The sequence below is a fragment of the Citrus clementina genome, unplaced genomic scaffold (genome assembly GCF_000493195.1).
Source record: "Citrus clementina cultivar Clemenules unplaced genomic scaffold, Citrus_clementina_v1.0 scaffold_2, whole genome shotgun sequence".
In the NCBI taxonomy this organism is placed as follows: Eukaryota; Viridiplantae; Streptophyta; class Magnoliopsida; order Sapindales; family Rutaceae; genus Citrus; species Citrus x clementina.
This window is the reverse complement of record NW_006262688.1, coordinates 9,555,643-9,625,395: the sequence shown is the minus strand read 5'-3', so window position 1 is coordinate 9,625,395 and position 69,753 is coordinate 9,555,643. Positions and strand designations below refer to the sequence as shown.

Below are 69,753 nucleotides of genomic sequence, written 5' to 3'. Positions count from 1 at the left end.
AGTCCCTTTGCAAATGTGATTCAGTGGCAGATGCCTTGCTTCTAAAAGATGAGATGGTGGATAGGAATATAAAACCAAGTCTTTTTACGTATAGAGCTCTTATATGCTGCTTGTGTAGAATAGGCAGAAGTGGAGAGGCTGTATCATTGATGGATGAAATGCTTGAGTCTGGCATGCTACCTGACTCACAAATATGCCGTGTATTAATACATGGGTACTGCATGGAAAAGGATGTTAATAAAGCTGAAGCATTATTGGGCTTCTTCGCAAAGAAATTTCAAATTTATGATACTGAAAGTTACAATGCAGTTTTCAACATGTTTGCTGAAGATGGTGATTTATCAAAATTGATGGAGCTGCAGAAAAGATTTCTGAGACTAGGGTTTGCACCAAATAATCTTACGTGCAAGTATATGATCCATAGTTTATGGAAAGGAATGGAACGCAAATTTCAGGTGGAATAAAATTGCAATAGATGCTATGTTTTGCTGGAAGTATTATCAGAGGAGTGTATCGTGTAACCCAATCAGAAGTTCCATATGTCTTTAGTCATCCAGGTTGCTCAGACCGGTGCACAGCCTCACCTGAGTTGAACCGCTTAGGTGTAAGTGGCTATATGAAAGTAAGTAGTAAACTACCATAATCCCTTGTAAATTGGCATTCCAAGGCAAAGCAGAAGAGAAAGACTGTCGACCGATTACCGAAGCCCGATTCGTGTCCTCAAGCTTCATGTTCAAAAGCCCAGGTTGTTTCTCCTTTGCCCTAGAACTTGTAACTCTATTTTCATTGATTGCTCCTAGCACGATTAGTGGCTGGAAACACACCCAAACGAAAGACCATAGGCGGGCCAATAGAGAGACAAAAAACGAATATGCATTTGGTAATGTATTATCAGAAGAGTGTATCATGTACCCCAATCGTAAGTTCAATGTGTCTTTAGTCATCGTACGTGATGCAGATGGTGAAAGAGCGGAACCTATGAGAAAGGTTGTTATTATTGTGCAAACAGCGGCATTAGCACAAGGTATGTGATGTCCTGTGTCCAAACAGGACAAATTCATGTCATAAACAAAAATGAGACTGATACTCACCAAAGTGTAGTGTACTTTGGAAATTTTTTATCACAAGAACCATTTCCTTTAAATTAATTGTTCATTGAAATTTCAATGGAATCTCAATGTAGTACATAATATTTTTTTTTTTTAAAAAAAAAAAGATAGTGCCATCATATAATAGGTCAAAAGCTATGGCCACTACTAGGCAAATTTAGGTAGAAATACTCTTGTTAACCACTTTATTAGTGCCACTTGGCCTTTGGTTGAGTGGTGAGCTGTGAGGGTAGCAATTCGAGTCTCTATAGTTCAAGCCTTCATATTGAAATATGAGGATTTAATTCCTCCCTTATTTAAAGAATAATTGAGTGAAATCAGTCTTCTTTCTTACGAAATGTGAGTGGAGTAGACACCTTTCGAATATAACTAGTCACCCCTCAAACATAACTAGTTCCATAAATACTTTCATTATAAGTTTACAATCGGTAGTAATATCAGTAGTTGACTGACTGTAATATTAGTATTAAAAAAAAAAGAACACTTCTGTATCAGTACCTGATTGTGTTCTTTGAACATGCATCACCTCGTAATATTTGCAGGGAGTAAATGCACTAATGTTGATGCTTCTACTGGACTTGCTTATGTGCACCTAGTAGAGGATAAAAATCTAGCTCTGTATACCGATATACTAGATGAATGATAATAAATATATGTAGTTGTGCCTACTACATAAAATAGCTCTTGTATTGTTTGCTTTAATAAGGTTGAACTAAGACCCAACAGAAGCATTGTTAGGTTGGCATTTTACAGAACTTGTTTCAGATTCTTTATTGTTTTGTAGAAATTTTTTTCTATTATATGGAGAACCTCGTCTCTTTTTGCTTCGTATTGAAGAGAGAAAATAATATTACTTCTGAATTTGAATGTAGGTGAGATACTGAAGGTATTCTGCAAGACAAATAGGTGGTTATCCATATAAATAGTCATATAGCATGGATGACTTCAGCTTGACAAGACAAGATGCGAAGGAGCTTAAGAAAGAATATGGAGTCAAAGATGGGGGCTAGAATTTAAAATTCCAAACTAAGAGATATGGGTAAAATTTGTACAACACGATCTGACTCTTCTTCAGTCCGTTCAGTTACAGCATCATGTTTTGAATGAAGCCGTAGTGAGATTATTCCAAGAAAGGCTGAATGCCCTATTATTTCAAAAGAGTGAATTTCTTATGGGTCTGAAAATGAAATATTATCCCTTAGAAGCAAGCTAGATGACACCGGAAGCTTTGTAGGAGAAGTACAAAGAACCTGCGTAGCAAAAAGCGTTTGTCAAATTGGGTGGCAATCTGAACACAATTATCTCCAAAGCAGATGATTGGATGAGATCAGTTCGAGTAATTCTTCAAACCTCAAACTGATGCCCCTTCTAAGTTAAAATAGTAAATTAAACAGGGCATCAAATTATGGAATGAGTGGTTTGGAAGGCAAAATTTATGGAAGATCAGATGTAGAGCACGATTGACAGCTCTCCCACTGAAGAGGAGAATTGGTGCAACGAATGTTACAGGCTTGAAGCATTTGAGGACAAACAGAATTTTCCGAGAGTATAAGCAACCTTTGAAACCTGGAAGGGAAGCTTGTATTATTATTAGATGGTCTGGGGGGAAACAGCATTGATCGGAAGGAATTCTAAATCTTCCAAACTCGGCCACTATTTTAATGGTGTGGCCGATAAATGAAGGAGAGTTACAGTTCCAGAATGTTTGAAGACTTAAAAGTTCATCCTCTAGTGAGTTATGTGATTGCTTGATCTTGTGTCTGTCAAGATAACTGGCCTTGTGTCCTTGTATCTCAAAAGTTAAGGAGTGATGCTCCCTTCAACGAGATCTTAGTTCGTACCAATCCTTTTTTTCTTTAAGGTGGCATTATTAATTATATTTTTGTAAACGAATTTATATTCAATTTAATCCGTTATGTATTTGTTATATGATGAACAAATTTAGATTTAATTGGATTTGTTTATTAATTTTACTAAACAAGTTGAACCGAGTATTCAATCAATAGATTAATGGATTTCGAATCCTGAGATTTTAATTCGTTTAATAAACAAATCAAATTTGAAATAGCAAAATTTAAGCTGAATTCGTTTATGATTCAATTTGAATTCGGTTTGTTTATGCATTTTGCCGCCCCTACTTTTCTGCGTGGGTTGCAATGGATTTCAAAAATGTAAAAAGTGGTAACAATTGATTCTGATCTTTGTACATAAATTTGGTAATATTTTAACTACAAAATTGACACAAAATTTATGTAACATTATTAATTATGTTATCCACTTCCACAAACAGAGAATTTATGGGTGCTAAGATGAAGTGCTTATTTGGTATGACTTTTTTAAGAGGTATAAGTGCTTATTTAATCCATAAGTATTTTTTAAAATTTTTTATGGTGTTTGATTTTTTTTTAGTAGAGTTGTTTTAGCTTAAATAAACTAATTTACATCTACTAGCAAAAGCTCAAAATTTGAGCTTTTGGAAGTAAAGGTTAGAGAGCTTTTGTAAAAAAATATATAATATCAAAAATATCCTTAACATATTTCATTAATTACATAATACCTTTTATATAAAATCTACCAAACAAAAATTGTTGCCGCCATATAAACATATTATTACCACCACTTTACTTTATCTCTCTTTTTTTTTAAATAACCAGCACTTTAATTTTGCAATCCCTACACATACCCAACACTTGAGAAAACAATCATAATCATAGCCGCCGTGAGGAGCATGCCAGGTAATGTCTCTTGCTACTTTTTCTTCTTTGTCTTTATCATATTATTCAAACCTTTTTCTTCTTTGTCTTTATCATGCACTTGACGTGTATTTAAGACCCATGACCAATTTATTATAATATTCAATAGGTTTATTGCCACTGTTTCATCTTTTTTTATTATATTATTCAATAGGTTTATTTGCACTTTCCTCATCCACCTACATGTTAGTTATAATATATTATTTATGATACATTTCTATATAAGTTTGTTTAATTCTTCTTCAATCATAGAATTTCTATTTTACAGGTAAGTATTACCTAGTAGATATTGAATATCCTCACATGACAAGTTATTTAGGTCCTTATAAAGGTGAACGATACCATCTTCCAGATTTTCGACGTGGAAGTCAACCAAGAGGAAAAAAAAGAAATATTTAATCTTGCCCACTCTTCTTTGAGATGCACAATTAAGAAGACTTTTGGTATTTGGAAAAATAGATGGAAAATTTTGCGACAAATGTCTAGTTTCCCTTTTAGTAAGCAAGTGAAAATTGTGATTGCTTCAATAATTTTTCATAATTTTATAAGAAAATATGCAGATAATGACCAAGAATTTCAACCTTTTGATAATGATGATGAATTGCTTCCAACAAATGAAAGTGAGAATCAAAGGGAAGAGAACAATGAAGAATAAAGTACAAGTTCATTCAACGTACGTGAAATAGACCAAGAACGTGATCAAATTGCGACACTTCTCATGTTCCGTTAATATTTCAGTTATATTATTGATTATCATTTTAATTTGGATAGTATTATTTTTTTAGGAGAATATATCAATGATGCAATTTTTAAATTTGAAACTAAAAGAAATGATTGAACTGATTTTTTCTTATTAATTGATAGCTCGGATGCATTTTGTTACATGTTATATAATTATGAATACATATCATTTTTGATAATTTAATTACATAAAAACACTTTTAATTTTACACAATCAAGCAGTTTAATAGTTCAAAAATACTTTTTTTATTGACAACTAAACATCCAATAACTTTTTGTCCAAAAACTATATTGATATAAACTCTATTGCTATAAGTTCTATTTAATAAGCTGTACCAAACGAAGCCGAAAACAAGCAATCAGCTTCCATAGATTATTTAAGCGAAAGAATGATGAATTAAGAATCGAATGTTAGAATTCCCAATTGTTAGCAAAATAAGTTCGAAAATTTTGTTTCCAAATGATTCCTACGGCCGTTCACTTAAGTTCTCTCCAGGCCAAAAATAAATTAATAAATGACGTTTTCATTTTGAAAATGTTAGTGGGGATTTGGCGCAATTATAATTTTATTAGCTCCAAAGAAATTTGTTTAGTTTTGTTAAAAAGGGACATCAATTCTAGAATTTCTTGGATAATCTCAATGGGGAATAACTCAAAAGCAGAATGGGAACAGTTCCCAATATCCTTAACCCTTTAATTAATTTCAACAGAATTTCTGAACTTACCTTTTGTTCCTAGAAAGACAACACAATCATCACTCAGCTAAATCCTTTTAACCCCCTGTGACTGGTCAAAAACCGAAAAATTTTCATTTTTACATATCCCATTATGATGCAAAAGAAAACGCTGTACCCGAAAATCAAGTTCCAGAATTTTACTAAGCCAAGGCTCCTGAAAATTAGTTTTCAATGTGATTTAACATTTTACCTCACTGTACAATTCTGACTATCGGCCCCGCCCTCAACAAACAGTGTCTTTAGGTGACTCTTCCTCAGCAGACATCGGAGTCGGACTAGGCTGAGAAACTTCCTGCAACTCCGCATGCTCAACACTACTTTTTCTCTCTGAATTTTCAGACTCAGCATTACCTGATGCTGCGGCTTCCTGGGAGACAACAGATGACAGTTTCTCTTCTTTCTGAACATCAGTATCTGAAGACCCCTTAAGAAAAGTCGATGTCTTCTCTTTGTTACCCAGGTCATTACTAGAACTGCTTGGCATCAGCCATGTAAACTGCAAATCGTGGCCTTGCCAGCTTTTACCACTAAGAAATGCCCTCTCAGCTGAACGGCGTGTTGTAAAACTTACATGAACTTGGCAATTTTTTGATGCATCTGATCCATTATCACCTTCATGGACTTCACCATCTTCCAACTCAACAGAAGCAAGATCACCATATGATGAGAAGTGCTCTTTCAAGACAGCAACCTAAAGGGCATACAGACTTTAGTTTACCTTTCATTGGGGGACGCACAAAGACATACATACAGCATAAAGCAACTGATCCTAGGAGAATGACCATATAAATGCATTTATAAAAATCGGGATCATTAGATTTCATTTATCAAGAGGAATGATCACATTACTGCACAGAGAATGTTCTCTTGTTAATTATTGTTAATATACTCTTAAGAGGATGCTAGTTTTAAAAGACTGTTGATTAGAAGGCAGTTGAGTATAGGATCCTATCCTAAAATCTCAAATTAAGTATAAGACGAACATCATGACAATTTAGCCACTGGATCGGCACTCAACTAAAAGTTCTCAAGGTTTACTAATCCCTAAGAGCATCCACCCAGTTCCTAAATCTATGATACAGAAATGTATTCTACGGACGCCATAAACATTAAAGCAAGAAGGGGGGGGTGGGGGTGGTGACGAGAGAGAGGAAGAGGAACTTACATCTGCAAAACCCACAGGTAAAGGTGGAATAATTCTAAATGCTGTAGGTCGGTTATCCAATTTGTATCTATTCATCAAAAATGGAGGCCCTGCAGGTGCTAATGGACGAATCTGCTGCTTGAAGCTTGTAGATTCTTGCAGCACCATGGCTGTGTTTACTTTCTGACTAGGAGACAAAACAATATCCACTAGTTTGTTCTTGTCTGCCATCATCTCAGCATGTGGTGATGCCACAGCTGCAGTAGAATCAGAGGACCTTGCTGTCGCTTTTGCTACATCAGCTGCTATTCCCACTTTAAGTCTTTTAGCAGCTTTCTCAGACACCACATCACTCTTGCCTCCAGCCTGCAAAAAGTTAAAATTTAAGAATAGCCATTTACAGAAATGATGTGTCTTAGACATAATAAATAATTCATATACCATATTTAGCTTTTGATAGAAAGCTAAAATGGTGTACATTATTGAAAATGGAAAAGCAGTTGCACTAGGGAAATAGATTATATCTCCCTGACCGCTCTGAAGGGAAAACTAAACAGAAAGAACTGACATTAAGTATCTGTATGATCTGTGATGAGAAAAGCCCATGGCCCCTTCAACAAGACGGGCATCATATTATTGTATAATTGGGAACAATGCAATTATTTTCTTCCCATGTAATCTCAATTATTGTATAATTGGGAACAATGCAAATTATTTTCTTCCCATGTAATCTCTCATATGCGCCTTCCCTCCACTCTCTCTAGAACTGTTACATAAATGATAAAAAGACAAGTTCAAGGTCACACCAGTACCACCTATTTCTGCTTTTAGGGATGTAGGTACTACTTCAGGCAAATAATTTGGCATTTTTTTGGCATTTTGACTGTGTTAGAGCAGCACAGAGAATGCAGTTCACTGAATGGAAGCCAACACACTATAACCAAACTTGAAAAATCATTATAATACATTATAAGTAATTTTAAAGGTAAGGATAATTGGTGTTACCTGTTTCTCTAATTTGTCCAGTTGACGGCGGAAGTCATTCCGCTTCTGGTCCAACAATTCCTGCTTTTTACGGAGTTCCTCCTTCAACTGCTCAAGATTGTCCAGCTTCTTTTGCAATGGAGGTGGAGGTTTGGGACTATTTGTAATAACAGTAGGGTGATCAGGAGCGGGCAGAGAAACATCAGCAGCAGGAACAATATTTCCTCCCTTCAGAGTGGTGGATTGAAGATTATTGTCTTTCACTTTGTTAGTAACAGAGGTATGCGCTGGAAATGAAGCAGCTGTCATACCATGAGAAGTCATGGATACATTAACGCCACTTATTCCATCATCTGGTATGCTGTCACGATTAGCCCACCAAAGCTTGATAAATCGATTACCCATAACAGCATCAGGAGACTTTAGAGCAGCTTCTGCCTCTTCTCGTTTGGAGAACTGTACAAAAGCTCGTTCACTATTTAATGGAATATAAATGTCTACAACCTCTCCAAACTTTTGAAAATGAGAAAGAAGAGCCTCTCTCCTGTTACTTTTCAGGGGAACGTTATTGACAAATAGGGTACGCAATGCCTTTTGAGATGGTTTCCGGATATTACGCATATGATCATTCTGTGCCTTGGTAGATGGATCCATATTCTTTTGGATAGCATCCCCTTCAATAATCCGTTTTCCTCTATGGTAACTACCCTGAAGGCTGGGTAATGCCTCCCTATCTTCCTTTGTTTCATTCTCAAGATAATCCAATGAATTTAGCGTTGCATCAATTTTCTCTTTCACATTTGATCTATTTTTTGAACTGCCTATCCTACCCCAAACAGACATACTTGTATTCTGTGAAACAGCAGCAGTCCCCGCATTTCTCACAGGCAAATCATTATCAGCACTATCAGATGCCCTCAGATGATGATTATTTGATGAATCCTCATTCAACAAGGATTCAGTTTCATCATTAGATGAATGTAGTGCTGCAAGGCCAGGTGATGTATCTGGACCGTTGTTATTCCACAGGGGTTGATCTGGATCATACAAATCAGCTCCGCCTGCAGCTGCAGAATCAGAATACGCTCCATTCAAGCCCATGCCATCATCCATCAATCCAGTCTTGCTACCTTTGTTATGCACTCCTTTACTATTCATCAATGTCGTTGAAGCAGCACCAACCGAAGATAGCAGACCTGGTCCAGCAGGTGTTGCTAGTAGCGGTGCACTTGGGAGTGGAACAGTGAGGTTAAATTGTGAAAGGCTCTGTAAATCAAAAGGCAATAGATTTTATTTACATGCAACATCCATTAATCAAGCAAAAAAGAATGCTATTTTCCAATGGAAATAGGTGGATCAAAACCAGAAGGAAGCCAAGCTCACAATTTACCACACAAACCAGTAAGTGCATTGTATATTCATTTAATTATTATAGAGAACTCAAACCCATCCTGATACTAGTTAGAAAAAATCCGAAAAAAAAAAAGCAAATGGCTAGGAATTTAGAATTGCAGGGGTCTCCATAATGGCTCCTCAAGCAACAAACTCGATCCATAGGCACAAAGAAAATGATTATCTATTGGAGCAGCCCCATCATCCCGGGACTTCTCCTCAAGTTAAACATTCAAAGACTATCAGTCATGGAAGAAATAGAAGAAACTAAACAACTTGAAATGAAACCAACAAAAGCCAATGACCTATTCATCCTATGACTCGGCATAAGGTCTGCAAGTATATTGCATATCAAAAAAATATTACGCATGGAGATAACAATGAGAATACTAATAACAAAAAATAGGCAGGTAAACAAATTCAGTTCAACATATGAAGCCTCCGATTCATGTGTAGCCTTTTAAATTTTAAGATTGGCTATAACCAACCATCCAGCAGGTGTTCGACAAGAAACAGGAAAGAACAAAAACATCACTAGCAACTTTTTAGAACGGACAAATAGAGTATTTCAATTGCAATAGACATTCATTCCCCGAATCAAGTGATTGGTTGTTCCAGTCAGATGCACTGGACATATTTTACCATTAGCCAAAATTGGACTTTTGATAGAAAAACTTGAAAAACAAAAACAACAACCATGCATCATGCATATTCAAACAGGCCATCGAAGTCCCAGAAATAGGAAACAACTTTCTAAAGGCTCATACCTGAACGTCTTCAACAACAATACGATTGACTCCATGCTCCATTGGACACATGTCCCCCCTGAGACAAAATCCTCGCTCCTCAAAATCCCTACATCGTTGGCGTGAAATGCCCATATTTAACGAGGAGTTCAGTGGTGGTCTGAGTGTCCCCTGCAAACCAATGGAGGGGAGTGTATCTAAGCCACCATTTGGTACTCCTGGAATTAATCCAAATGCAAATGATGCATTCTGCGAATTTGAAATATTAGGAAGCCCCCTTCCAGCAAAGCGACTTGGTGGCATGGATGCTGGCTGAAGTATTTGAGAAGCAATATCAACAGAGCTGAACCTAGTATCACGTTGATTCCAGGAAGCAGAGTCCCTTCCTCTTCCTCTTCCAGGCCCAAGGTCCCCATAAAATGTATTGTTTCCCCTGATTCTTTGACTCAAATCCAAAGGTGCTCGGGATAGCGATGCAAAACCGGGGCGTCTTCTCTCAAACTTTGCTGTGAAGTCCTTCTCTAGGGGAGGAATGTTATAGTTTTTCCAGGATTCACTTGCTTGAGATTCATTCTCCCTGAAAGAGTGCCCATTTTCAAAAGGTTTGTTGCGCTTTCTATATGATCTCATATATACTTGATCCAAAGAATCTCTCTCCAAAGATTGTGACCGTGTCTCCCGCCTACGATGCTTATGGTTGCGGTCGTCATCATCCTCATCACTGAGTTCCTTCTCTTCAGGATCACTGGTGCAATCTGGAGGAGAAAGACTTGCTGGCTTAGGTGATGAAACTTTAAGCTCCATGATTCTAATGAAATGAATTTTGTTTATTGCATTAAAATCCAAACTCTGAACGGTCAAAGTAATCCAACCACTTTGGTTAACTAGAATAATCAGCAATTAGAGGGAACCTAGAAAAAGGAAAAAGAATAAGTTAAGCAATCACAATTATAAATAGCATTCACCCGTCAAACTTATAAAATAAAAACAAAACAACAGTTTACATGCACTTTATTCACATCAATCTATGTCCATGACAATAAAAGCAGACAAGACAAGTAAATGATTAAGGTAAGCAAATTCAAATTATCAAATATAATGAAATACAAAGTATAATGCAATGACAACAAATGTAGCAGGAAATACCAAGGTAGTAAAAAATGAAGTCATGCCAAATTGCAAAAATGCCAGATATTAAAGAGAAGTCAATTCAAGTAAACAAGCATACATATAATCCCCAACCTTCCTGCAGCCAAGTTGTCACCTTAAAATTTTTTCTTTTTTTCTTTTGATAAGAAACTCAAAAATGTATTAATGTTGAAAAATATTAATACAGAAAGTGGACCAGCTGTCACTAAGCAAACACAAAACTAAGCCTATTTGTGCCATACAAACGTATCCCCAATCACCCCTATACATGCTAGAATCAGTTATAACTCCCTATCTCAAAACCCCATCCCAGTTTAGATGAATGAAGAAAAAAGATGAATCTTAAAACTCCATAGAAACTGAAGCCCAAAATCAAGCAAGAAGACGAACTCTATCCCACAGTTCTTCAACATTATCAGCACTTTTCCCCTAAAAAATACGAACATTTCTTTCCTCCCATATTATCCAAAACAGAGCTGATACTGCACATTTCCAATGAGTTTTAGCCTCTGTTCTATCAAAAGCAAAGGAATACTCTACAAGAAGAGAATCACAAGAACCCGGAATGACCCACAAAATATTAGCTTCTTTGCACAATGTTGAAGCTACAAACGACGAAGAAAAAGATGATTTGAATTTTCTGCACTTTGCTTGCACATCACACACCGAGAGAAGGGGGGGGGATAAAGAAACTTTCTTTGAATCACTTCTCTGATATGATTTAGTTACCAAGTAGCCACCTTGGTAACTAAGAACATGAAGTCAATAAAGAGGGCATGCTGTTATTATCCTATATACATAAGATGGAACACTAGGGTTGATGAGCAGTATGAGAAGTCTCACTCGTTGTTCGTTCCCTCTCCCCTATTTTTCTCTACTATAGATGTCTAAACCAAATTGACAACCATTTTTCTCCTCGTTGTTTAACATCTGCAAAGCAACAGAGGGAGATTGTTGCCGTTATGATCGTCTAAAAGTAATTAGAAGCAAGTAAAGTTTCTCGAAGTGAAACAAAATCATTTAATCTACAAGTAAAACTAAGTGCCAATATTCAAAATGCTAAATTTATCTGATCCCACAAAAGGATAACCATCATTGTTCTAATTTTAAAGATCCCACTTACCATCATATGTATATTAGGAGAAGCCAGACATAAGAGAGTTGAGTACTATTGCGCTCTTGATATTTTCCAGGGTTGACCCAAAGTTTCTATCAACTCATCAGTCATTACCCTTTATATTCAGAAAGATGTGCAATGGAACATTTTTTCTACAAAAAAAAAGATTTACAAAAGTTGAACAAGGTGTCCACTAGCCACAAAAACACCCAAAGAATTTACAATTGAGAGAGCATATTTGGGGGGGAAAAAAGTTTCTATCTGAGATGCTAAACAGTATAACATATGAAACAAGACAAAATCCTTACCTAAAGCTCCTTCCCAATTTAATGTATGAAAAATAAACAAGTGTCTTAAAATTCCTTTGAAACTGAGGCTCAAAAAGATGCTAGAAACAAGGCTCTAACCCTCAAAGAATTGACATCTTCCTCTCAAGAATCCCCAAAAATATTGTAGTTCATTTCTAGCCAAATAAGCCAAAACACTACATCTCCATTGTACCATAGCTTTTATATGAAAGCGTACATTTTGAAACATATCAGAAACTGATGCCTATTACATCTAAATAGGGAGCAGCAGTTGAGATATTAATATTAACGGTGATCTTGATCTGAGATGGAAACAAAATGCTAGGATGTTATTGAGAAATTTATTAGTAAACACTAGATCAAGGTTTTTACATAATTGTGGCATTCAGATAGTACCTGGCTATTACGAATATAGATTGACAATCAATATGAGACAAACATACAATCAATTCTTCAAAATAAATCAAAAGCCCAATTAAGCTCTTTAAAGATCAACAAGAATAGAGCTTCAACCAATGGTTTTGAGTTTAATTTAATTTTTTTCTAAGTTAGTACAACTAATCATTTGAAATCCCTAGGGTTGTATTGAATCATTTTACTTTATATTTTCCTTTTCTGGGACATCAATATGAAGGCACTGGATTGCATATTAACAACATGCATATTGAAGCGAAGAAGATCGCACAATACAAAGTTGGGAACTCAGACAAACACATTTCCAAGCAGATTAAGATTTTGTGAAACTTATTACTCACAATTCCAAACCGAGCAGGGAAGCAATTCCAGCAGAGAGGATCAAGCTTTTGCAAAATTAATTAACAGGAAGCCAGGAGGCATAGAAGATCCGTAATATTGTCACGAAAACATTCCATGAAACACTTGGAAAGTTTTAGATCGCACTGACAGCATAACCTAAATTGAAAGAAATCACCATTTCAATATTTTGTAAGAATGTCTTACTGAGTTAAGAATAGAACATATGTGCCACAGGGAAGAATGTATAGGAAAACTTGAAAGTCAACAGAATGCAGGCCAATATTTTCCATAACCAATTGGTGTGCAAACGTCTACAACACACAATATTAGAAAGTGTCCATCATTAATTACTAGCATTAAACAAACAAATAACTCCTAAAAAATTATTTATAGTTTAATGCTTGTGACATTTCTGTTCTGTGCGGTTCTTTCACACAAAATTTTTTAACAATACAAGTATATTTAGTAATTAGTACAATTAAAACAAAATTCCAAATCTCACCAATAGATTGAATATTATTAATGAAACCAATAATTGTGTCCATGTACTTATATCAAAGATATGGATCCTTTATTTGCAGGGAACCTATCAAATTCTTTGAGGAGTCAAAAAGCACTATGTTTTATCTTTGCTAGTTGCAAAAGATTTGTAGAATAGCGTTTTCCTTTAAAGTTATGCCCATCCTACTAAAAGAACTAAGAGAGCCACAAACATACAATTCAACAAATTTAAGCGGTGAACAAGGCTAAAGTTTTCCCCTGCATAGTTGATATCCAAGGTTGTAATTTCCCACCCTAGCTCTATTATCTACCAAATTCTAAGAGTCACAGTCTAATATCATTGCACCTCAGCACTCTCTTCTATTCTCAACCTCTTAAAAGTATCTCCTCAATTGGTGAAGCAGACTCAATTCGTTTACGAAATTGCAGGCAAGTTTCTGATAACAACCTAAATAAGTTTACAGTCACGTGTCAGATATACTCCTAAATCTATTTTTCTGAACAAAACCTCCCATCCCCAGCAGATGTGTTTCATTCTTCCGCTTTTCATTTCACTCTATACTTCCACTTCAAAAATTTATCAACTAGGTCACAGTCAATATTTCCATATGGTTGAGAATGTTCTCTCTCATCATTTGCAGCTAATCTTCTACTAAAAACATAAACACACTCAAGGGCTTATAAACAAATGAATTCAAATATTCAACATTTCAGCTCATGCTTTTGCCAATTCATATCATGGTCATGATGAGCTCAATAGCTGTATTGACAAATAAAAAGTCAGAATATCATTTACCAGTACCAACTAATAAGTAAGGCTTGATTGAGAACCCAATTTAAGATTTAAGCGAAAGCCCAAATAATGAGTCTTAGTTCGCCAAATGAAGCACTACCCAACTCAGCTTCATTTCGGTATCATTTTCTCAACATAGCCACCCACTTGTCTACAAGTGGAACATGCTATTTATCAAAGTGGCAAGGACAAGTTAGGATGCGACCGGAGACCTATATTCACACCCGAAACAACTGGAAAGGAAACGAACTTATGGGGGAACAAATCATCCTCAAATGCGACAAGGTACTTGAATACTGCCAATGCCAACCTATGAAAGATGTAAATTTTCTATCCCACAGATAGACATTTGACACTAAATACCAGCATATCCACACTACTGACTCCTTTTAAACATGTGTCAAAATTTCCAAAATGATTACCTCGAGTAAATGACCATAGAAGCCCATCTACTGAACACAGTACGTCACATAAATAAAGCTCCCCAATCGTCACACTAGATCCACTACGAATTAAATATACCAACATGATCACGATCACGATTACCATAAATATCTACAATAAAAATAACAAACCACTAATAAACAAATAAAGTTTTCCAAGCAGAGGGCACGAATTTAACTAAAGTTAAAGCTAAAGTCCTAACAACTTGAAATGACAGGCACATTAGAACTCAAATTACACAGTTCAACAACAATCTTTAGACTACTTAATTCTCCAAACTATTCAAAAACACACAATAAACTGAAGAATTCAAGCCTAAACTAAAAGCAATAACTCGCGACATGGATTAACACACGCCAATAGACACATAAATGTGAACTAAAACTTTTAAGTAATCACTAATAACCGATTGGCTTTTCTAATTTAGATAAGAAAAATTTCCTGAACCATTCAATAAGGACAAAAATCTAGGTTTTTGAATCATAAAATCATTTAAATAAAATAAATAAAAGGAAATAACAAATAACATGTAAAATATCTTACAGAATCTTCTAGAAGGATTTGAGTGAACAACGCCGTCGTCGACACTCTCATTGAATAATCATTCCGATTGAGATAAAATGTAATTATAGGCCCCGCGAAGGGACATTTGTGGAAGATAGATAAAATAAAATAGTTGCAGAGAGAGAGAGGGAGAGAGAGGACAGGGGCAGGATCGTAAATAAGGATGTAACCGATGGGATGTAACAGAGAGTGTATTTGCGACTTTGCGTTTTCGATTTTAATTTTATTTCTGTTGTGGTTTTTTGGTCTTTGTTTCTGTTTCAAAGCTGTCAAAGCGAATGGGATTTTTATTTGAGATGGAAGAAAATATAAGAGAAGAAAGACGATGGACAGGCTCTGCTGCCAAATATTTAATTATCAAAAAATCAGCATGAGGACGATAACGAGAATTCTTTAATTGCATTTTTCTCCCATGAAGTTCTTAAAATTATGAATATTTCCATTACTTCTCTTTTTATATTTTTTAAGGATTATTTGAAGTTAATGATGTTGGTAATAAATAGGAAACCAAAAAAACGAAGTAGAATTGACAGGTATATCATGTTTGATTAATTACTTTCGTATGAGATATTAATTAATCAAACAATATTATTATTAGTATAAAGGAATTTTAATGATTAAACGATATGAAAAAATAAGCAATAATTTTTTTAAATATCACAATATTGAGATAGATGATTTCATCGAATCACATGAGTAAACACTTTCGAAAAAGAATAAGGTGGCGTTTGTTTTTTTGTCTGAAATCTGAATAGACCTGAATTAGTCTGAATTCTGAATAGGTCCGAATGTCTGAATCTGAATAATATGTTTGTTTTTTCGTCTGAATCTCGGAAAATAAGGATTAAGTTGTTTTTTTTTTTAACTTAAAAAGCTGAAAATATGTACTTTTACATTCGTATGCTTATTAAATTTAAATATCAAATAAATAATATATTAAATACCACAATATTTTAACATTTATAAGTAAAACTATATTCAAGTGAATACATAATTATTTTAAAATTTTAATATATAAAATACCATAAATTTTAAATTTTATCGTATATAATATAAGAAATAAAAAATGAGATATTTTTATGTGGGGTAAATATCTATAGGTGAGTTTTGGGATATACATGAAAAATAAATTATAAAATAGGAATATTTTTTACATTAGCAAGTAATTGACTTAATTCAGATTTCTCCATTAAGTAAAAAGTCAAAAAAATAGCTTATTTTATTAAGTCAAAATTATCTAAAAAGTCTCATTAAGTTATAAAAATAAACATCTCTAATTAACTTAATTAATTAAGTTAAGTCACTTTAAGTCATTAAATTAAAAAACAAACGCCACCTAAGTTGTGAATGAAAGAGAGGTAGAAAGAATGACAATGAAAAAACTTTAGCTTCTCTTATGTAGTTGACCCGTTGGTACTTCGATTTAGGAGATAAACAATGCACTTTTCAGTTTTTGTTTGTTAAGAGAACCAACACTGCTAAAATACTTATAAAAGAATTTGGTCGATTATGACACCCAATGATTTGCAAAAGCATTTGAAGGAGTTGGTTTAAAATGGAATTTTCACATCCATAGCCACTAAATGTTTTTAAAAGGTTTGGGATCAATGTTTTTGTTAAAAATAAGGGATATATATGTAAACTACTACTGAAAAATGAAGGCCAGGAAGGAAACAAAAGAGTTATTTGATAACTCATTTCGTGTAGGCTTTCTTACCAAATGTTACTAAACATTGGATCATTTCGGACACATCTCCTGAGAAACTTAGGAACAATGACATGATATTTATGGATTATTTGTATGTCATTAGAAGAATAAGTTTATCATTAACAATAAAAGTTAAATATGCCAATTAAATGCTATGAACAAAAAATTATATATGCTATGAAGAATGAGTTTCTAATAATAAGAATTTTTTTTTCAAAAGACAGAAAAAGGATTGGTGGTGATATATTAATTTTTAAAGTATTGACATGCTTACAAAGTAATTTCATAAAGTTTGTATCCAAAAAAATGTGAAACATAACCTATCATTCATTTATTGATGCTATGAAATTATCTTATTTAATAATAGTATAAAATATCAACTATTATTAAACGCATAACAATTTTGGTGATACGTCATTTAAAATTCAAAAGTCTACTCATTTGTTATTCCTTGTTTGTACAATAATATTGTATCCTTTTTTTTTTCCCTAAAGACACATTTTAGTTCGTTAACACGAGTAACTCTTGGGTACTAGCTTCTCTGCGTTTCCACTGTTTCTAGTTACTTGATCAACATTCAAGGTTTCTTTGCTTTGCATACAAAATGGAACTATAGCTGACTTCTTAAAAAAGAAACACTTGTTATCAGGCTCAGCTAAATGCTTTATATTTTACCAAGCCTTTCTTGGTCCATAGAGAACAAGACTGCCTATTTTGGCATATGCATAAAAGATACTGCTAGTTGAAAACATAGCATGAATTCCAAGTTCAAGATATTGAAGATATTGACAGCATTGCAAATTTGAAACAAGTCGAGGGATTTTAATATAAAAAGCATAATTGCAAATCATAGCCGCTACTTCAAAGTCACCCTCCAGGCATATGTAGAATCAGTGACGAGTAAACAAGAAATAAAAAATACGCCTTCATCATTTGCCGACAATTTTAATATCTTACAAGAACAGCGACCGCAAATTGGTTGTCCTAAATAGAGCACAATAGAATAATTTCATTTGCAGTAACCTAATAATCTAATATCCATTACCCATTTGGCTAACTTGATTCCTTATCTAAACAGCAAATTTCCGAATCAAAACCCACGAAGTCTCGTCTTCTTCCACCGGATAACAGTTACAATTAAATGAGAAACACTTGAGAATCCACTTCAAATTATTCTTAGTATGGACAAATTGATCAGATGCGATCATTCGAATTCACAAACCAGAGTCTTAAGACATACAAGAAAACCAGCTTCAAAGCAACCCAGCAATCAAAGAATAAAAGAAAACAATGTATCCAAAGAGGAGACGCTAACCCCTAATTTCAAAGCAAATAGTTACCCCTCAGCCAAGTTGATCTAGAAAGAAGTGACAAATTCTATACATTAGAATGAATCAAAAGATCCATGTTATCGACCAAACCAACCTCTCGGGGGCTGGACTTCCCCATCACTCATCAGCTTATCCAACACCTTATTCAGGTCAACTGACTGGCCATTCTCTGTCATCTTTTGAACTGTCGCTCTAACATGGTCTCTGGGGAATCCCATACTAGCCACTTTGTCAACCACATCATCAATGGGAACCCTATTTCCAGTTCCAGGAGAACCTGGTCCACCACTAACCCCTGAAGCGGAAGGAATTGATTGGGGTAATACCCGAGCACTTGGGAGTTGAAGATAACCACTTCCACCACTGTGCATCATAGCAGAAGAGTGTTGCTGTGGTTTTATTGTGGAGCCACTAACATACTGAGAAGGTGGTCCACCGTAAGGATGTGGTTCGTTTGGCCCAGAATGTGTCCCGTACCCTGTAGGAAACCCAGAATTTGGTCTGCTGGGTGGTGACTCATATAAGTGAGAAGGTGGAGCTCCGTAATACGTTTGCGAGGGAGGGGACACACTTGGTGTCTGAGAAGCAGGCTGGCGAAGGTTTGGTGGGTAGTTTTGAGAAGGCATGTAAGCTGTCTCTTCAGGAAGGTGGCCTAATGAAGACTGAGATAGAGGCAGCTGAGGTGGCTGAGAGTATTGCGGCTGTGGTGGCTGAGAGTAAGATGGTGGTGGGGTAGGTTGATATGGTTGGTGTGGAGGAGCCGGAGGAGGGGCCTGTGACTGCTGAGTTGGAGGAACTGGGTATTGTTGACTTGGGACATCTTGAGTTTGACCAGGTATTGGATGACAAGGATCTCGCTGAGATACAGTAGGGTTCTGGCTCTGGAGGAACTGATTTGGAAGCTGAACAGCAGGTGGTAGGTTTTGTTGCGGAGCAGCTGGTAGATTCTGTTGTGTAGCAGGTGATAGATTCTGCTGCAGAGCTGGAGGAGCAATTGTGGAAGGAAGAGGAGGAACTGACTGCGGAAAAGTAACAGGAGGAGAAGGATGCTGAATGTGAGATTGCAGGGAAGCAGATGCTGATTGGTGCACTGCCTCTGTGTGCACGGTGCTCCGGCTTTCTGATGGCCGATCTACCTTGGACCCTTGCAGTTTTCCATGCTGCATCTGAGCCTCCAACATCTCTTGCTTATCCTTTAAAACAAGTATCCCTGATTGCACCTGCGTTTGATCGACGACAATTACCATTATGAGCAACAAGAGAAAATATACAAATAAAACCGTATCACCCGACAAAACTTCAGCATTTCATCATAATACATCAATGGAGGAGGAAAAAGGAAACAAAGGAAAAGAGGAAGCAGAGAGAAGCCTTCTATAATGAGGTCCAAACCATCCAACACAAGAAGTACACTTAAAGAAAGAATGAAAGAATGAAAATGTGTTTTGTCTATCTGAGTTATTACCACCTAAGTCGACCTCTTAGGTTTTAATATCTCCAAACCTGATGCAGCTTTGACTAGATCCTAGAACAATTTCTTTTAATACGAAATAAAAAAAAATGACATCCCATCATTCTGAATTATCAGATTCCTACCTCCTTCAACATGATAGTCCTAAATAATCCAATATAATTCTACCTGATGAGCTGCCAAAACCATACATTCAGCATTGAAAATCCTAGGCCCATTTCTGATATTGAAATTTAACTTCACATTGGGGTTAAAATGATGACAAATTTAGGCACATAGTTGTTGCTAACTAATGCCAAATATGTTAACATTAAGAGCAAGACAAGATGGAAAGATGAGCATCTTTAGATGAAAATTGTAAAGATAATCTCTTTCAGAAGAAAGCTAGGCTTGATGACTTCAATGTGGAGAAAAATATTTTATGGTCTACCAAACATGTGACATTTCCAAAGAATCTACCATCTTCAAGGCACATTAAACCAAGTTCCCTCAAGTTCTAAAATCTAAAGGTCGATTCCTATAGAATTGACATATTTGATTATGTCAAATACAAGCAGCTTATCATGAATCTGGAGGAAGCACTTTGCAATAACTAATGGGAGTAGTTGAATGTAGAAAAGATTTGCATAGGATCTCCCATCAGATGCAGTGCTTACGCCATCGACCATGCGCATCTAGCGCAGAGGCGGTCAAGATTTGAGCAAGCAATAAGAGAAAGGATCAATGAAGAAGATACCTCTCTCAAAATATTTTCCACCTGCCTCATTTTTCCATCAGTGCTTGCATGATTGCTTCCAACAGATACCTTCAAATCATCAACAGAACTCTCAAGGTTGCGGGTTCTAGCATCCAATTGTGTTAGCCGTGCACTGACACCTTCAAGCACATGCAGTAAATTGTCAGCATATTTCTTCATTGTTTGATCAATATCTGAAACTATGGTAGCATCAGAGCGATTTCCCAGGTTGAATTTTGGGCAGTCAAAATTGTCCAGAGAACCAAAATTCTGTACACAACAAGGAAACATATAAATTTAGAGTAAACAAAACAAGTTGAATACAAATGCTATCATCATTGACCTCCTAGCAACACAGTAGCAAAATTTACACAAAACTGTCCATAACCCAAGCAAAGAAACAGAAATCCAATACAATATTATTTTTTAAAGAAATAATCAAAAAAGAATGATTGAACTAAATGCATAGAGAAAGCACCAATCAAGAAGACAAATAAAGGAACTGAAAAAAGATAGATCTTCCAATGTCCAAACACCAACTTGTTTGCACACAGACACCAAGAGAAGAGAGATAGCTTAACCAAGGAAACATAAAGAATCTAAAATGTATGAGCACAAAGCCGCAGCAGGGCTGCCACTTTAGTAACAGTGTTTAAAACCTGAGTAAACAACAATAGTGAGACCAAAAGACTCAGCTCCAAGCGTGACTAAATCCAAGACTATACTCAAACAGGGGGGAAAAATGCACACACATTTCTGCATAATGCTCCTCACTAGATTCCATTGGCAGATTCTGAGTGTATTTTGAGCTATGCTGCTGACTCCTAATATATATAACCGTTGTTTCAAAAGATAAAGACAACGCACTAGATTTGGCGAAAGTGGACCCAAAATTAATCCCAAGTGTTAACAGTTAAACAAAGCACAAAACAAATCTTTCACTAATCGCATTGCGTTCACCTAATGAATAGCAATTCATCACCAATGAAACAATAAATTTAATCCATAAAATATCTCACACAGAGACAAAAACACCCGACAATAATCAAAACCCATCTGGATTACAAACAAATAAAAGAGAGTGCGAAATACTCACTCTCACCGGAGGCAAAGAAGAGTTTGGTTTATTCTCAGAAGAATTCCAAACCCTAGCACCAACAGCAGCATCGGTGTTAACAGAAGAGTCCAAATTAAGAGACTGAGACAAGCCACCACGAATCGGCAGAAAATCGTAACTGGGCACGATCTCTTCTTTCTTAATCCCAATCCCATTATTATCCGCATCGCGATCGTCCTCTTCGTGCTGCGGCGGACGATGATGATTCGTCAGATCCATCAAGTCTTTGTCCATGCTCGGCGACGACGTCAAATCCATTATCTGCTTGTCCATGAACTGCGATGTATTCATCGCAGAGTGGATGATGAATTGACGATGATGATTGAGAGATAGATAGACAGATTATTAACGAGGAAGGGTTTGTTGGTTTCTTATAGACGACGAAAAGGAGTATCTGTTTTGGTTAAATTTTGATTATAATTTTTGAGTTCGGGTCGGTGACTCGGTGTCAGCATCGTCGCTGCTGTTGTGCTGTGCCGCGTTGCGTTACGGTGCGTAGTTACTACATTACGGCGTTATCGATAATTCTCTGTTTAATCGTATCATTGGGAAAGCAACAGTTTAGGAAATTGGGCCGCCATCAGGCCCAAATCCTAACCTTCTCATTGTCTCAGGGTATTATCACACACCTCCCCTGATTTTTCCAATATTCCAATTTGACGCGGATAATGTAAAATTAGGCCGATATCTCCCCTTCTAGCAGGGATGACAAGTTGACAACGAGGAGATGTAGAGGCACCAATATGATGACAAACAGTTTGTGTTTAAGACCATTACACGATTAGTGACACGACTAATTCTCCAACAACCAAAAAGAGTACACAACTAATTATTTTGAGTTGTTTAGATTTTAGTCATAAATTATAAATCTATCATATTTCAACTTAAAAAATGAAAATGAAAATAATATTATGCGGCAATGATTACAAACAATATCCAAACTTAACAAAATCCTAGAGATGCAAATTTAATTGTACAAACAAATACCAACAATTATAAAATGAAACCATTACAACACAATAATTAATAATTAAACTAAGCAGGACACATGATTTCCTTGACTTTGCTCTACTATAAATGGGTGGAGGCTATGAATCCATGGTATTGTATTTTAAGGTTAAAAAAAATGATTATGAATTTATATTTCTCTTTAAAGAAGTGTTCGTTGCTTCTATGCTTTTTGCCTTATAGACAAATCTGTTATGTACAAAACGTCGTTCAAATTATAGAATTTCGGTAACCATGTTCGATCACAATATCATTGACTCTAAAAACGTTTTCAAGTATGTTGGGTGTTGTGAGGTGGTGAATCAAGTTAGCTTTCCAAAAACGACTGCGTTTTGGAACTGTAAAAGCTTCGTTAGCTCACATGCTGCTCAGCTGCTTCATAACAAAAAACGATTTAGACAAAACGACAACGATCCAGCTCATTTTGGATAACAGTTTAAGTAACCATGCGAGGAAGCATGTGATGGAGGTTGTTCCGAGTTCGTTAAAGGTTGTTAACCACGTGTCAACAATCCATACAATCTGGAAATTAAGCTAGCTATCTAAACATGGTATAAAGGTTGGTTTTGGGGCAAGTTCAGGAACGATTCTAGAGTCTTGCAGTGAGGGTTTTGTGTGAGAGAAAGTGTTATCTTGTTCTCTGTAAAGTCTGGTGTAAGGCTCTGTAACAATCTCCATTGTTGATTCAATAAAGCTCATGTTGAGGCTTCTCTCGTGGATGTAAGCTGAGCATTCCATGCTCAGCTGAACCACGTAAAATCTTGGTTTATATGAGTTCTTGTTTCTAGTTTTGTTCATGATCAAATTCTTGTTCTTTTGTTACTGAGTGAGTTTATCTGATTAGATCTTGGGTTTGTGCAGCTTGTATTGACTAGATCACTAGCATCTTGGGCGGCAGTGATCAGTCTAGTTTGAGTTTAAAAGACTTGTTGGTCACTACAGGTGTATTTGTATCGCTAATTTCATCAGGCACACTATAAAAACAGTTAACTTTCTTAGTCATTATGAAATTAGTTTCAAATTATCGTTGCCGGCAATGGCAGCATGCCATCTAACCCAAATAAGTATTCATTGTTACAAGGTGAAAAATAAATTTTAAGTTAAAATACATTCATAAACTATTAATGCTTGAACTATCAATGAGCTAACCGTCTCTTTGGGTTAGTTTTCTTATGGCCTTAGACAGTAGTGGCTCGACCTCTAGGCAACTTAGGCGGTTGCCTAGGGCCCCGTTTTACATGAAGGCCTCATGAGATAATTACTTTATATACAAAAGAAGAAAGTGAATTTAAAATTCATTATTATTCATTTTATTTCTTATTATTTGGTAATTATGTTTTCCTAAATAAACTATCAAATTCTTATAAAGTTTATTTAATGTAGTAATTAGTAGTTTTAATTCATACAAAACTGATCAATTAATAGTTTTAATCCTGCAAATTCTCTATTTCATTGTTAGAATTAATATGTTATAATTAAAAAGTTTTATATTCATTTTAAACCTCTATAAAAACCCCACATTTATTACTTTATCCATTAAATTTTTCCTCCAACAATCAAGACATGATATGTTCTTAGTATTTGAGAGAAAGAAATAGAGAAGGAAAAAAAGTCACACTTCCTCTACTTTCTACTCAAGAAGAAAAAGAAAAAATCTAATAGTTTTCTCTATTCTCTATGATTATTGGTCATTACTCAAATCCTCAAACAATTAATATAAAGATAAAGTTAATTTATGATTTCATCTCAAATTTCAGATTTTATCTTTTTATTATTCTCTTAGTTAGTTGTGTTATCTATTTGTTCTTATTTCTTTTTAATATATTCTTTTATTCATCTACTTTTTTTGTGTGTGCTTGTTTTATTATTTTGAAGTAAAACTATATCGAAAAACTTTAGAAAATAGAAGAATAGAAAAATTAATGTAATCTAGAAAATGAGTAATAAAAAGGATGTAAATTGAGTAAGAAAAACAATGACTGAAAATTTTATAATTGAATTAAAATTTCATGAATTAGCAATAGTAGAATAAAATTTTATTTAATGTTTTACATTTTAGAGTGTTTAAAGAATAGATTTTCAATAAATAATATATAACTAATATATATAGTTCTAGATTTTAGGAAAAACTAATTAAAATCATTTATCTAAGGCCCTAAACATGGGCGAGCCGGCCCTGGCCTTAGAGCGACTGACCCAGCATCTCCACGATATATATTGATCCCATCAAATCAATCGTTAAAAAAGTGGTGAGTGAGCAACATTTTATGATATGGTAATTATCCACTGACCACTTGATTTTTCTATTTTTTTTAAATAGACAATTTTTTTTTACAGCACTCCACCTAAAGTTAATGTTTTTTTTCATTGGTCTACTTTGGTTATAACACTGTTAGAACTTTATTAACATCATAAGGGTAAAATTATCATTTTACAACAACATTATTTGAAGACACAAATAGATAAATGCAAAACGATATAACTTTAAGTAGAGTTCAGCAAAAAATAATAATTAAGAATTGTGTATTTTTCAAAAAATGCAAAAAAAAAAGGTCGTTAGTGGATAATTGTCCTTTTACATTTGTGGGTAAAAAGTTATTTATACAATATTCTGTTAGTTTTCTTAACAGATTGAAGACATAAGTGAACATGTGCAAAATAATATAATTTCGAGTGGAGTTTAGCAAAAAAATTTAAGAATTGTGTATTTTTGAAAAAATACAAAAAAAAAAATGGTCGGTGGATAATTACTTCACTAATGTTTTAGAGACATCTATTCCATTATAACTATGACTACTCTAATGTTCAAAAAATACCTACTCAACTCACATATTGGGACTATTGAGGAATAGTTATTGTTCATATTTCGCAATTTTAACCTGATGCCTACTCGACTGGGACTATTTTTAATTAATCATGTGAAGCAGCCCAAATTTTTACCTTTGATAATAATTAGGACTATACTAATATTCGAGATATGTCTACTCTACTTATATACTGAGACTATTTATCTACTCTATTGACATACTGAGACTACTTTACATTATTAATCTTGTGAAGCAGCCTAGATTTTAACATTCACTAATATTATTGAGGGATGTCTACTCCACTCATTATGTGACTATTTGCTTACACTACTCACATTCTAAGATTACTTTACATTAATCTTGGGAAGTAGCCTAGATTTTAATGTTCACTAATATTATCAAGGGATGCTTAGTTCACTCACATTTCGCGATTATAATCTAGTGCCTACTTTACTCACAGACTGGGACTACTTTATATTAATGTTGTGAAGTAGTCCAAATTTTAACCTTCATTAATATTATCAAGGGATGACTGCTCCACTCAATTATATCATAATTGATAATTGAATTAGACCCCATAATTCTTTTTTTTTTTTTCAGGTTTCAAACACTTGCTCTCACATGTGTTCTCCCATTTGGCCAAAGGTTTGTTGGTTGTTGACTTTGAATATCTAACATTTGATGAGATGAATTATTTGAATTTGTGTAAAAAGTTTTAAGTTAAAATCCAAACATTCTTACTTTTGTTATACTTTTTAATAAACTCTTGAGGCTGTAACTATATTATCTCGAAGATATTTAGAATTGGCAAAAAAGTTCAGGCCAGCACAAGCCAAGCCCACGGGATAAAATTATGGATAGAGGCTTGAAAAATATAAAGGCCACGTAGATTGAGTTTGGATAAGAACCTTTATATTTGTATATAAAAAACAATTCAAATTGAAAAAAATGAAAAACTCAAAACCCATTAACCTGAATGAGTAATGCCCACATGAGTCACACACACCCACCCAAAGTGCAGCAACAGCCAATAGTGAACAGCCGCACCTTCAATTGCCTTGCCTCACACCAAAATGGAGATATGACTGAGCAAAAAAGTGTGACAAACAAAGACTCAGATGAGAAAAATGAAAAAAAGCCACGTTTGTCTCTTGTTCGTGGAGTTATCACGCAGCTTGGTGCTGGGCTGCACACTAGAAGCCTTTCTTTATTGATTCTGGGTTTGATTGCTATGCTTTCAGCTTGCTGAGTCAGGTCATTCTTTCTCTCTTAATTTTTCTTATCATTATTTTAAGCTTAATTGGTTCTAGGTTTTATTCATGCACTGTTAATTGGTTGTTGCATCTGATGATTTTACTATTTTTTGTCAATCTTGAAACTTAATTGGTTTGAATTCTTGTGGCAATAGCTGATGACTGATTTGAATGGTTCTTGGCTTAGTAGTGTTTTGTTGCTTCAATTTAATGGCATCACAGCATAGATACTAAGGGAATACAGAAGAAAATTTTATATTGCATCTTAAAGAAAATTAAATGTGGATGAATCTCTACATAATTTCACTTTCTCTATTGTTTATTTTTTAATTCCTTTCTATTAATCTGTATAAAAATAATTTTTTTTAAAATCAATTAGTAATTGTTTTTTTATTTATTATTTATGTTAACGTTTTTTTTTTTAGTTAAGTGAAGCTCCTGACGAAAAACTTTTACTAAAGAAAAATTGATACTAAAGAAAAATTGAAGAATGAGGAAGAAGTCGTTTGCAAATATTAGATTAGTTTGTTTTCAATATTAGTATTTGTGATTTATTATGTTGTATTACTAATATTTTATATATTAATTTATTTTGTATTGGGTGATCATCTTTAATTTAAGTTTTTTTAGTTTATTAAAAAATAATTTAAAAATTCATAGAAACTCAAGCCCTTGGATGGGCTTTTGGAGAGCCTAGGCCTAATGACAAAAACATGGGCTTGGGCCTGGGTCCTATATCATATCCTAAGATTTGTGCACTGTAAAAACATCATATTTTGTTAACTTTTTGTCCATGAGACAATGCCTAAACGGTATGGTAAAGGTATTAGAGGTGTTCAGTGGTTTAATTTTATGTATTGAGTTTTGTCATATCCAAGACCAATCCATCATATATTGAATTTTATATTTTGGATATAATTTGATCCAATTATTATTTGAAATCCAATAAAATCTAAAATAATGAAAAGCCAAATCCAATTCAATCTAATTAGAATAAAATAAATTACAAATAAAAATAATCAATTACTTTCTAGAATTCTAATTACTAACAATTGTAAAAAAAAAAATCAACTCTTTTAATATTTCATGATTCATGTATTCATTATCATTTGGTTGAAAAAAAAAATTTAATATTGAAAGCAAATACTAGTTCCCGATTTGCAGTTTTACTTTGTATTATTATTATATACTTATACGGATAAAGCTATTTGAACCCACTAGTATAATTAATAAACCTTTTTTTCTCACTAAACCCATCATCAAAATTTAAAAATTTATCTTTTACTCAACAAACCTACCTATATGCCAAATATACTCTTTATATATGCTTGAAAAGTGAAAACCCATCATTGTTAAGCGATCGTAAATTCTTCAATGGTTAATTAAAAAAAATAAAAAAGCACAGAAATCTCTTTTACTGCAAATTAACGAAATGAATTTTTCCGTCAATTCTCATACTTGCAACAACGAGCAACTAAAACAATTTGAAATAATTAGTGATTTATGTATAGTAAAGCACAATTAAAGTCTACAAGAAATGAAAATTCATAATTGTTCAAGAAAATTTTTTAGTCAAAAGATAGTTTTGCAAGTTTGTAAAACTAAAAAGGTGAATGTAGAGATAATCTTTATTTTATTTTTTGAATTTGTCTTATTTTTTGCATTGCCTTAACTCAGGCTTTGCCTCTTGGGTACTGTCCTAATTATTATACTTAAGTCGTATATAGTCCTATAATTGCAACTATATGGCGATGTATTTCTTGATCCATTTAATACATGTTATTTCTTGATCAATTTGATATTTGTTATTACCTTAAAAAAAAAAGTAATTCTACATAGTTTTTAAGTAATAAAATTTTCAGTTTAAATATGAGTTTATAAAGTAGTATTGTAGGTTCAAACAGCCTTATCCTATACAAAACTAGTTTTTTTTTGTGGAAAAAATAGAGTTTTAAAAATAAATAAAGAAAATGAAATTAATTGGTTAGATTACTTTATGTTGGATTTGAACACATGGATCCATAAACCAATAGAATAATATTGGATTTTTTATTTTATAATCCAATTTAATCAAAAGGTCACAAAAATTAGATTGATTTGGATTGAATTGATTGGCTTGGTAGGATTAGATTGGATCTTGAGCACCCCTAAAAAGTGGAAGTGTTATAGGTAGACCAAATTATTAGATGTATTGTTACTTTGTTTAGAATAATAAAATGGTCTAGAGTATTTTTTTAAGGTGCAAATACTTACAACCCAAAAATAGTACCCCAAAGCGTGAGTTACAAAATTGCCCACTCTAAATTAATAACCAAAAGAAGACAATATACGAATTATATTTGAGCCATTGTGATATTAATTGTACCGAGCCGAGCAGTTGCATTTGTAGGCAAGGGTAGCCAGACCAATTTTTATTAAATTACAACTTTATTAATTTTATTTTCTAACATTATTTATAAAAAAAAAATTCAATCAATCTTGAGTAGTTTTAATAGTGAGGGACGGTTGAAAGCAATCGTGAACTGATTTTCATTTTTTTTAATAAATTTTTTTTTTGTCCTAATGTATACACCCTTTATCAAGACACCCGTTAAGAGCAATTCATAGTTCTAAATTAAAATTTATAAAAATATGCATCACTTTACATTTCAATGAGTTTGAAAAGATTAACATTACAAATTTAGAACTGGAAAAATTTGCCTAGTCCATCATGTACATCATACTAGTAACAATATATGGCAAAAGAAATTCAAGACTTTGGATGAAGCTATTCAAATTAAAGAAGGAGAGTAATGGACAAGAACTGAAGAAAGATGTTAGTAATAAATCTTACTGTACTTTTATTGTACTTGAATACACTTAGTTAAACTTGCTCATAATTTGGCATCAAAATGCGCAATATATAGATAACGGACTCTCATTGATATAGCCTGGTCTAGCTCTAAAATAAGTACTCAATTACAGATAAACCAGAAGGGCTAGACCACGGCACTTGAATAGCAACCATGTGGCCTTCATACTCAAATGCAACTTCGTTTCCATCAATCTTGCAAGCTCTTGGTTTCTCAGAAGCAAAGACTCTCATTTCACCACTTCCCTTCACTCCAATTTCCACTGAATTCTCATCATCATCGTAGGACAAAGACTGGATTGCGCCGCCGGTGTTGAGCATGTTCACCAGCCCAATGGGAGCAAACTGCACGGATGGCGATGTTCCTCCAGGCAGCAGAGTCACTGGAGACACAGTGATGAGCTCAAAACTGAATGGCTCCAATGATATCTCAATGTTTTCATATGGCTTGGAGAGAACGAGCTTCTTGGCTTCTTGCAAGTACACGGCAAAGACTTGAACCCCTTCAATGGAAATTGGGTTCTTGCCACTGTTCCATTCAATGTCTTTTGGGTTGGTCTTGGCTGTCACCTTTTGTGAAAATTGTGAGGCACATGTGTTGCGTCGGGCTTCCCTGCACCAGCCTCCTCCTTGGCAGTTAAATGCCCCAATAACTCCAGTGTACTGTTGCAAAAATCAAATAATACAAATTAGCAACTGGGTTATGTCCATCAGGCCCATCACATAAGGCCCAAGTTTGTTTCAAATGGTACCAAAGCCAGTAACAAACCTTGTTCAGGTTCCAGATTTTGAGCATGGTCTTGCCATCATGGAGAGGGTCAGCAAAGAGGCAGTCTCTAGTCGGAAGTGCGTAGTATTCGCACCGGAGAATAGACCCATCGGGCATCGACAAGCGCTTGAGCAGTGGGAAGTTGTGCTTTCCGACACAGTCGGAAATGTAAATAGGACCGCCGGAAATTGCCCTAGAAGCAGCATGGAACTCGGCACAAGGGTGAGTAGATTGGAACATGTCCCAATCTGGGTGAATGAAGTTGCCCATCCATAAGCTGTTGTATGCACAATGCACCATGTGACAACCTTGGAGCCAAAATGTACCATTTGGATCACCAGATGGGTCAGTGCACCAAAAATCATCACCTGTGTGTCCCACACAATTTGAAACAAACATATTATTATTAGTTCGGTTTGGGCCCAACTGAGATACCAAAGCTTCCTACATATTGGGCTCTTCCTTCAAAATTTGCTGCCGAAAAGCATGGCATGTTTCTCGCTAGGAAAAATTAATAAAAATATATATGTCGGTCCACCTAAATGATATTAACTAATTTAAATATGTGATCTCGTACACGTGGTGATCTTAGGGGTATCTGATTAATTAAAACATTTATAGTCAAATCAACACGCTTTGATCTAATTAAAATCTTTATTGCCCAAAACACAGGGAATAAAATAAAGGTAGGACTAGCCGACACTGCCTAACAAAAGTTATAAACGCAAGGAAAGAATTGATTGCATTAAAAGCTTGTTAATTAAAACTAATCCATTTTTATAAAATTTGAATGTATTAATTCGATGTCATACCAACGCGACCAAGAGCTATGGCCTCTGTCCCAAGTAACATAAAATCGTTGCAGTGCTCCATGCTAGCAATTACACCATTGCCCTTGAAGTGCTTCCTTACAGAAGCTGTTAATGCCTTGTAATATGCTTTTGCCAAGTCCACCCTTCCTCCATAATTCTCACACAACATCTCCAGCAACTGTAAAAAATAAAAATGACTAATGACGAATTTTCAAAATAATTTCGCATAAAAGAAGAAAAAAAAAATTAGCAGAAACGTGCCGACCAAACGAGTCAAAAATTAATAACATAACAATAACCAACGCTAACCGAAAAAACGACACGTAAAAGCAGTTTTAAGTAAAAGCACTTACATGGATAACGTCGACTTTGACCCCATCAATACCGACTTTCTCCAGGTGTGAGTGAAGCCCTTCGTACATTTGATCAACAAGCTCCGGTGGGACGAATCCGACGCCGTTGTTGACAATTTTGTCGACGGCGAGATCCTCCATCGTAAGCTCCAATCCCGGCGACAGTTTGGGCTTGACCACCGTCGTCTTCTCCGGCAGCCCGGGAATGTTCGGCCGCAACCCACCCCAGTATCCACACAGTGCATGCCAGACGTAGACTTGGTCGACGGTCTTGAACTCATCTTTCAAGTCTCTAATGAACGCACCCATGCCTTTGTTGTCGCTGCTGTCACCGCCGTTAGGGCTGACATAATCTCTGAACTTGAAATTCTCTTGATACCTCAGGAGCCTGCATGGCATTTGCTCGCCAGCAGCCGTACGGTTTATGCCTTCACTGTCGATCGGGTCCTCATCGTGGCTGATGGACTGCCACCCGTCGTCGATTAGAACGAGGCCGGGAGGGCAGCCTCCGTCGACGAGGCCCTTAACGCCTTCCATGACGCCGTGAGGTTGCACCGTTAGATAAAATGCATCCCACGTGCACCAGCCGAACTTGTCAACAATTGGGGGCGGAGTCTTTTCGTCCAAGAGCTTGAAAGTTCCGAGATGGGATCTAACGACTCCCATGGCATCCTTGACAAGCTTGAACGGATCGTCACCCACGTGGACGTAAACAACGCTCCGGAAGGAGTCGCCGGTGACTTTCGTGGACCCGCTCTCAACGCAGACGTCGACGTAGTCGTCGGCGCCGGGCTGGAGAGAAGCCCTAAAGGGGCCTTCGACGATGGGGAGAAGGAGAACGTAAGGCCTTCCTGTGTCGGCTGAATTATCAAGAATCACGAGTTGGGTTTCGCTCTCGAGGTCTCGGCCGTTTGAACCGACCCAGTGGGTGGTCCACCAGACCTTGAACCGGAATATGCTCATGAACCGGATGTTCTTCAGCTTCCCTATGGGCACCACGTGGCGGCTTTTGGGTTCGAAAGAGTCGAACCCGATGAAAGATCCGACGTTGGAGAATACTGATTTTTCGGTGGCGGTGGCTGTGGAGGGAGTGAGAGTGACATTATCAGGGACATCAGAGAGGAACACGTGTCCATTTGCATGGAGTTTTGAATCCTCTAGGGTGATATCGATATTCGTTGACTGGTTATCGCTACCATCAACGAGTGTTCTGACACCAGAAGCAACTTTGCTAATGCTTGGAGCCATTTTTGAGAACAAGAAAAAAAGCAAATCAAAGAATAAGTTTGAGATCTGTGATTTCGTAAAAAAGCTTTTGTGTGGTAATGAATGTGAGTGAATAAGAGAAGGTTGGTTTATATAGAGAATGTTCGAAGGTGGCTGAAAAGGAAAATGGTATCAAAATAATATCAGTGTGATGGTGCTTTTGAAAACTACTAGATTGTAGGCTTTGATTTTGTGTTAATGAAATCTTAAACTTGCTGTTTTTGCTGCCTCATGTAAATGGGAAGTGTTGTATTTATAGGCTATGCCATGAGGTAGAAATTTTGAGAGGAAGGTGGGGTGGGTGCTTCTTAAACATTGTCGTTTTAAAAGATGTGGCGGTTGGTTTGAACAATAAGATCTTTTCAAACCGGGTCAGTCGAGCGAGAGAGTGGAAAAAGTGAAATTTTAATTATTTAACATTATCCATTGCTAATATTATTCATTATCATATATTATATAATAATATATTAGTTTTTATTTGTGCCACACAAACATGAAATTTAAATCCTTTGAGGTTTTTGGGGTCTCAAAAGGGGTGAATGTGACATCAAGATTCAAGTCTCCACAAAATTAGGTTTGACCAATTAGTTATGGCCACATGTTCTTTTAGGAAATTAAATGTGGGTCTACATGTAGTGATATACAAATTAAAATATTGTGCCCACTGAATGACCCTACAGTATTAAATTAATTTGCCTTGTTGTCTCCAATCCAATACTTGAAAATGAATTATGTTAAACCAAGAAAAAAATTGAAATAGATACATTCGATGGTGATAGACTAAATCAATTCTAATTTCTCGTGAATACCTAATTTTATAAACTTCTTCTTCTTATTATTATTTTCTGCAATACACTATTGGTTGAATTATTTTTACACAAACCTATTTTATAAATTATTATAATAAATTTTGTATTTTTATCTTATCAATAACGTACTGATATATTACACATGCACAAATTTATATCTCTATCATTACTTATATAGTTATTATTATTGAAAATTTTATAAGTTTGAGTTTGGGGGATATATCAATTTACTAATAGAAATTCGTTCTGGATTAAAATACTCTTAATTGGTTTTCCTGATCTTGTCTTTTTCTGAAATTTGAATGAATGAATCTATCGATGTTCCCATGGTCATTTTCAATCTACACATTTCATATCAAGTCTTTCAAGTTCTTGGAATCAATAAATTCTCAGAAAAATGCATGGGATAGGGTATCCAAGATCAATTGGTTACTTTTTACATGTTGTGAGGAATCAACGGTGGGTGAGATTAAGACGTGTGCGGTGCGCCCTTGATAATAAGGGCGGTCAAATTTTTGAGGCTTTCTAGGGTCTTCATTAACAAAATTCGATAGGCATTAATTATGACTCCCATAATTTTTTAAGCGAAAGTTTTTTTAAAATTTCCTTTCCTTAATAAATCCTGTTAAGTCGGCTTCAAACTTCAAGTTTTATGAATTATGAAGGAAAAAAAATTAAGTCTCTTAATTACCTGAAATACTATTATTGACGGGGGTCCAGTCCTATACATAAAATGGAATACGTGGTGAATTTTAATTGGCCAAATGAAAGTTTTGCATTGAAAAATAAAAAAGATTGTAAAATATCTACATGCCCATCTTACGGAAACAGTAGTTACTAAGTGTGACTAATGCTAATTACTTGAATAATTTCTTGATTAAGATTGCACTTAGGATATTCCCTTCTCTTATTATTATTATTATTATTTTGTAGTTAATAACATTTATTGACTTACAAAAAAAGAAATAATGAATAAATAGTTGTGATGATGATTCCATTTGCTGATTTCCAAGGATCAACAAATAGATATCTTAGTTTAATTTCTTTAAATAGTTGGATACATAAATTCAGAAAGTGCTGATCTATGATTCTTTACGTGAAGATTTGGATTTCGGACCCTTTATCTCATTTAAATTTCCTTGCTTAATTCCTTTTCACGTTTTTGGTTTTATTTTTAACCACTACTTTTTTTTTTCCTCTCCTTTTCGGCCAATTGGGAGCATGCATTATATGAGAAAAATTCCATTCAAGAAGCAACAAGAACACGCCACATCGCATGAGGGAAGCAAATAAAGCCCCCCCCACCGAAAAAAAAGAAGAAGGGTTATGTGGTATCTTTTGTTTTCATGCTATAAAATCTACAATAATAATGAGTGAATCCAATCCAACAACATATACTACTAGCCACTACTTCGTGTTTTCTATACCAAAATCAAGGAAAATATATAAAGAATAGGAATAAAAGAATAAATTGCTTTTTCCTTTTTATAAAATTCTAACTTTTGGATGGTACCGTGACAATAATAACAACTATGTCTATTCTAGCGAACCAAAAAAAAGAAAAAAAATTGTATAATAAATCTGTTGTAATATTGTATGTATATTTCATTTATCGCAATCCCCAACATAATTAGTAGTGCGTATTTAAGTTATTATACAATTGGTATGGTACCATAAAAAAATTTTAGAATTCGGTAGTAAAAGTTAGCCAAGGAAAATTCACAAAAGGGGTCCATCAAATGAAAGGTTGTCGTCAAAGTGAGATATGGTTAGATTTAGATGGTGATCACGCACACGAGATTTCTTAAACCTCTTTACTAAACACACCGAAATTTGAGTAACGAGTATGGATGGTCCCCTCCGTCAAAGCAAAAGCACATTAAAATAAGTAAAATAAAAAGAAAAAGGATTAAAAAGTAATATTCTTTTATTCAAAGCGTGTGGGCCTCTATCGCACGTCCAATTATACTCGTGGGCCATGTACGAGCTCCGGCCTCTAGTTATTTGCCAAGTATTGTACCTCGCTGTATAATTTTAAAAGGCCAAAAGGTACAAATAAAATCTTTTGGTAAAATAAACAGCGTCAAGTTGGGGGTGGATAGCCGACTACTGCCACGTGTTGGCTTCTGATGCAACGATCCACCGACCAATTTCCAAGTAAAAGTAAAAACGAAAAGTGAAATGTGGAGGGCTAGTCATTTGCCACGTGTAAGACTTGACGAGCAAGAAAAACGTTCTCGAGGACTGCAAATATTTTTAATGAAATGACGCGGGGATTAAATAAAGTTTGACTGTTTGAGTGTCTAGAAACCATTGGGCTCCAACTACCCAGGACGACTAATGAGAATTTGCCACGTAGAGAAAAAGTCATGAGACGCGTGAGTATCCGTTAGTACACGTGTGGTGAAACTATTGCGTTCACTTGGGGGTCGCAACTAATTAACTGCCAAGTAACCGTTTAAAATAAAGGTGCCCGAGGATTGCTGCAAAATTGTTTGTCTATCGGTGGTTAGGTTTGTTGGAGAAGAATCATTCTTTAATTGTGTGATTGACCTGCGTTTAACAATTACTTGAACTGAGTTTATGGGTGTGAAAATTATATTTGAGAAACAAAATTAAAAATGTCAAATAAATTAACGATTGAGTAATGTTTTGAAATTTTAGTGTGTGGCGAGAGACGGTCTAAATAATGTATTATTATGATTTTATGATTATTGGGCATGATTAATTAGCTTGAAAAAATGGGGAAAATAGGTATGCGATAGAACTATTATTCATTGCTGGGCATTGAGATTTTTTTTTTGGGGGGGTCACATTATTTAAGATATAGTTATTTAATGGAGAGTCATCATTTTTCTTGCCACTTCATGCTACTTTCCATTAGTGAAGTTAACAACTATTGATCTTGATGGTGTGCAGGTAAGCAATATCGCTTCATCAACTGAACAAGTTTAAATTTGTAACTGATGGAAGGGTTTTTTTTTTTTTTTTCTGTATCATCAAATGTATTAATAACTTGGTGATAGCAACAAGAAGGGTTTGATTGATTGTGGAATTGTTATGGTGTTTGTTAGTTTACATTTAATTAATTTACATATTTTTATTTTCATGTTATGTTTATTTACTATCTGGAGTGGAATTTAGGACTATAGATTCCTCCCACCAGCGGTGCCACATTAAGATTGGGGGGGGGGGGCGCTGAAGCCCGCCTTAACTTTTTAAAAATTATACATTTAATTAGATAGTTGTCCCACTTTTAATTTAATTTATCACACAAGTCCTGTTAAAATTTAAAAATAATCAAAATATTAAGTACTTATTTTTACATTTTGCAACCCACGAAGAAACATTATTATTGTTAAGCTCCTCGGGCCTAAAACTATTTCACCTTATTGAGTTTATTCAAATATTTTTTCTTCAATGAATCTTATGGCACTTAAAATTCAACTTGATATTTACATTATAGAAGTGGGTTCTGATAGCAAATTTTCAAAATTGAAAGGGAGTGGTAAGCTAGCATGAAAAATAGTTGATACTAAAAAGGATAAATTATATTCATTAATTTATTTAGTTAAATATTATTATATTTAGTTAAAAATAATAATTTACATTGATTCTAAATTAAAATTACTTTAAATAATACTATTATATTCATAAAGAATTAATAGTATTACTATATACTATTTTTATTTGAAAATATAATATTACTATATTTATTTGAAAATAATAGTATTATATTTATTTAATAATAATAATAATGATAATAATAATAATAATAAATAGTTTATTTTAATAAAATATTAATTTTGTACTATATTATTAATAATAATGTTTCATTTGTGTTGCTCTTATCAATAATTTTTAGTTTACATAACTAAAATTAAAATTTAAAAAAAATTGTGATTTACATAATTAAGAATGTTAATAATTATTATAATTTACAAATATAATAAAATAAATATTTATTTTTCAAATATACATTTTTATTAACTTTGTAATTAAAAACTACAATTCTTTAAATAAGAGTAAAACTATAATTTAAAACAAGTTACTCCCAATCCAAGATAAAGTGAACATATAAACTGAATTCTGATTTCGATTCCATACTTCCATTCTAAAGTAAGTAAACAACATGCTTCCACTTCCACTCTACAATTCCAATCCCAAGATTCTCACTCTCATCTAAAATGTAAATGTTACCTTAGGGTAGTGCTACATATCCCAAAAAACTATCTCAAATGACATGGCATTCATTAATTGATTGGTGAGAATAATATAATTAATTCATTTGGATCTTATAAAGAATTACCAACCAATTAATGAATAATATATCATTTGGGCTGGAACTTGGGACAAAAAAAATTTAAGATGTCTATCATTACTCTTATTTTTATTTTCAAAATGAATAACTACTTTTCTAATAATAAAATTCAATTCATATGCTATTTAATATAAAAATCGTAGTATTTTATAGATGTGATGGAATAATATGTGTATGAAAATTTAAATTTTGATGTCTAATTCCAAGAGTTATAAATATTATGAGAATTAAATTTCAATGTTTAATTCCAAGAGTCATAATTATTATGTATTTTAATTGTGCTCTTTATATTTGAATCAATTTATAAAAATTTACCAAAGATTTTATTTGTTGTAAAATTCTATTTTCTATTTCTCAAACTAATGAGGGCCGTGTTTAAGATTGCTTCTAAGAGATTTAAAAATATTTTTGAAAAGTTGAAAGCTAATTTTAATGTTAAATATTTTTTAAATCACTTTTTGCTAAGTCACCCCATTGTATAAGAGATTTCATAAAGCAATGAAGAGTATATTTTCAAATTTTGATTTTAAGAATCAGTTTTATATTTATTTCATATATATATTTATATTATATATTATAAAAATTGAAAACTATTCTTATTAAACTAGAAAATAAAGTTATTAAATTTAAAGAGATCATTATTATTTTAATTATATTGAGATAAAAATAAGATAATACAATTAATAAAATAAAATAATTTATTTTAGTTATTAATTATTAGATATACACATATAAAAAATTATACATATATAGTAAATAAATTTTATCAAATATTTAGTTGGTTCTCTTCAAATATGATTATTTGTGCAGCACAATTAATAATAATTATTTAAAAGTTACAACATTACCAAATAGGCTCTAAATAGTCGGTTAGAATTAAAAAAATTAATGCACAAAGTTTAAATTATAATTTAAATAGGCTCTATTTAACATTACCAAATAGGCTCTATTTATTTTTTTACATTTAAGTTAATATTTTCGCTAACTTTTTTAACGAAGAAATTAAATTGAGGACTTCAATGATATAAATTTGAATTTAAAGGAACTTATTAGTTCATTCATTTTACAAACTTATGGCCTTTGATATATATATATATATATATATTTTAATGCTATAAACGATAAAGACTCAACTAAAGATTATCCCATTGAAAATAATCTAATGTCGACATGAAAGACGAGTCCGTGCATTAATTTGTGATAAAGCTTCAATAGTTCAGCCCTTGATATTTTTTCTTTTCTTGACCATAAACCTGTGTTCAAGGTCCATTTTCGAGTAATTATGAAGTATTTATGAAGAAGGACACGTATTGATGATAGTCAAAATTCATGTGCTCTTGTTTAATGGATCGGGAATTCAGGTGAATGGAAGGACAAGGCCATGCGAGTATGGAATGTCGTGTAAACATGAAGCATTTTTATTGCGGAAGTAGCTCGATTTATTGTTGGTGCGGTGGTGCCGGTGAATGGAAGCAATCGAAGGGTCATTGTGAATTTATAATTCTAATTGCGTGTCCAAAGTCATGTCTTTTACGTGTCATAGAAATTGATTAAGCCCTTAAGATTGGTGGGGTCTCATTATCATGGGCCTTTGGATCAAGAAAAAAATATTTGGGCCGGACACTATTCCAATCCGGGAATCCCGGATTGGAACAGTGCCGATATATATATATATTGTCATTAAAATTTATAATTAAATTACAAAAATTCAACCTATAAGGGGTGAGTAATTATTTTTATACTTTATATTCGGTCATTTGTCTATAAAATGTAATGACCTTTTAATTGTTTTTACTTTCTAATTTTTTGAGAAAAAGTAATGAAATATAACTCTTGTCTTTTTGAGATCCACTAATTGGTAGTTAACAAAAATAATAAAATAAATTAATACGTTTAAATCAGACAGTATACAAGGCTAATAATGTCCCCTTGTCAATATAATCCTTAAAAAATAAGCAACTACAAAATGGGTTGAGAATTCATTTCCATAGGTGCATGAGGATTGCAAGCTGGACAAACTGACAAAATTCATATCACATGCAAATCATTTATGTGATTTTCTTGCTCGCAATACATGTGAGTTAATCATTTGACTAAGAATAGTTAACGGTTTAGCTAAAAAATTTATTTAATTTTCCACATCTTTCTTGAGATGAAGATTCTAACAACAACACAGTCCATATGATCAATTTTTAAAATTCAAAGTAATTAATTTTGCACGTTAAGAAAAAATATAAATAAAGATGATCTAAGTTTAAACATCGCTAACATAGATGTGGAGGGGGTTTGGATGCTATTAGGCCAAATGAATAACAATAAAGTCATGTGAAAATTTCGTGTTTGATAATGCAAATATCTTTAATTATTTTAGCCATTTTAGCGTGTCTAATAAACAATTATATGCAAAGTTTGACGTTTGATTCGGAAGAAATGAAAATAAAAAAGTAATTTCCATTAAGACTGAAATGGATCAAGGCAGTAAATCTAAGGCTAAGCCCGTTCCAATTGTTAAGATCACATGCAGGACGTGAGCCGTGTGACTTAAGGCATTGCATTGAACTTTCGAGTGTATCTTCCAAAGGACCACTCTTTGATCTCTTTGGATAAAAGATTATTAATTCATAAGATACTGTTAAATAATTTTCCTTGTTCCATTTGTCGACTCCATGTTCATCATCGAGAAATTGAACCTAACTACAAGATTCTTTTTGTTCTCACCATTCATCCAGATGCCCCTTACAAGAAGTCATATTCATAAAAGCCTTAAAAAATAAACTACCCCGAAAAGAAAGAGGACAATGAAGTGAATCTTTTAGAGCACTTTGGGGGTGGGGAGAAAGGAGGTGGGGGGGGGGGGTGGGTGGGGTGGGGAATTGCATGACAAAAACTGGAAAGAATAAGGAAGAAAGAGCACAGTAGCAAATTACTCGTGACCATTTTATACCTCATGAAACCATAAAGGGCAGAGACATCAAACTTCACAATCTTACAGATATGGAAGAATGCAATTAATGAAAAACATCATATTTTATTATTTATATGTATTTTTTAAAAGAGCGAGAAAATATACACCACAATACATGCTTTGAGATATTCCTTTTATCACTAATTTACAAAGCTCTCAACTATCAGATATGATTTTTGGCAAAATGCAAAGACTTTTCGTATAGGTTAAGATGAATAAATCCTAACTAATGTTAAACTTACAACATTTTTGTTTACTTTGCGTGTTTGGATTCCCGTATTGCTTCATTGCTGTTAGCCTCCCAGCACAGACTGTCCACCAGAAACATAAACCAGATGAATAGATGAGATTTCATGCTGTTGTAGGACATAAAACATAAGCCATGCAGCAACGAAAGGAACGAAATACGGTTGCTCCATCAAATCCTTACTGTTTCTCAAAATTTCATCACACATTCTATTCATATAAAGAGTTTATATATGAGGAAGATTTACCATGGTCAGAAGGCGAAGTGCAGCAGGCCTGGTAAATTTTCTGGCAAAAAGGAAGCATGATGATGGTTTCCCTTTGTCACTGCACCATTCTCTTCGATGCTCAGTCTCATAATAGATATTATCAATTTCCTGTCAGAATCATCAAAATTCTTTACAATGTATCCCCTCAATTGATAAGTACGAATAATATTCACTGACATTCTGAATTGAATTTTCTGCTTGTATTTAATGGTTTTGAATTTATCTCCTAGTCAATATTGAAAGTATCAATTTATAATAACTGGGGAACAACCAATAAAATTTTCACCAAGGTGATTTGGACTAAGGTCGAATACCATGGGAGTGCCAAGGGAAAATTTTCCTGTGGATTTACCAGATTATCATCCTGAATCTTGAATGCGAGATGTGAACTTTAAAACCAACATAATTATTATGGGAAAAACCTAAGTAAAATCCCTAAAATTATAACTTTCCTCTTAATCCGACCATAATGAAGGTGCTAACTTGCTTTGTAAAACATATTCGAAGTTTCTGTAACAGATAAGTTTTTATGTATAAACTATTTTAATTTTGTAAGGGTGCTTTGGAAGCTGTTACACTGTATTGTATTGCATTAAAACACTGTTCTTAATTTCTTATACTAACCCATTTTTTGGTGCAATTTCTAGTCGTATTGAACTGCACTTAAAAAGTGGCTAATACAATAAAAGGCGTATAAAATAAACCCATGGGGGTAAGATTTAGATTGTATTGTGTTAAAACATTGTTTATAATTTAAAATATAATCATTTAACTTTTATTATTTAATAAATTACAATAAATTTAAATTTATTAAATAAAATTTAATTTAAATAATAATATAAGATAGTAATAAACCTAAATATTTAATAAATAAATGATAATACATTATTTTACTTTCATAAAATCATTTTAATTATTTTACTTTGAATACGCAAAAAGTATTTTAATTTAATCATTTATTATTTATTAAATATTTAATCTAAAAATAAATTTAAAAGTAAACAATTACATTCCAAATAAATGAATAAAAATAAATTAAAAATTCACTATTATATTAATTTATAAAATAATATAAACTTTATTATATCATATAATTATATAGCATTATATTTTTACAATTTGGTATTAAATTATACTACATTATATCAACTAATATATATAACTAATTAAATTATAACATAATTTTATTAATAATATAACATAATATTGTAATATTTTATTATTTGATAATAGTATATTATTAAATAATTTTTATAATATAACAATTAATATAAAAAAATTATTTAATAGTTAATTTCCAAAATTAATAATCCCCAAAATAATATTGCATTACAACTTAATGCAATGCACCCTAACGCAATATACTATAATGCAATATGGTTAATAAAATGTAACACAATATAGTGTGCCAACTGCACCCTAATTGTATTAATTTGAACCAACTATACAAGATGAAGGTCCTATATCATAGTGATTCCAGCAGAGGTAGTGATATTGGCAACAAAACTGATTAACAGTGGGCTGATTAAAAAAGCAGCACAGTAGAAGCAGGCACCACGGGCAATATGTTGTACTACTCAAAGCAGTGATGGCACAGTTGCGATTGCTGTCGCTTCAATGATCAATTTCTTCATTATTAGACTTTGGAACATTTTTGGTGTGTGAACACTTGAAAATGCAGTTTGACATTGAAATCTATTTCTGAATTCCTGACTTATGTTGACTTGCTTTGTAAGTTCTAGTTTACTTGAGAGAAGAAGATGAAACTAATCATATCTAAATGGTGACATTAAAAATGAAAACAACGATAGAGGAAAAAGTTGCTCATTCAGATGGACAACATTTGTTTCGGAGAGGGAGGAGGGAAGATAGATGACCGGAAGAAGAGTGATAATATTTGGCTTCTAATGTCAATACACTCTTATTAAAGTATTTACTGAATGCACATGAAATTATGAAAAATGTATTATCCCAGATAAGATGAAAGAAACAAGCGGCCAGTATCAGTGGCACGAGGAAATAATAACATTAATATTTCCAACTCGCAAAGTTATGTACAAAATCCATATGCAAGGATCGCTACACAATAATGTGAGAGAAAGTTATCCTTAATGTCTGTGTGTGAGAGAGAGAGAGAGAGAGATGCATACCTTTATGGATTGTATAAGCAGGGGTGTAGCATCAGCATACTTGTACGTAGCAGGATGCCATCCGCGGCGCTCATGGTCTTTGGAAGATGAAAGATCCCATGAAGAATATGTCAATGATCTCCTTGTTAGTTCTCCTTCAAGGCTTTCTTGCTGAATTTTGAAAAGAACGCTTTAAGACATCGAAATGGCCTTACTCTTATGAAAAGAATAATGTTACTAATAGGATTTGGAGAGCAAAAAGCTTACAAAGGGAAGCCAATGGTACTATGAGATTCATATATCTGGTAGCAGAGAAGTTACTACTTACTAGTCCAACCTAGCCTAAATTCATTTACCATTTTATGATGAAAAAAGGTCTGCGTAAAAACAAAACAACAAATTAACTTACAGCCAGTAAAGTCTGAACATAGTGTTCATCTGGTATACAATTATGCTCCTTAGATGGATCAGCTGGCTGCAAATGGATAAAGAAAAAATTAACTTAAAGAACTTTCCAATCAGATACTGAGTACTATTTAAAGAAACTTACAAATGAGTGTTCCCGCCAAAACTCAGGCAATGATTTCCTCTGCATAATCATGATAGATTGATAAGATAAAATTACAGAAAAAATCAGGTCAAAAACAAACAAGAAAACTTTGAAATTGTTAACTGAACAATATCGGAAAAAGAAGTTAAATATTTTGAAATATTTATTCTTCAGTAATTATATGAACACCTTAGGACCTGTACAGCATATAAGCCTTAGATAAGTAGAACTAACCTTGCAATGTTGTTGAAACATTGGAAACACGGTGGTGTCGTTCACAACAATCTCTGCATGCTTTCTGGTCAGAACAGCCCACTGCAAGAAGACAAAACATAAAATTTCATTGTTACTCCAGCGCTAGTTTGACATTGAACTTCAGAAAAAAATAATCCAGAATATTATTGAACTGTTACCTGAGATCCCTTCCTCCAGTTATGGACGGGAATAACAGGAGCCATTTTCGGATTATAACGGCCCTCCTTTGTATCAGCAAAGCTGCTTTCAGCAATGCATTGACAATAAACTATTATAATTGATTCAAAATACAACATTTTGACATAAATTATTAACTACATTTTATGTTTTCTATGGACATAATGTCAAATCACCTAACAGAAAATAATTGAGCAAACAGAAGTACAGGCGATAACAAACTTCTTTAGTAACATTATGAAAAACAGAACAAGAACTAGAGTTGTGATTTCAGATTCTGATGATGGAAATAATTTGATAATTCAGAATGGTAGATATACTAGCAATTCTACACCTAGAAGTTTAAAGAAATCAAAAGCATGATCGATGCTTACAAAACTAAACGATGGGTAAATTGTAAATCTATTACAACAAACTAGACACTTCAGAAGTATGTTTCAGGCTAATTAGTAAAGGCCAAACTAAGAAATAATTATTGGCCAAATTACTATGGCAGGCATGCCAGAGTACAGGAGATGCCTACACTATAGAAATGGACTAAAATATGGCTATGGATGCTGGATGGTCTTGTTTATAGCATAGAAGGGAAAGGGATAAAAAGTGACTAATAAATTCCCAAATAATGCATGCTTACAAGTTTCACGGATGACTGCAACTTAACAATGTACTGATAGATAACCATTTGAACCTTAGAAGAGCTTCTATCTCGACCAAGTAGAGACACATAAAATCTACATAAATTAATCTAACTGGAAAAGCTAAAGTGAACGTGAGCTGCGGTTTAACAGAGTATAAGACAACTTAATATGCAGACTAGGATACAACTGTCTGCTTCACAAAGAATCAGGTATTAGACAACAAATAGGTGAAAAAACTTAATTTAAAGAAATATGTACAATAAACGTCTCAGTTACGCTCCATTGGCTCTTTAGGATATGTAGGGACTTCTAAAAATAGGCGATCCAGTCTCCCTTACAGACCGACTCTTCATCTCTCTTCTCTCTCAATTATATTTAAAATATAGATTAGATCTATATGTTAATTCGTTAGCCTCACATTTCTATTTCCATTTTCTCTGCCTTTTGAAATTTCACTTCTTTGTGCAGAAGCATCAAGTCTACCTCATTCTAATAAAATTCAGAAAGATGTTAACTACTATTGTGGATATAGAAGGCATTATAAACAAAATAAACTGTACTCAAGCTCTCTAACACGACACTCAACAAAATATCATTTAAGACATTTCATACACATAATTATACAAAAATGGATTGCAGCCAATGAATAACTGAAGACATACAAAAGAATGTACACATATACAAACGATATGGTTGGCAAACTAACCTGTCAACAAAACTAGTTGATGTCGACATGATATAGTTATATGTATAGCTGAAGTTATAAAGAGGTATGCAGCTGATAAGAAAACAAAATAGCCAATGGAGTGTCAGATAACAGAAATACTCCAAAAATGGCCTTCCATTGCAGCTACTAAAGGAAAATTCAATAAACCAACTTAGATCGACAATTCTCACCTGTCTGATAGAAAAACAAACCGATCGTTAAAAGGATCAGCAAGTGCATGTCTAAGCAGTATGCGCTCTGCCTCAATCATGCTCGCTCCTCCCCAATCTACCTGAAATGCAACAGAAGAACTAAACATGTATCAAAATTCAAATTTTACCACAACTTTAACTAATAAGCACAAATTTTTGAACAAATTTTGCATATAACAAGTACCTGTATGCTATCATTAACTTGACGATCCAAAAAGTAAATTGACCTAGTCGTTCCCTTACTGAACAAAAATCCAGGCCTTGAATGAACGTATATTGAGAATCTACTCTCCTCTCCCTGCAGCATTACACACTTAACTAATTAATCTGTAATTGAAGTGTGATTATTATTAATAATACGATAACATAAGTAAAAGTATTGAATGACACGTGCCTTGAAGAACTTATCCCAAACCATTTCGAGAGGAAGCCGATTTCTCGCGATAAATAAGAAGGCGATTTTCGGCTTCTGAACGAAACGAGGTCGTAGAGACATGATTCGCGTGTACTGACACTGCATCAACACCAAACTGCCGAAACAGAATCCTAACAAAATCGCCGCGAATACTTTCCGCTTCCATTTGTAGTTAAACTTCTGCTGCTGCTGGTACACCACTTTGCGCTTCATTTATCTCGCGAGCAGAACCGACGCCGTTTCAGTGGAACTCCATGAAACTGAGTTCTCAGATTTCAGCTGAAGATCAAACGCGATCCGCTGAAAATGTTTAACTGCTTCGAGGCTGAGGGGTGGCGGGGAAGTTATTTATTTATTTTTTGTTGAAATTGAAATTGAATTGAATTGAACAGGGAGTGGACTTGAGAGTTGAGTTAGCTTGACAAGTGAGCTTCAGCTTCTTGCCTTTTTAGTTACGGCGTTGTGATTGCTTTTATTGCGTGTGATGGAGGGATTAGATCCCCATCTTTCATTTAGGGAACTGTCAAAGTGTTCAGATTTTTGTACTAATGGACATTTTTCTGTCGTCAATTTTTGAATAAATAACACTAGATCCACTAATTTATTAATTTCTATCAAATAGGTCCCTAAATCTTTGGTAATGAAATCAATGATTGAAGTTTTATTCTAACAAAAACAAATTATTGTTTACAAATATAAAAATAAATTGTAAAAAAGAAATTGCCCGAGCCTAACAGAGTAAACTAAAAATTTTTCGTGTATATATCAATTTCTTATAATTTTAATTTAGTATGGGACACCGTGGGTTGTAAGTCATGATTGAGAGATTTTGTATTGTGGATTCTATAGTTTCACATTCATAATTTAACACAAGCAACGCAGCACATCATTACATGTGCTACATAATCTATTAGATCAACCCTCTTACTCTAAATGCTTGTTTTTATTTATAATACTAATTCTTGAGAGTTGCCATTTCTATCCACCAATGATCAATTATGATTTTACCAAACTCAATAAAAGTTACAAAAGACAATTGTATGAATAAGTGCCATTGTGGCATCCAGAAGATCCATAGCTCTACAATAGCTACATAAAATCATTGGCGATGGTTAAAATTCAATATTATAACTTGATAAGGGTGGTAAAATTTTAGCAGAATTATGAACCTATTAGATACACAAATAGGGGGGGTTATGTTCTTATTTGAAAAGAGTTTTTCCCCTTGTAAAATTTGAATTCTCGACGTACTCCACTGCTACCTCATACGATGTCAAAACATTTTTGGTATGTAAATGTTATCTAAAAGATAAAAGTTTATTCACAAATAGCAACACAATGCCAAAAGTAGTTTCATATTCCAAACCTAGCAATATGGAGCATCACAGTCTGTTATAAAATAAACTAACACTAAACTAATCTCATTATTAAAAAAAAGGTAACACAACCGGTATTAATTCATAAAAATCAAACGTGGTTTAAAATATTATCCTTCGTGCGTCTAAAAATTAAATACCCATTTCTCAATTGGTGACAAACTAATATTATGATACATTTGAAATTAAACTGCCATTTATTGTTTCTTCGTATCATTATTGTCTCTTCAATCATAATAATACTATAATAAAAATAATGTAGTTGGAGTAATAAAAATTGGCAATCAATGTGAATAGAAAACTAAAGTAGGTGTTGACTAACTTAAAAAAGGGGCAAGTGCTGAAGTATTAAGATGTTGAAAGAAACTTAACAACAACCAACGCTAGTTGTTAAAGACATAAAAGGGGTTTTATTTGTTCAAAGCGTCTGGTATATGCATATCATAGGACGGCAGCTGTGATTTTTTATTTCAAAAGCAATGCAACTACTAAGTAGGGTAATAAATAAGGATGTCTTGATTTATAATCATTATTTGAATTTGGTTTAGATAATGATGATGCCAAAAGTTAAAAAAAATAGACACGTAGGGCTCTGGTTCATGAAAATGGTGCCTACTTATGAGATTCAACAAGTCTGAAATTCACACCAAATTGCTTCTGTTTTAGAGAAGAGTTGTGCTTTGCTTTCAAAATTAAATTAGTGAGAATAGAAATATCGGTCCATAAATTAAGTGGGGATAGAGATATCCATGATGAACATAAATAACTTAACCACAACTCTAACATCTAATAAAATCAATTTCCTCTTATTATAATTCGAACTTGAATGGCCGTGAATATAAAGTCATTCATGACTGGCAGTGATATACTCAAAGGATGAAATTATATAATAGGTTTAATTTCTTCCAAAAAAAAATTGATTTGGATTATGACATATTTAAAGAGTGGTGATATTTGAACCCTCAATTTCTCATATAGTGGCGTGGCTTGCCCATTTGTTCGATTGATGGGTTTAGAAAAAGAGCGGGTGTATTAAGAAATTTAACGGGTGTATTTATTTCATAGTCAGTTCTATTGCTTGATGGGCCCAAGGGAATCCAGTTTTTATCCCAGTTGAGTTGATCTTCAAACACTTCTAAAAATTCTTAATAAACCCCTTTTTCAATTAAAAATATGAGATATTAATTAATTTTTTTAATTTAGAATGGGAATTCAATCAAATACACAAATAAATTTTATTTAAAAAAATTCTTTATATACTTACTTTATATTTTATTTTAAATTTTAATTAAAATTTATCATTTTTTGTTTAAATGATAAGAGTTTAGTATAAGTAGAAAATAATTTAAGATTTTGAGACCTGTATGTATTTTATAAATAAAAACTTAGAGAAATATGTTTTAAGGATAAGTTTCTTGAGAATTTAGCTAATTTTAATATATGAATTTGTATTTTATCAATTAACACGGGAGTAATTTAGTAAATAAAATTTGAAAAAGGTGTCATAAAGATTTTGAAGGGGCTACTCAAAACTCAACAAGCCGAATCCGATGCCTGTTCATCAAGTTGGGCTCAGTTTCTATGCCACCCTGGGCCAGTAAACGACATCGTATCTCTATCATCTTCAATTGCGCTCGTTCTTTGCAAAATTACAAGCAGTCTTCACAAGCTCTCCGAGACTCCGGACTCCTGGAAAGCGGATCAAAACATGTCCGTGGAATCGCTGGCACTCTCTTTTCAGTTCACTGTAAAAAGGTTATTATCTCTTCGTCTTTGTCTCATGAATAGATTATTTGTTTTATGTTCTAATCTATTTAAAGTAAAAATAAAATAAAATAAAATAAATTGTTACAAGTTTGTTGCTTTTATCTTTAATGCTGCTGTAGATGTTCAATAGGCGAAGTTAGAACAAAGAACCCCATATGGGTGCATCCCAATTCTTTGAATTTGCAGAGAGGTCCCTCAAGAACAAAACATTTGTCAATAAAGTCATCTTCGAGAGATGGGGTTGGTGATAAAGATGGTGTGATTATTGTTGACCACGGGTCGCGTCGTAGAGAATCCAATCTCATGCTAAGTAAGCTGCAAAGCTTTATCAATGATTTTGGTCTTTAATCTTTTTTTTTTTGGCTGAAATTTGATGTTTTGGTTTGTTTAAATATTAACTTGGTTTATTGCTAAAGTGCTAAAGTACTTAAGGCCTGAATTTTCTTAAATTTCAGATCAGTTTGTGGCCATGTTTAGAGAGAAAACTGGATACTTAATTGTAGAGCCTGCTCATATGGTAATTTCATTTGCATTTTTACTCTTTTACGTTTTATTGTAATGAAATGCAGTTTGCTGGATCAAAATTTATCTAATTTGGTGTCTAGGTTGAGCAAAATTGAATGGTGGTCTAATGGTTACGTTCTCATACAATAGATTGAAAATTATGTATTTCTTTTCCTGATCATCAAGATGTTTGGATGCTTTGCAACTTTTCTGTCAAGATTTTATGTTCACTTAGGTCAGAAGTGTTCGTGTGCTACACATGTGTCACCAGAATTCAGAATGGATAGTTGGTTTTTGGGTCTACTATTGCTTTATCTTTTGTATCCTATTGGAAATTGACCAAATTCTTGTTTAATTTTCTATCTTTTATTTTGACTAGGAGTTGGCTGAACCATCAATAAAAGATGCATTTGGCTCATGTGTTCAGCAAGGGGCAAATCGTGTGATTGTAAGCCCATTTTTTCTCTTCCCAGGACGACATTGGTACCAGGTAGTTCTTTCTAATTTCCTTGATAACATTAGTCTGAATTTTTATCGACACAATTGATTTCTGTAGATCTATTTAAAAAAGCGTTTGTTGAAATATCAAAGATACCTTGTAAAATGCATCAGATGTGTTTTATTCTACAGGATATACCTTCCTTGACTGCTGAAGCAGCAAAGGAGCACCCAGGTGTTCCATATATTGTAACTGCACCGTTGGGTTTGCATGAGCAACTAGTGGTAAATAATTTTGTCCTTTCTTTTGCTCGACCACTGTGAATTTTTTAGGCCAGTCTATAGAGCTTTGCATATTTCATTGCCGCATTGCCGCATTTCACAACTCTATAAGGCCTCTGTAAAAAGATACTCTGAAACTGTAAACTAGTTTCTAACTCATGAGCATGTTGTGGGTCATTCACAGTTATGGAAATAGTTGGAAAAATATTCTTGTTTATTGCCAATATATCTGACCTAGTATTTTATATTGTGCATTTTCCTTTTCTTCCTGTGATTTCTTATTTTAACAAGTATTTTTCATATGATCCTGTTATCTGCGTTTCTTTTTCTCCAACTTGAAGAGTTATCACCAAGTTGCGTTACCCAATAAGTGATAGTTACCTAAAAAAGATACTCTTGAAATCCAGAACTTTAGTGGTTTCTGATTGCAGGATGTTGTAAATGACAGAATCAAACATTGTTTAAGCCATGCAGTTGGAGACGCAGATGAGTGTGTAGTTTGTGCTGGGACAGATAGATGCAGGCTCTACGGGTAAGTGAAGGTGCAAGAGACAATTTAGTCACTTTAATAGTTTAGTTAGTGTCCCTTTGGAAGGTTAGCTAATGGCGATTTGCCATAAACTGAAGAAGTAACTTTATACTGTGATTTTTGTCCTACAAAAGAGGGGGGGTGGGTTAAAAAAGGCCTCTGTACTCTAGTTTTGGATGCTGTGCTTGGTTTAAAATCTATAATTTTTAGTTATAAAAGTACATTGTTTGAGTTAAATTCTGATCAGACTTCTTCTTTGCAGAGCTGGCTTAGCCAACAAGACTGAATGACAAATATGTTGGCCCTTGTTCCTGAGGGTAAACTGGTAACACCAGATTTAACTGTGTGAAGCTATCCAGGTATCTCAGGTCAGCTTGATTATCATCCTTGTTATTGTCAATGGCATCATCATCGTCACCAAAATTGTCAGCATAAACTGTTGGAGGATCTATTGACGAATGCCTCTCAACTCCAACAAATCAAGTTGCAGATGTGGGCTCTGCAGAAAAACTAGCATTCTTGTGCTCAATGCGGCAATCCAAATTTTGGCCAACCAAGTAACAACATTATTACAAGCTTATAGATGTAATGGCATCTTTCGCCAAAGCAACTGCTGACAAAATATTTGGCAGAACTGTTCATTCATGGAGGCTGTGCAGCTGAACCTTCAGGGAGTCATTTTCCTTTTGGGTATTATGTATATAACCTTCAGTTATTTTTTACCCAATGTAACTTGTTTCTCTGCGTTGTACGGAAGGGTGTAGACAAAACTGTTATTGTCTGACGGGAACCAAGAAGAGTTTGTATTTTCCTACTACTTTGATGGTTATTGGTTCATTATACTTTTAATATTTAATACTCTTTTCATTATAAAGACCTTTTGGTATTCATAAGGGAATACTTGTGATTAATTATTGCTAATAAGTTCCGACTCCCAGCTGCCAAATAAATGCCTGGATGCGTCTAATAGGTTACTGCACACATATGTTGCCTTCGGTAAGAAAACCAACACGACTAAAGTCAGAGTAGTTGTGAAGATACATCGATTGTAAGCTATGCAGATTGTTTGCGTATTTCCTTTTTCCTTGTCTGCAAATATTTTGAAATTACAGTTAAGTTAAACTTTTAAGAACTCAGTCCACTATTTACAACTATGGGACGAGGTCTCCTGCAATTGATATCTTCTTGCATCTGAGGGAGATCTTTAGCATTTGCTATTGCACACGTTTTTCCCTGAATACTTGTTTGAAGAAATTCCAGATTATAGAGAATCTCTCCATCTTAATTTTCATGCTAGCACTAGCTCGAGCCTCAGCTTGAGCAGGGGTTTCTTTGTCAGCAGTTGATTGAGCTGCAATTAAAACCACATTTATTCTAAGTAGGATTTAAATCGTTGTAGAAGAGAGTACTTGCATCCAAAAATAGCATTACTTTAAGCTCACATTCAATCATTGATGGAACACAAGTGAAATGTATTACCAGTTCTTGGATTGGATCCACCTGCAGCCTGCTGTTGTAGCTGTTTGTTGAATGCCTTAGCGGCCATGAAAACGTTCGCTGGTCTTTCCCAACCTCCTCCAAATACACCATACCCTTTTTTCGGCTGAGGTTGAATCAGGAACTCAAGCACTGGCAACTCTTCCCTATCCACCCAATGAATGCAGTTCACTGGGCATGAATCAACAGAAACCTGAAAGTTTATGAACCATCCCTCTGATAAACCAGATAAAGAGATAAATGTTCTGTTCTATATATTTTCTGTTTGTAGATATTCTGTTCAAAGGGATCTTTACCTCAATATTTTGGTCACTGTCCCCATATTGAACCTTAACTCGTGCACATCCGGTAGCTTCATCCATAACAAATGTGTTACTGGCATGGTGTACACATTCTCTGCACCCTGCGACATTATATGTTAATTGAAGTAAAATTTTGAGAAGGTGATAATCGAATACTAGTGAAATTGACAGGACTCTGGAGAATGTGCGAATTTGTAATACAAACAGGGTGAGAGAGAACAGAGAATGACCTATGCATGCATTTTCATCAACGAATAGAGCTTCTGGTCTCGGTGGTCCTTTCCATGAGCTACGACTAAAACCAGCTGAGGCATTTGTTCCAAAATGAAATCTCATTTGACCGATGGAAGCATCATAATCTTTTCTGAGGTCCCCTCTCATTAGCACTTTATAGGCTTCATTCAGCAATAGCGTATGTTCGTGACCCTAAATGAAGAAAAGAATTTTTCTTTTAAATTTGATTCAAAATTCCCAGTAACATAGCCTTACATCAACATGGGCACTTGGGCAGATTAGGGGTTGAGAACCTAAAACAAAATTCTTGTAGAGATTTTGCACTTTGATCTAAAAAGTCACTGATAGATAAGCCTAAATGATATGTCACAACTTATCGATAATGTCCAGCATTCCAACTTGCTCTCATCACATCCCCATACGATCATCCAGTCACATAGTATCACGTGCAGTCACATACACATCATATTTTTAAGATGAATTTCCATTAATACATACTTCATAAGATATGGCATTATGTGATTAAATGGTCGTATGATGACGAGTTTAGAAGTCCTTAATAAATCAACCAACCAATAGAATCTTGCTATATATAAAAACAATACACTTGCTTTTCTATCCATTCAGGTTATTCAGCTAGAATATTTTTAAACGAGCAAAGCAAGTAAAAGGAAATGAAATGACCTTTTGGCCAGCAATATCAGGGTGATATTTCTTCTGCAACTTCCTGTAAGCCTCTTTGATTTCTTGCCCATTTGCTTCAACTGAGACCCCCAGCAACTCATAATAATTCTTCTTTTTGCTCGCCCTTTCTCCTGCCCTTCCATTGCAACATCTTATTACACTGCATCTTTGGCCCCATCTTGATCTATTATGCATGCATCAACTCGCCGAGTTCAAGCTCAACTTATTAGGTAAATAATTTATGCAAAACTAAATTTCGAGCTTTAATTTGCAGGAAATAAAATTACCTTAAACTGGACTTATTTGGATTAACATAACCAGAGACATGATGATAACTTAGAACCATAGCGACTGCCATATTCCCAGCTCTCTTTCTTTTTTTTTTAAAATTATTTTTTCCATTTTGGCTGATGTTTAAATTGTTGATATTTTAATCAGATAATTTTTTTGTCCTGCAGAGTTGGATGAAAGCTTTGCACGTCAGCTATTTCTGGGACCCACGTCTGGGACCTATTTCAAAAAGTGTTTGACCACAAGACAAATACGAAAGCGCACGGCATCGGCCGGACAAAACGACATCGTATAACGAGTCTTTTGGTTGCAATTCGTAGTCTATTTTTATTGTTGATTAATTTGTCTGCAACAGAATATTTATTGAGATGTTGTAATTTTTAGGTTATAATTATTATGAAAAAGACTATAATTATAAAATAAAATTAATAATACGTAATAAATATAAATTTTAAATAATAATTTTAATAAAATTATTAAAGATATAATATAATTTTTATTATACAAGTAAAAAATCATATAAATATAATTTCTAAACTAAAGAAGTTAATGTTTATCAAACACTTTAATGCTGTAACTTTTAAGCTACAACTATTCAATTTCAATGACAAACGCAGCCTCAGAAACTGCTTAATTTCTTCTGTTATCAGAACATATATTATTGGAGCAGGCGGTAATGTTCATCAGCAGGCTCACTGGGATCAAAGGAAGGGCCACAGAACATGCCACCCCATTGAGGAAAGTAAATGAGGGAGACGGGGAGAGTGCAAACAATCATCATAAGTCCCATTAGAGAAATGCTTGTTTGTTTGGAAAATTTAGAGCCTGAGAACAGCAGCATCTGCGTCGCGACGGCTCCCACTGTCCCGCCACTCCCTGTCATCCCTGATATCACTCCCAATGACCTGCACATAACAACAAATTAAATATGTGCATCGAATGTACGCATCAAAGTTGCTTCATTTCCTTATTTTTCATTTATTATTTTTTCTCTTTTTTCATATAAAGAAAGTAAATACTCTTTTCACATATGTGACTGGAATTTAACATCCAAACAATGAGTTAGTGATAGAAAAATCAAAGACAAAAGTAAGCTCTTATTAATAATATTATGAAATTATTTCATTAGGTAATTTTAAAAGTAATATTATGAAAAAGATGAATTAAGATTATTAAATAAGTAAAAGATATTTAAGGTATTTTAATATTTAAATTTTTTTTTTTACCTTTACTATCGAAATCCCAAAATTTAAGTTTTTTACTAGTAGAAACAAAATAATTGATTTAATCTTTAAAAATTTTATTTAAAAAAAATCTACATAACAACAAAGAATTTGAAATTTTTTTATGAAATTAAATAAACACTTGTGACTATTAGATATGTCACACCAGAAATACTTTCCTGCAATTATTTACTCTTTTAATATTAATCTCTAAGTTTTAAGTTTAGCTACTTGTAATTTTTAATTTTTCCAACTGATCTTTTATATAGTTTCAAAATCCTTAATTTTATCATGTATTTAGGTTTGCTATCTGTGTTGCATTATATGAATATTTTTGCTTTCATACATTATCTTTAACACCTAAAATCTCAGATGAGGAGGATATGTAGTAAGTATTAAACCTGCAATGTTTTTATACCGCTATCTAAATTTTTTAAGTGGTATTAAATTTTAAATGTGGTACTAATCAGGAGTGCGCAATCACGCTTCACAAGGAACCCAATCGTGTACGTGGCAAACTCCTATTTGGAAGTTGTGGTGCCCGCGATACAGCTTTCCGAATAAAAACTTGCCATGTGGCCTAGCTCGATGAAATCCTGGCTTGGTACCCAATTTACTCGTAGTTAGAGTATAGGGACAAAGATGTTCTCTGTATGGTTTCCACGTGGCAGGCATGGACAGATATTTGTCCTTTTATTGCCCACTCCGTAACGTATATCTTTTCGGAGAAATCAAAGAAATAACTAAACTCACCTTTTGGAAACGAAAGGAACGACACCAAACGTGAGGCCACCGGCAGCTTGAACGAACACAGAAAACACACACATGACAAGTACAGAACCCCAAAGCGAGTTAGCTCGTCCAAGCAACACACACAGCAACCCGGCCGCCGTCTGCACGGCCCACAAACCCCACAGCCTCCCTCTAATCCCAAACCGCCGCCCCATCTGATCGGAAATCACCCCGCCCATCGGCCTCGAGAACAAATTAGCCATCCCAAAACTCGCCGCTATCGTCCCCGCCACCTGAAGATTCACACCAAATCTATCGTAAAAATACTGCGCTATTATGTTATCAGTCGTCAACTCCACCCCAAAACAGAACCCGTACGTTAAACCCAGAATCCATCCTCTGAAATTCTTCAAGCCATTGAAAAGAACGTGTACAAACTTCTCCTCTCTGGATTCAGTTTTTGTTTTCTTGAACTCCTTGTAGTTCCCGGAAGGCAAGTCTTGGCCGTAGATCAAAACCATAATGGCTGTTAAAGCTTGGAATGTTGACGGAACTATAAAAGCTAAGCGCCATGCAGTGTGTGTTCCCACGTTGAGGCTGGTGATAGCCGTGAAGATTAACGGCATTAGTAGCTGGGAAACGCCGGCGCCCATGTTGGCCCAGCCGGCGGAGACGCCGTTGGCGAGGCCGACGACGCAGCCGGAGAACATGGAGCTCATCCAGAACTGATTGGCCACGAAGTTGGCCAAGCAAAACCCTACGAGGAAGCGTACGAGGATGAAGGACTGCGGGGAGGAGACTAGGGAGGCGGATAAGACGATGGGGGCTGTGATGAGGGAGAGGGTGGCGGAGGCCACTCGTGGGCCCAGGAGGTCGCATACGGGGCCCATGGCGAGGCGGGAGAAGATGGAGCCCAGGAAGGAGGCCATGCCGGCGGTGCCGACGTCGGTGTCGGTGAGGTTGAGGTCGTGGCGGATGATGGGGATGAGAGGAGGGATGGAGAATGTGGAGAAGAAGCAGGAAAAGAGGGAGAGCCATGCAAGGTGGAAGGCTCGCATGTGAGGTGATGAGAGGGATGATGGTGAGAATGGACGGAACTCTGTGGCTTTCTTGTCGGAATCGACGGGGAGAGTGAAGGGGGTTGGTGGTGATGTTGATCTTTTTTGGGGAGACGGAGGATCTTCTTCCATGTTGCTTTCTTGGTTATTTTGGGTTAATTTTTTGAGAGGGAAATGATGTCGGGAGGTGCCTTTGAAATTGAATATGTGGTTCTTAAGTGCTTTGGTGGGTCATATATATATATGTGTGTGTTGTGTGTATTTGAAGGATTCATTGGAATGTTGTGTGATATATACGCTGAATTAGGATTCAGTCCCCAGCAGTCGATCTCGAGCAATAATTAAGATTTATTTTTTTATTTCTTAATAATTATTGATTCAATTAAGGTAATCTTTGTACTTGTTATGCATGACTTAGTCATTTTCCTTTGCCGGCACTCGTATTTTTTAAAATTTATATTTGATTATTTACAATAGTGTTAAATTCTTTAAAATATATATATAATTTTACAGCAATTTACAATAATATAAAAATATTTGACACCATTGTGAAACTCTTAATTTCATATTTTTAAAAATTACAGATACTTATTCCTAAGAATGATTGTAGATGATAGGATGTAAATTCTTGCTTTTGCTATTATTTTTTACAACGGGAACTCTCTCTTGAGTATACATTGCGTCTCTTTTTTGCATGCTTTTGATTAATATAGGATAGTGTACCCAGAGTTTAACGTACGGGTAAGGGCAGCCTGTGGGAGAACTACTTGCAGGTGAATTTGGCATTGAATTAAGATTGACTTCTAGGAAAGAAAACGGTGCGTCCATTGCCGCTTGGAATGAATGGTTTTTCTTTTTGCAGGGGCTGTCAAGGTAGCGTCCCCGAGATGATAAAGGTGAGAATGCAGCCACTTCGGCCTTGGCCGAAGTGGTGGGCTGCTGCCCTCACAAGCATTGTGAGGGCAGCGGTTCTAGCCCCCACAAAAGTATTGTGGGGGCTAAATGTTCTTTATATCATTCTCCCTTGTTAAATGCAAGTGGAGTATGGACATCCTTCCCTGTGAGGGATTATTTGTATTGGGCATGTACTTCATAGAATTCATTGTAATAATGTAAGTCCCAATCATGTATATCTGATTGTAAATATCAGTGTAATATCTCTGCTACAATAAGCAGTTGTTGTAAATATCTGTGTAATGCAGTAATCTGATGATTAATCAGTCTCAAAAAAAAAAAAAAAAAAGTGAGAATGCCACTTAATGAATTTGACTTGGACGTCATAATTAAGACAAAGCTTATGTTACATTCGCTGTAACAAACAGCCGATGCATATGGGTGGGTGGTTAGATTTTGATATTTTTTAATCTAATTAATGAAAATAATTTTAACCTAAAACGAGGTATGGATGTAATAGTTTTTTACAAAATTTTTATTTTGAATCACATATTTATTTATTTTTTTAAATAAGTCCTCATTAATTTTATATAACTAAATGATTTTGTTAACCATCTCTTCTATATTTATTCCTAAAATTTTTAAAAGTTTTTACTATATTTTTATAAAAATCTAAATAATTATCATATTCATAAAAATTTATAAATCCTGAATATATATTTACACATGCATTTATAATTTCTTATCTCTCCTGAGAATAAACTAGATTTTTTTTTTCTTATATATATATATAATCTAAAATTAGCATCTTGAATTATACTCTAATAAATTACTAGAAAGATGTTACAATGAATAAATCATTAGAATCTCTAATAAATTTACAAAATATATAAACTAATAAGTTACCACATTCTAACTATATACAAGAGGATTTTCTTATGAAAAAATTTAATCATTTGATCCGATCAATAATTCAGACATGCGGGAAAATAATCAATTGAATTGAATTCCACTATATTTATAAATAAATTAGGAAACCCAAATTTATTTATAAATGAAATAGAAAAAGCAAACGATACCACATTCTAGGTATATACAAAGAGAATTTTCTTATGAAAGATTTTAATTCTTTGATCCGATCAATGATTCAGACATGCGGGAAAATAATCAATTAAATTGAATTTCACTATATTTATTAAATAAATTAAGAAACCCAAATTTATTTATAAATGATATAGAAAAAGCAAACGAAATGTTAGAAATTAATAATTTTAATAAAGAAAATATAAAATAAATTAAAAAGTTGAGATTAAATGAGTAAAAAATTTAATAAAGTTAAACAATTAATAAAAGACTTCAATATTGAAGATCATGCTATATTAAAGTAAGAAATCATTAATATAATGAATAAAAACTCAATAAATATAAGATTAAATAAGTTAGAGATTCAATTAAATAGAATAAAAACTTGGCACTGAATTTGCTATAAATATAAATGAAAAACTTAAAAAAACATTGAAGTACAATTGCAGTGCAGCTTGGTTGTAGCTTGGGGTTTAAAATAAAACTTTAAAACTTATTAACTTTTATGAGGATTAAAAAATTTATAGCTGTAAGGTACAGCCGGTGTAAGATAAACTCTGCCCATAATTAATAATGACAATGGACAACGGTGCCCAGTGACAAGTACAACACCACTCATAGCTTTTCGGAAGTCCAAATATTGTTCTAATCTGGTGTGGTTGATAGCTGGATTCCTAAATCTTTCTGGTGATGGTTATATATGGGCAGGTTGAATCCCTAGTTGCAACATTTGTGTGGCTACCGATGAATTATATTGTCGGCCTTATTACAGAAATATTAGATGGAAAACATGAATAATTTTGATGTAGGAAATTTTAGAATTTTTATTATTCTAGTATTTTTTATTTTAATTGGAGTCTATTATGGTATGTAATTTAATATTTTATTTTTATTATAATTGTGATTTAATTTTTCTTTTTAAATTAACTTAGCAAAGTAAGTTTATTTTAGGGAAGTGAGTTTTCTTTATTATAAATAGAAAGGTCTTATTATTGTAACTTCAGATTCAATTATTCAATAAAATCTCTCTTTTATAATTCTCTCTAGATATTATTTATCAAAATCTCTCTTGTGGAGTCATTTGAATTAGAGCGTCATCTAATATTACTTTATATGTTATTAAAAATCTCATTGAATCGTTTGAGTTAAAACAAAATCTAATCGCCCTTCATTTAGAGTATAAGCTAATCGTGTTGGATTGATCCAATTTCCTACCCTATCATTTCCGCTTCCGCTACGGCGGTTCCATCAAATTCGGCATTTACCCATATGTAGGGCTTCCCTGTCTTTGCACTTCTCTTTTTCTTGCCAATGTGAAATTGAAAATGAGTGGGCTGTGATGCGAAAGTGTAGGTGTGATCGATTATGGTCCCAACGATACGTACCCAACAATCTACACATAATCAGTTAGTTAAAATATCAACAAAAGTTTGTCATATGATATATGATGGTATTCGGGTTGTTAAGTATGATACGCTAAAGATACCACAGTCACAACTAAGAAAAAAAATACTTAAAGAATAAGAAACTAAACATATTTTTTAAGATATTTTCAAGTTCATTTTTTCTTCATATTAGTAATCTCATGTGAAGTTTTACCATATATATATATGTGTGTGTGCATTCTCTTCAAAATTAAAACGAGTCAGAGGAAAAAAAAAAAAAAAAAACTAAACTTCGTTCAGAATTCTATTAAATGGTTCACAATGACTTTCTCACATAATAGTTTTTCCTCTTGAAGAAAAATGAGAGAATTGTTAATTAGTAGTAGATTTTTTTTTTCATTCAAAAGCTTGTGACTATCATATCAGTGCAATAACAGATGAAGTAATTAATTAGATGATTCGAGAACTTAGTAAGTTGATAAGTTGGGTAAGCCCATAACGGCTCTACATATCTCTAGACTCTAGTATTTTTTTTTTTAATTTTTCCTTCCAAATTTAATGCTCTAGACTCTAGTAGTTTAAAAATTTTCCTTCCAAATTTAATATAACATGTAAAAAACTTTAAAAAAATTCAAATAAAAATCTGAAAAATGTAACATTAAATTTAGAGAATATTGTAGTGTAAGAGAAAAATTGGATGGCTTATAATACAACTGCTTTTAGGCGACCTGATGATGGCGGCGACCTCATCATTAACATATGGACACTTGGACAGTCTCGGTAATCGTTCTTCTACAGATATTTAACAACTAGCTGGGATTACGTTACTGGTGACGAAAATATTGATTTGCCAATATTAAATAGGTTGAAATTTGGCATGTTGATTGATTAATTAACCAATAATCCAACAATAACAAAAAATCCAAAATTAACCAAAACAATTCATTTTGCTCGAGTAGGTTAGGCTTGACAATCTTTAGAGTTTTCAAATTAATCAGCAGCGTCTCTAATTTCTGTTTGCCATTTTGTTGGAATGTGGTGTAGTTGCTAACTAGCCAAAATGCTCATCTACGGTGCCTCTGCATATGGGCAAGCTCAAATCAATTGACCTTTCACTGATACATTGCCGCCTGCCAAGGATAAGGATAAGCTAAGAAAGCAATTTTCGGACATATACGGCCCTCATGCACGGTGAATTGTAATTTACGCGATTAATTGATTTAACGGCTATATGGTTAAGTGATTTTATAAAGAGCGAGACTATTGGCACCACCCGTCTAAATATTTTTTAACACTTTTTTTTAATTAATTCTATTAAATTATTTTATAAAATTATAAAATTCTTTTAACACCTCCATCAATGACAAAAATACCCTTAAGTAACACTTATTATGTAAACGCCATTTTCTAATAATTATTATTAAACTTCATTTCAACAACAGGTTCTCTTCCATTTAAAGAAAAAAATAATGAGTTTTCGTTTTCTCCATTATAACCATTGGTGATAAATTTCTCACTCGATAATTAGAGAAAAAAATCTTTTTAATTTTTAAAATAGAAAAATTATTTGACTATTGAGTGGGGGTTTAATTAAAAATTTTCCTAATATGTAATTTTAATAAAAGTTAAAATTGTAAAATAATTAAAGAGGTTTTAAGAGGTATTTAGAGGGGTGTCAATAGTCCCACTCTTTTATAAATTATGAAATTCATAATTTAATAGATAAGGGATACAAAGATATTAGGGAAATTTATCCATTTGACTACTTTCCAACTTTTAATATAAAAAAAGACCACACTTCAGTTTTCTTACAATAGCAACCACTTATAAAGCTCTCGAACCAAACTACCTATAAATTCTCCAAACAAACATTTCGCCCAATATTATCTAACTCTCAAGCAACAACCAAACACCTGCACACACCACCAAAACACTCCTCATTTCACATATCCCACATTATCCAGCTATCACTCAACCTCCCTTTTATCCATCTCACATTCATCAAACTAATATATTTATCCAAGTATTGAAGACAAAATCAAGCAACAAACTAAATAATAATAAGAAGTTAGGTTAATATTTCTTCAATCTTTATCTTTTATTTTTTTATTGGGTTTCATACAAAGATTAGTCGCTCATTTTATTATAATATGGGTACATTAAATGGTTAATACGAGGTCATAAATTTATAAATTAGTAAAATTTAGGCAAAATCTGACGAAAATGAATTTTGAAAGATGTTGAAGACGAAACCCAGAATCCAAACGACAAGTACCTATTGCCCTGGCGACAAAATTGTCGTCCGGGCGACATACATGTGTCGCCTGGATTTTGGTATTCGTTATCCGGCGACAAAAAAGTCGCCTAATATACAATATTGTCACCTAGGCGATAGTGTTGTCACCCGAATCATCCGAATTTATTGATAATTAATTATTTATTTAATATAATAATGTTATTCTTTGCAATGTTTTTAATAAAATAGTTTTATTATTTTTCATCAGGTTAATAGAGTCGATAGTTCTTAAGATGTATTTTGATGGAGTGTGGGAGACTTTGGAGGATGGTCGTATGGAGTATGATAATAGAAAAGTTACTGCATTTTGTTTAAAAAAAGATGCAACATTTGAACAATTTATTGCAAAGTTATATGGAATTCTGAAAAAAAAGTTCAATTGAATATTCCCTCACAATAAAGACAAATGTGAAATCAACTCATCCGACACAACCCACTAATTCATTGCCTCGGTCTACTATAACTTGTGGTTGGTGTGAGGAGCATGACCATAACCGGAAGACGTGTGAGAATCCCCTTCCAGTAAATTTGCATTAATGGTGTTTTAGTGTGTTTGAAGATATATTTAATTTTACAAATTGTATTATGTAATTTGGAATGACTTTATCACGTAAGACTTATGGGAGGATCTTATTTTGATTAATCTTGTATTATCTAAATTTGGAATGACTTTATTACGTTGATTATTTATGGTGTTATGTTATTGATTATAATCAAGCAATTGACAACACTCGAAAAAATAGGGCGATAGGCTATCGCCCCATGTCGCACGCGACAAATAGCTAATAGACACTGTGGCGACAGGCTCGTCGCCCGAGGGACACTGCTTGTCGCCCGATTTTCCAAAGAGTTATTTTTTTCTTGATTTTGTCAAGTATTATGCAACTCTTTGGAAAATCGGGCGACAAGCAACGTCACTTGGGCGACATCTTATATTGCATGCGTAAAGTTGTCAACGGACAATGTGGTGACATGCGCGTCGCCTGGGCGACATAGTCTGTCGCCTGATTTTCCAGAGAGATGTCCATTACTTGGTTTAGTCAAATATTATGCAGGTCTCGGGAAAATCGGTGTCACTCAAGCGACAAGCCAAATTTTAGGCAACACGGGCAACCATCCACGTTCTTGATTGGTCGGCACACCAACCTTCTCTTTAGCCTCAAAATAATTCTAAGTTTAGATCAATAATTTCTTAGAGGCATTTAAACAAACACTTGGTGTGCCATTTATTAGATATCTTAATCTTAAAAAACAAAACTCTCATATTTTCATACCCAATACACATCCTAATAATTAACTATGATCAATGATGAACCAATAAGGCAATTTAAACAAAATTTTATTCTAAATTAATGAAAAAAAATCAAGAAAGTGCCTAAGCCACCGAAACCGTAAGTGAAGGAATTTGCTAGAACCAAAATAACTCACACCCGTCGCTAGAAGTGAAGGAAATCGCCGCTGGAAGTGAAGGAACTTGACGGAACTCAAGAAACACTGGAAGTGAAGGAACTTTGTATGGGTGTAGTTCGGGTGGTAGGAGATGTTTTTAGGTGAATATTGAGCGAAATGTTTGTTTGTTTTGTTTTAAAAATTTAGGGGTAGTTTTCTTAGAGCTTTGTGAGTGATTACTATTGTAAGAAAAATTAAAGTGAGATCTTTTTTTATATTAAAATTAAAAAGTGGTCAAATGGGTAAATTTTCCAAGATATTAAGACTCGAGTTCGGATTAAAATGTTGGAATTCTTAATATTATTAATTTGTAATATTTGTAAGTCTTTTAATTTTGAAGGAACAATGATTAAAATATTTTAATAGACACTTTAATTTATAATTAAAATTAATATTTTATCGTTCGTGCATCCACGTAGTTAGCAAAAGCACTTAATCTAAAGAGTAATGATATTTAAACAAAAATAATTTTAACATAATGATAATGTAAAATGGCACACAAAACTGGGTTTAACTTATTATTGAAAAAATAATTAAGGTAAGAAAATAAGTAGTTATTTGGTTCAGCACTTACCAGCAAGTTTTCCGAAACTGATAACATATTTTGGAGTTGTGGCCGTAAAATCGGAACAAAATTTCTCGCCAGTTCCTCCTTAATTTCTAGTCAACTAACTGAACTACCCGTTAGTTCTTACAACATGAAAGCTTCTTTGAGAAGCCTCTTCTCTATCAACCCCGAAACAAGTTTCAATTCTTACATTGAGACGTGTCTCTGTCTCTTAAAAGACATCACAAGTCAAAACTTGGTCATTCAAGGACGTGCCCTCCATGGCCATCTAATTAAAACAGGGATTCATAAGGAGAGATATTTAACCACTAGGCTTCTGATAATGTATCTAGGCAGCAGAAAATCTCTTGAAGCTAATGAGATTGTTAAGGATCTCAATGGGTTTGATCTTGTTGTGCATAATTGCATGATTAATGCTAATATTCAGTGGGGAAATCTTGAAGAAGCTCAGAGACTGTTTGATGGAATGCCTGAAAGAAATGAGGTCTCTTGGACAGCTTTGATTTCGGGTTTTATGAAACATGGACGAGTTGAAGAATCAATGTGGTATTTTGAAAGAAATCCTTTTCAGAATGTGATTTCTTGGACTGCTGCGATTTGTGGTTTTGTTCAAAATGGATTTAGTTTTGAAGCCTTGAAGCTTTTCTTGAAGCTGCTTGAGTCTGGAGTTAAACCAAATGAAGTTACCTTCAGTTCTATTTGTAAAGCTTGTGCAGAGATAAATGATTTTCGGTTGGGGTTGAGTGTTTTTGGGTTAATTTTTAAGGCTGGATTTGAAAAGCATGTATCAGTGTGTAATTCTTTGATTACATTAAGCTTGAAGATGGGTGAAGTCGATTTGGCTAGGAGTGTGTTTGATCGGATGGAAAAGAGAGATGTTGTTTCTTGGACTGTAATACTAGATGTATTTATCGAGATGGGAGACCTAGGAGAAGCACGTAGAATCTTTGATGAGATGCCAGAAAGGAATGAAGTTTCTTGGAGCGTGATGATTGCAAGATATAATCAGAGTGGTTATCCTGAAGAGGCTTTCCGACTCTTCCGCCAAATGACTCGATATTCTTTTAAGCCAAATACCTCGTGTTTCTCAATTGTTCTCAGTGCATTGGCCAGTTTGAAGGCTTTGAGATCAGGGATGCACGTTCATGCCCATGTTTTGAAAATTGGGATTGAGAAGGATGTCTTTATTAGCAACGCTCTTATTGATTTGTACAGTAAATGCGGAGAAACTAAAGATGGACGCTTAGTATTTGACTCTATTGTTGAAAAGGATGTGGCCCATGTGGTTTCTTGGAATTCTATGATTGGTGGTTACGGTCTGAACGGCCAAATGGAAGAAGCCAAGGAGCTGTTTGATAACATGCCAAAACGGAATGATGTCTCTTGGAGTGCTATAATTTCTGGTTATTTAGAACATAAACAATTTGATTTGGTGTTTGCTGTATTCAATGAGATGCTTTTGTCGGGAGAAATTCCAAATAAGTCCACATTCTCTAGTGTGCTTTGTGCTTCTGCAAGCGTGGCCTCGTTAGAGAAAGGCAAGGACCTTCATGGAAAAATAATTAAACTTGGGTTTCCATATGAAGTTTTTTTGGGAACTGCACTCACTGATATGTATGCAAAATCTGGGGACATTGAGAGCTCTAGACGGGTTTTTGATAGAATGCCTGACAAGAATGAAATAAGTTGGACTGTTATGATTCGAGGGCTTGCAGAAAGTGGTTATGCAAAGGAATCTATAAATTTGTTTGAGAAAATGGAAAAAACATCTATCACCCCTAATGAGCTCACAATCCTATCAGTTCTGTTTGCTTGTTCTCATTCTGGTTTGGTTGACAAAGGACTTAAGTACTTTAACTCCATGGAGCCGATTTATAATATAAAACCAAACGGACGACACTATACCTGTGTGGTGGATATACTATCTCGATCAGGTCGTCTATCTGAAGCTGAAGATTTCATTAACTCTATGCCATTTGAACCTGACTCAAATGCATGGGCATCTCTACTAAGTGGTTGTAAGACTTATAAAAATGAGAAGATAGCAGAGAGGGCAGTGAAGAATCTATGGAAACTGGCAGAGGAGCAGCCGGCAGGATATGTGTTGTTGTCAAATATTTATGCTTCGGCTGGGAGATGGATTGATGCTATGAATGTAAGGAAATTAATGACAGAGAAAGGATTGAGGAAGAGTGGTGGCTGTAGTTGGGTTGAAGTGAGAAATCAAGTCCATTTTTTTTATTCAGAAGACGGATCACAATCCCAAGTAACTGAACTTCATGGAGTTTTAGAACTTTTAATGTCTGAAATGTTGGTTTGTCAGGAGTCCTACTAAATGAAAGCTTAACATTTTAGGGTAGAATCAAAGAGGTGGATTCTAGAGGATACATTTATATTCTGTCATGATCGTCCGCATCCAAAAGTAAGCTTTGGAGTTTGGAGAGGTGGTAACACAGGTTGCTTACTAGTTAGAGTGCAAACTCACATCCAAATTCATACTTCTGACATTCCAGTTAAATTAATATGTATGTTTGTATATTGTTATATTGTTAGACAGTATTTTCAGCAATAGAATGGTTCCAGCGAGGAGGTTGTTCTCGAGATCAAAACACTAGAGTTTTAACAGAACTGTCTGCAACTGCCCAGGTTCATGCCAAATTGTGTGAAATGCTAGATCCTTTTGCTGGAGGATCATAGAATCTGGTCGTTGAAGTATAGAATACTACTTCAGTGAGTGTCCGGATAAAGCCAATTTAAGGTATGTTTCATGAAAATTACATTCATCATTCCACCTCTATCACCTTCAACCGTGTCGTTGATTTAGTACAAAAGTGAGTTCATTGCCAAGCTGACATCAAGCATGTTGTGGAATATTTGAATCAGCATCCTAAGACCGAGTTGTTACTTCTAGATTTCAGAGCTCTAAAATTTATGCTGCTGCTTCTTCAAATGCCATTCTCATAGGACTCCACCTTTCATATTTTAGATTTAAAATCTGGTATATACACATTGTTGTTATATTGAACTTTATGTTAACTCATGACCCCAATTTTTATCCCATCAAGCTGAGTTATTGTTTCCTTCTGCCTTTTCTGTTTACTACATATGTTATACAGAGACTCACAAATTGAAGTGAATCTGAGGCCTCGGACTTTAAAGTAAAATTAAAAAAAAAAAACCGATATACTAATGGTATTAATAATTTTTTTTTCCCAATACATAATAAAGTTTATGCACTTAGTTTTCCTAGTGTAGTTCTTGATCTTAGATAAATTTATTAATCTTAATTTTATAAAAACTTCCTTCAGGAAAATTTGTCAATTGCTAGAGACTTTTTACTCAAATATATCATTTTAGTGTTCATGACAAATTGATTAAGAGCTAACTTTTGGGATATGAATAGCTGGTCGGTGAAGATAAATAGTTACAAATAAATCCTGTGTCACACATTATTGGATGCTCAGAAATTCCCCAAATAGTGGAGATCTCCTTAACGCGACGGTCAAACGGCGATGCAGTAGAGTACACGGCCACTAGAATCAAATCTCTCCGTGATTGCCACAATGCATAAAAAAGATGGCGGTGCACCTCAAATTTCTGTCGTTACCTGGAGGCATAATGGGAGCTTCGGACATTTAGGTGGCGTGTGCACCGCCGCCGCATGACCTCGGTAGCCAATTTTGTTAGTAGCTTTGAAGAGACTGGAAAGATCTGAATAAGATCGTGTGGCTTCTAGTTTACTCTTTCCGTTGCTGGCGACGTCGCCGTCTCTTTCTCCAGCGACCGGAAGCCTCTTACCTAAGAGCGGATTCTAAATAATGATTGCTATTAAATAGTTCGAACACGTTTCCCATCAGTCATGACCACGCACACCAATTATTCAGTATTTTATAAAATTTGGTAAATATCAATAGAATTGCACGCGAACAATTATTCAGTATTTTATAAAATTTGGTAAATATCAATAGAATTGCACGCGAACATACAAATCAAAACTCATGCCGCAAAGCATAAGCTGTTAAAAAAAATAATAATAACAGTAGTAGATGGAGGTTTGAAACACTAATCGAATACGCTTTTTCTAAAACGTTGATTGTCCCCCTCTCAATAAAAATTGTTTATGGGTTTACTGACAAGTCTTTTTAGGATATGACAAGTTTTTTAATGTGAATCTACAACAAATAAAAGTGAAGAATTCACTAAGAAAATATGAATACTTTATATCTGATAAATTTTTCTAAATTATAGGAAATTGGCAAAGGTAAGAACTATAAAAAATTAGATTATAATTGAAAGTCATCTCCCTTATCTTTATAGTGACTTTTTAACACCAACACCCCACCACCAAACATTGTGATTTTTCAATACTCCACCATCAAGCATCGTGACTTTTCATAATTAGATTTGACCAAAAGATCCCACCAAGCATTATGACTTTTCATAATTAGATTTTTATTCTTATTTGACCAAAACACAACAATCCCCCACTTGGTCAAAAATGAATAAAAGAGACACCAACAAAAAATATTACAGAGTTTATGCATAAAGAAAGTATCTTTCGAGTTGAACCTTACCTTAGTATAAGTATTACAAAGTTTAGTTGAAATTCGAGGTAGCTTAAAGCTTTGAACCAATTATTTCTATATGACCAAACCGGTAACACCATACACACAACTACTTTTGTGTTTATATTTTCACATTATTCTCACTTAGCACTTTTAATGGCCATGTGCTTTTCTTGTTTCATGA

The 69,753-nt window shown here is 34.0% G+C and overlaps 9 protein-coding genes across 14 annotated transcripts in view; 3 read left to right on the top strand and 6 right to left on the bottom strand.

Moving 5' to 3' along the window:
• Positions 1-2,970, top strand: part of LOC18051050 (pentatricopeptide repeat-containing protein At5g40400) — a 4,450-nt gene extending 1,480 nt beyond the window's left edge. Inside the window, exons 1-2 of the mRNA XM_006446505.2 lie at positions 1-1,024; positions 1,982-2,970. The exon at positions 1-1,024 is cut by the window's left edge and continues 1,480 nt beyond it. Coding sequence (XP_006446568.2) covers positions 1-464 — 464 coding nt within the window. The 3' untranslated portion in view covers positions 465-1,024; positions 1,982-2,970. The remainder of the gene's footprint in view (positions 1,025-1,981) is intronic.
• A 2,487-nt stretch (positions 2,971-5,457) lies between these two features.
• On the bottom strand, positions 5,458-15,571 carry LOC18051049 (zinc finger CCCH domain-containing protein 41). 4 transcript variants are annotated; one of them, XM_024190500.1, is made up of 7 exons: positions 15,218-15,571; positions 12,936-13,092; positions 11,879-12,024; positions 9,628-10,517; positions 7,490-8,734; positions 6,506-6,850; positions 5,458-6,031 (listed from the first exon to the last, which is right to left on the bottom strand). In XM_024190500.1, exons 4-7 carry the CDS (start codon positions 10,408-10,410, stop codon positions 5,564-5,566), a joined length of 2,841 nt encoding a protein of 946 aa, XP_024046268.1. In that variant the 5' UTR covers positions 10,411-10,517; positions 11,879-12,024; positions 12,936-13,092; positions 15,218-15,571; the 3' UTR covers positions 5,458-5,563. The 4 variants fall into 4 exon arrangements, with proteins under 4 accessions (XP_024046268.1, XP_024046267.1, XP_024046269.1 ...); XM_024190499.1 differs by lacking the exon at positions 11,879-12,024; XM_024190501.1 differs by lacking the exons at positions 11,879-12,024; positions 12,936-13,092.
• Positions 15,572-18,083: 2,512 nt separating this feature from the next.
• LOC18051048 (protein transport protein sec31) lies at positions 18,084-22,121 on the bottom strand. The gene is made up of 3 exons (XM_006446503.2): positions 21,581-22,121; positions 20,485-20,754; positions 18,084-19,497 (listed from the first exon to the last, which is right to left on the bottom strand). Exons 1-3 carry the CDS (start codon positions 21,890-21,892, stop codon positions 18,355-18,357), a joined length of 1,725 nt encoding a protein of 574 aa, XP_006446566.1. The 5' UTR covers positions 21,893-22,121; the 3' UTR covers positions 18,084-18,354.
• A 7,364-nt stretch (positions 22,122-29,485) lies between these two features.
• LOC18050892 (probable galactinol--sucrose galactosyltransferase 5) lies at positions 29,486-32,993 on the bottom strand. Its single transcript, XM_006446501.2, has 4 exons — positions 31,455-32,993; positions 31,102-31,279; positions 30,290-30,657; positions 29,486-30,183 (listed from the first exon to the last, which is right to left on the bottom strand). The coding sequence occupies exons 1-4, from the start codon at positions 32,700-32,702 to the stop codon at positions 29,611-29,613; spliced, it is 2,367 nt and encodes a 788-aa protein (XP_006446564.1). The 5' UTR covers positions 32,703-32,993; the 3' UTR covers positions 29,486-29,610.
• A 7,919-nt stretch (positions 32,994-40,912) lies between these two features.
• On the bottom strand, positions 40,913-46,947 carry LOC18050891. 2 transcript variants are annotated; one of them, XM_006446500.2, is made up of 11 exons: positions 46,392-46,947; positions 46,182-46,295; positions 45,977-46,077; positions 45,786-45,857; positions 44,423-44,504; positions 44,244-44,324; positions 44,010-44,048; positions 43,869-43,934; positions 43,481-43,630; positions 41,310-41,438; positions 40,913-41,126 (listed from the first exon to the last, which is right to left on the bottom strand). In XM_006446500.2, the coding sequence occupies exons 1-11, from the start codon at positions 46,623-46,625 to the stop codon at positions 41,109-41,111; spliced, it is 1,086 nt and encodes a 361-aa protein (XP_006446563.1). In that variant the 5' UTR covers positions 46,626-46,947; the 3' UTR covers positions 40,913-41,108. The 2 variants fall into 2 exon arrangements, with proteins under 2 accessions (XP_006446563.1, XP_024047777.1); XM_024192009.1 differs by lacking the exon at positions 45,786-45,857.
• Positions 46,948-49,398: 2,451 nt separating this feature from the next.
• On the top strand, positions 49,399-52,176 carry LOC18050890 (sirohydrochlorin ferrochelatase, chloroplastic). Of its 2 annotated transcripts, none has more exons than XM_006446498.2 (7): positions 49,399-49,543; positions 49,675-49,865; positions 50,011-50,072; positions 50,439-50,549; positions 50,690-50,782; positions 51,228-51,311; positions 51,571-52,176. In XM_006446498.2, the coding sequence occupies exons 1-6, from the start codon at positions 49,497-49,499 to the stop codon at positions 51,267-51,269; spliced, it is 546 nt and encodes a 181-aa protein (XP_006446561.1). In that variant the 5' UTR covers positions 49,399-49,496; the 3' UTR covers positions 51,270-51,311; positions 51,571-52,176. The 2 variants fall into 2 exon arrangements, with proteins under 2 accessions (XP_006446561.1, XP_006446562.2); XM_006446499.2 differs by having other exon boundaries at positions 51,211-51,311.
• A 161-nt stretch (positions 52,177-52,337) lies between these two features.
• On the bottom strand, positions 52,338-54,412 carry LOC18050889 (chaperone protein dnaJ C76, chloroplastic). The gene is made up of 6 exons (XM_006446496.2): positions 54,313-54,412; positions 54,026-54,209; positions 53,338-53,533; positions 53,102-53,208; positions 52,788-52,998; positions 52,338-52,659 (listed from the first exon to the last, which is right to left on the bottom strand). Exons 1-6 carry the CDS (start codon positions 54,381-54,383, stop codon positions 52,523-52,525), a joined length of 906 nt encoding a protein of 301 aa, XP_006446559.2. The 5' UTR covers positions 54,384-54,412; the 3' UTR covers positions 52,338-52,522.
• A 504-nt stretch (positions 54,413-54,916) lies between these two features.
• LOC18050888 (high affinity nitrate transporter 2.7) lies at positions 54,917-57,597 on the bottom strand. The gene is made up of 2 exons (XM_006446495.2): positions 56,293-57,597; positions 54,917-55,221 (listed from the first exon to the last, which is right to left on the bottom strand). Exons 1-2 carry the CDS (start codon positions 57,459-57,461, stop codon positions 54,975-54,977), a joined length of 1,416 nt encoding a protein of 471 aa, XP_006446558.1. The 5' UTR covers positions 57,462-57,597; the 3' UTR covers positions 54,917-54,974.
• Positions 57,598-65,038: 7,441 nt separating this feature from the next.
• Positions 65,039-67,971, top strand: LOC18050887 (pentatricopeptide repeat-containing protein At2g13600). The gene has a single exon (XM_024191301.1). It carries the CDS (start codon positions 65,135-65,137, stop codon positions 67,337-67,339), a length of 2,205 nt encoding a protein of 734 aa, XP_024047069.1. The 5' UTR covers positions 65,039-65,134; the 3' UTR covers positions 67,340-67,971.
• The last annotated feature ends 1,782 nt before the right edge of the window (positions 67,972-69,753 follow it).

Excerpts from the sequence above, each read along its gene's own strand:
- LOC18051049 (XM_024190500.1), bottom strand. The coding sequence starts at position 10,410 with ATGGAGCTTAAAGTTTCATCACCTAAGCCAGCAAGTCTTTCTCCTCCA. Across the intron at positions 8,735-9,627 it reads TTGTTGTTGAAGACGTTCAG|AGCCTTTCACAATTTAACCT; the intron begins GTATGAGCCTTT and ends TTTGATTTACAG. Across the intron at positions 6,851-7,489 it reads TGGACAAATTAGAGAAACAG|GCTGGAGGCAAGAGTGATGT; the intron begins GTAACACCAATT and ends AACTTTTTGCAG.
- LOC18051048 (XM_006446503.2), bottom strand. The coding sequence starts at position 21,892 with ATGAATACATCGCAGTTCATGGACAAGCAGATAATGGATTTGACGTCG. Across the intron at positions 20,755-21,580 it reads CTTCTTTGCCTCCGGTGAGA|AATTTTGGTTCTCTGGACAA; the intron begins GTGAGTATTTCG and ends TGTTGTGTACAG. Across the intron at positions 19,498-20,484 it reads TGGAAAATATTTTGAGAGAG|GTGCAATCAGGGATACTTGT; the intron begins GTATCTTCTTCA and ends GATCAAACGCAG.
- LOC18050892 (XM_006446501.2), bottom strand. The coding sequence starts at position 32,702 with ATGGCTCCAAGCATTAGCAAAGTTGCTTCTGGTGTCAGAACACTCGTT. Across the intron at positions 31,280-31,454 it reads TCAAAGTCGACGTTATCCAT|TTGCTGGAGATGTTGTGTGA; the intron begins GTAAGTGCTTTT and ends TATTTTTTACAG. Across the intron at positions 30,658-31,101 it reads CATAGCTCTTGGTCGCGTTG|GTGATGATTTTTGGTGCACT; the intron begins GTATGACATCGA and ends TGGGACACACAG.
- LOC18050891 (XM_006446500.2), bottom strand. The coding sequence starts at position 46,625 with ATGAAGCGCAAAGTGGTGTACCAGCAGCAGCAGAAGTTTAACTACAAA. Across the intron at positions 46,296-46,391 it reads TTTGGGATAAGTTCTTCAAG|GGAGAGGAGAGTAGATTCTC; the intron begins GCACGTGTCATT and ends GTAATGCTGCAG. Across the intron at positions 41,439-43,480 it reads TGCTTATACAATCCATAAAG|GAAATTGATAATATCTATTA; the intron begins GTATGCATCTCT and ends TGATTCTGACAG.
- LOC18050890 (XM_006446499.2), top strand. The coding sequence starts at position 49,497 with ATGTCCGTGGAATCGCTGGCACTCTCTTTTCAGTTCACTGTAAAAAG. Across the intron at positions 49,544-49,674 it reads TTTCAGTTCACTGTAAAAAG|ATGTTCAATAGGCGAAGTTA; the intron begins GTTATTATCTCT and ends ATGCTGCTGTAG. Across the intron at positions 50,073-50,438 it reads TTGTAGAGCCTGCTCATATG|GAGTTGGCTGAACCATCAAT; the intron begins GTAATTTCATTT and ends TATTTTGACTAG.
- LOC18050889 (XM_006446496.2), bottom strand. The coding sequence starts at position 54,383 with ATGGCAGTCGCTATGGTTCTAAGTTATCATCATGTCTCTGGTTATGTT. Across the intron at positions 52,999-53,101 it reads ACAGTGACCAAAATATTGAG|GTTTCTGTTGATTCATGCCC; the intron begins GTAAAGATCCCT and ends ATAAACTTTCAG. Across the intron at positions 52,660-52,787 it reads TGGATCCAATCCAAGAACTG|CTCAATCAACTGCTGACAAA; the intron begins GTAATACATTTC and ends TTTTAATTGCAG.
- LOC18050888 (XM_006446495.2), bottom strand. The coding sequence starts at position 57,461 with ATGGAAGAAGATCCTCCGTCTCCCCAAAAAAGATCAACATCACCACCA. Across the intron at positions 55,222-56,292 it reads GTTCCTTTCGTTTCCAAAAG|GTCATTGGGAGTGATATCAG; the intron begins GTGAGTTTAGTT and ends TGTTATGTGCAG.
- LOC18050887 (XM_024191301.1), top strand. The coding sequence starts at position 65,135 with ATGAAAGCTTCTTTGAGAAGCCTCTTCTCTATCAACCCCGAAACAAGT.